This window comes from Bufo bufo, chromosome 4, assembly GCF_905171765.1.
Source record: "Bufo bufo chromosome 4, aBufBuf1.1, whole genome shotgun sequence".
Taxonomy (NCBI): Eukaryota; Metazoa; Chordata; class Amphibia; order Anura; family Bufonidae; genus Bufo; species Bufo bufo.
Window position 1 is genome coordinate 223807331 of NC_053392.1, and position 72089 is coordinate 223879419.

General features: G+C 43.4%; 1 protein-coding gene across 1 annotated transcript; it reads left to right on the forward strand.

Moving 5' to 3' along the window:
* The first annotated feature begins 24851 nt into the window (after positions 1-24851).
* Positions 24852-54229, forward strand: LOC120997956 (leucine-rich repeat-containing protein 15-like). Its single transcript, XM_040428334.1, has 2 exons — positions 24852-25096; positions 50048-54229. Exon 2 carries the CDS (start codon positions 50056-50058, stop codon positions 51826-51828), a length of 1773 nt encoding a protein of 590 aa, XP_040284268.1. The 5' UTR covers positions 24852-25096; positions 50048-50055; the 3' UTR covers positions 51829-54229.
* The last annotated feature ends 17860 nt before the right edge of the window (positions 54230-72089 follow it).

Consider the following 72089-nt stretch of genomic DNA (forward strand, 5'->3'; position numbering starts at 1 on the left):
GCCCTGTGCAGTGACTCTACTCTAATACACCGGGCCCCGCAACTGTTAAATACATTCAATCCGATTTATATCTAAATGTATACGCTCTGTTCGGTACTTACTGTAGTACCGTAAGTATAACATTAAGACGGCGCAGACTGGCAGCTCCCTCGGTCTGCGCCGTCTCAATGCTATACTTACGGTACTACAGTAAGTACCGAACAGAGCGTATACATTTAGATATAGATCCGATTAAATGTATTTAACAGTTGCGGGGCCCGGTGTATTAGAGTAGAGTCACTGCACCGGGCCCCGCCATGAATGTCCCCGCCTCCTCCCTCCACACTGATACTTCGCTGGCTGCGCTGTGCAGCATAGCGGCCAGCGAAGTATCCGCTTTATAAGACGCACGGCCATTCCCCCCCCCACTTTTTTTTTGGGGGGGGGGGGAAAGTGCGTCTTATAAAGCGAAAAATACGGTATATAGCGAAGGGTCTAAAGGACAGTGACCCGAGAACTAGCGCGCAGCATCGGCTCATTGCCCCCTAGCTAGTGAAAGTGGACCATGAGTTAAACAGTTCTATAGCAGAGAGAAAAATGCAAAGTAACCATGTGACACAGCTGAGATATATAGAGTAAAGTGGAGTCTTTACATGTGCCAAGGGTCAGCAAACAAGTTGGTATTTAGAGTACAAACAATGCATCACATCTTGCTCTGTATGAGGCTGCATAGCCACAGACAGATAAGAGTGCCAATACTGACCCCTGTCCACTCCTAGCACCTACAATTGGCATGAACATCAGAACTGGATCATGAAGTAGGGGAAGAAATCTGATGAATTACTTTTTCATTGGAATAATACAGGTAAAACTCGAAAAATTGGAATATCGTGCAAAGTTCATTTATTTCAGTAATGCAACTTAAAAGGTGAAACTAACATACAGTTGCAAGAAAAAGTATGTGAACCCTTTGGAATGATATGGATTTCTGTATAAATTGGTCATAAAATGTGATCTGATCTTCATCTAAGTCACAACAATAGACAATCACAGTCTGCTTAAACTAATAACACACAAAGAATTACAAACCGGATTCCAAAAAAGTTGGGACACTAAACAAATTGTAAATAAAAACTGAATGCAATGATGTGGAGATGGCAAATGTCAATATTTTATTTGTAATAGAACGTAGATGACAGATCAAACGTTTAATCCGAGTAAATGTATCATTTTAAAGGAAAATACGTTGATTCCAATTTTCACGGTGTCAACAAATCCCAAAAAAGTTGGGACAAGTAGCAATAAGAAAATACAAATGTGATAGCACTCTACATCCAGCATTCTGCCCTGCCTTCATGCTGGATGAGGCATTGGTGTACATTTTGGCCAAAGCGTAATAAGCCACTCACCACGTCAAGGTCGCCTCTAATGAGTGGTCCCTAACACTAGTTCCTACCTGTTCATGGGCCATGACAGCCACACAAAGTCCAGGGAATGCAGGTCAGCATACACGCCAAGCACACTCTGCTTTTAAACCCGTCCGGTGCCATTACAGCTTTCATCGGATCCAGGGATGCAAGTACCAACATGCACGCTGAGCCCACCATATACTTCTCCTGGAGCCAAATGGCTACTGGTAGGTTCTATATAAGCAGACTCAGTCTTATACCGACTTTAAAACCAGCCTCCAGGACAGATTGACTGGTCAGGTGTGCATGACTCCAAGGAGATCGCCACGCCTCCAATACATACTACAAAAAAAAAATGTGGGGGATTGAGTCAGCACAACCTGTATGTAGGTGCACATCACTATGGCGAAATACATATACAAACGGAAAATACAAATGTGATAGCACTCTACATTCAGCATTCTGCCCTGCCTTCATGCTGGATGAGGCATTGGTGTACATTTTGGCCAAAGCGTAATAAGCCACTCACCACGTCAAGGTCGCCTCTAATGAGTGGTCCCTAACACTAGTTCCTACCTGTTCATGGGCCATGACAGCCACACAAAGTCCAGGGAATGCAGGTCAGCATACACGCCAAGCACACTCTGCTTTTAACCCCGTCCGGTGCCATTACAGCTTTCATCGGATCCAGGGATGCAAGTACTAACATGCACGCTGAGCCCACCATATACTTCTCCTGGAGCCAAATGGCTACTGGTAGGTTCTATATAAGCAGACTCAGTCTTATACCGACTTTAAAACCAGCCTCCAGGACAGATTGACTGGTCAGGTGTGCATGACTCCAATGAGATCGCCACGCCTCCAATACATACTACAAAGAAAAAATGTGGGGGATTGAGTCAGCACAACCTGTATGTAGGTGCACATCACTATGGCGAAATACATATACAAACGGAAAATACAAATGTGATAGCACTCTACATCCAGCATTCTGCCCTGCCTTCATGCTGGATGAGGCATTGGTGTACATTTTGGCCAAAGCGTAATAAGCCACTCACCACGTCAAGGTCGCCTCTAATGAGTGGTCCCTAACACTAGTTTCTACCTGTTCATGGGCCATGACAGCCACACAAAGTCCAGGGACTTTGCTTGGCGTGTATGCTGACCTGCATTCCCTGGACTTTGTGTGGCTGTCATGGCCCATGAACAGGTAGGAACTAGTGTTAGGGACCACTCATTAGAGGCGACCTTGACGTGGTGAGTGGCTTATTACGCTTTGGCCAAAATGTACACCAATGCCTCATCCAGCATGAAGGCAGGGCAGAATGCTGGATGTAGAGTTGCATCACATTTGTATTTTCCGTTTGTATATGTATTTCGCCATAGTGATGTGCACCTACATACAGGTTGTGCTGACTCAATCCCCCACATTTTTTCTATGTAGTATGTATTGGAGGTGTGGCGATCTCCTTGGAGTCATGCACACCTGACCAGTCAATCTGTCCTGGAGGCTGGTTTTAAAGTCGGTATAAGACTGAGTCTGCTTATATAGAACCTACCAGTAGCCATTTTGCTCCAGGAGAAGTATATGGTGGGCTCAGCGTGCATGTTGGTACTTGCATAACTGGATCCGATGAAAGCTGTAATGGCACCGGACGGGGTTAAAAGCAGAGTGTGCTTGGCGTGTATGCTGACCTGCATTCCCTGGACTTTGTGTGGCTGTCATGGCCCATGAACAGGTAGGAACTAGTGTTAGGGACCACTCATTAGAGGCGACCTTGACGTGGTGAGTGGCTTATTACGCTTTGGCCAAAATGTACACCAATGCCTCATCCAGCATGAAGGCAGGGCAGAATGCTGGATGTAGAGTGCTATCACATTTGTATTTTCCGTTTGTATATGTATTTCGCCATAGTGATGTGCACCTACATACAGGTTGTGCTGACTCAATCCCCCACATTTTTTCTAAGTAGCAATAAGAGGCTGGAAAAAGTAAATTTGAGCATAACGAAGAGCTGGAAGACCAATTAACACTAATTAGGTCAATTGGCAACATGATTGGGTATAAAAAGAGCTTCTCAGAGTGGCAGTGTCTCTCAGAAGCCAAGATGGGTAGAAAGATAGTGGAGCAATATCAGAAAGGTGTTACCCAGCGAAAAATTGCAAAGACTTTGCATCTATCATCATCAACTGTGCATAACATCATCCGAAGATTTAGAGAATTTGGAATAATCTCTGTGCGTAAGGGTCAAGGCCGTAAAACCATACTGGATGCCCGTGATCTCCGGGCCCTTAAACGACACTGCCTTACAAACAGGAATGCTACTGTAAAGGAAATCGCAGAATGGGCTCAGGAATACTTCCAGAAACCATTGTCAGTGAACACAATCCACCGTGCCATCCGCCGTTGCCAGCTGAAACTCTACAGTGCAAAGATTAAGCCATTTCTAAGCAAGATCCACAAGCTCAGGCGTTTTCACTGGGCCAGGGATCATTTAAAATGGAGTGTGGCAAAATGGAAGACTGTTCTGTGGTCAGACGAGTCACGATTCGAAGTTCTTGGAAATCTGGGACGCCATGTCATCCGGACCAAAGAGGACAAGGACAACCCAAGTTGTTATCAACGCTCAGTTCAGAAGCCTGCATCTCTGATGGTATGGGGTTGCATGAGTGCGTGTGGCATGGGCAGCTTGCATGTCTGGAAAGGCACCATCAATGCAGAAAAATATATTCAGGTTCTAGAACAACATATGCTCCCATCCAGACGTCATCTCTTTCAGGGAAGACCCTGCATTTTTCAACAAGATAATGCCAGACCACATTCTGCATCAATCACAACATCATGGCTGCGTAGGAGAAGGATCCGGGTACTGAAATGGCCAGTCTGCAGTCCAGATCTTTCACCTATAGAGAACATTTGGCGCATCATAAAGAGGAAGGTGCAACAAAGAAGGCCCAAGACGATTGAACAGTTAGAGGCCTGTATTAGACAAGAATGGGAGAGCATTCCTATTTCTAAACTTGAGAAACTGGTCTGCTCGGTCCCCAGACGTCTGTTGAGTGTTGTAAGAAGAAGGGGAGATGCCACACAGTGGTGAAAATGGCCTTGTCCCAACTTTTTTGGGATTTGTTGACACCATGAAATTCTGATTCAACATATTTTTCCCTTAAAATGGTACATTTTCTCAGTTTAAACTTTTGTTCCGTGATTTATGTTCTATTCTGAATAAAATATTAGAAGTTGGCTCCTCCACATCATTGCATTCAGTTTTTATTCACGATTTGTATAGTGTCCCAACTTTTTTGGAATCCGGTTTGTAAATGTTACCATGTTTTTATTGAACACACCATGTACACATTCACAGTGCAGGTGGAAAATGTATGAATGCCTTGAATTCTTTGTCATGTTAATCAAACCATTCCTAAGCAATTGTTTGCAGGACATACAGGTGAAACTCGAAAAATGTGAATAAAAACATGGTAACATTTAATTCTTTGTGTGTTATTAGTTTAAGCAGACTGTGATTGTCTATTGTTGTGACTTAGATGAAGATCAGATCACATTTTATGACCAATTTGTGCAGAAATCCATATCATTCCAAGGGGTTCACATACATTTTCTTGAAACTGCATGAGATAGACTCATTACATGCAAAGCGAGATATTTCAAGCCTTTATTTGTTATAATTTGGATGATTATGGCTTACAGTTTATGAAACCCCAAAGTCTCAATTTAGAGGTACCCTTTGCTCAGGTAATATGGATTAATTAGCTGACTAGAGTGTGACACTTTGAGCCTAGAATATTGAACCTTTTCACAAAATTCTAATTTTAAGCGGCATTAATGCAATTCCTTTTAATTTGCATTACTGAAATAAATGGACTTTTGCACGATATTCACATTTTTCGAGTTTCACCTGTATGTCCTGCAAACAATTGTTTAGGAATGGTTTGATTAACATGACAAAGAATTCAATGCATTGTCTTGTCCACTAAATTCCCAAATTCTCCATATCTCAATCTGGACACAATCAAATTAGTACTGTACAATAGGGCTAAAGATGTAAGAAGAGCATGGTAATCAGTAAACAAATAAATAGAGTTACAAGAATCCTTTGAATGTCCAGAAGTTCAGTCGTTTTGGTGGATAACCTTGACTTTGAGTTGGTAAGTAAAGAAGTAGTCAGAGTCATACATATGTCACACAGGCAGGTTACATATACAGATAAAGAGGTTCATTCATATGGTACAACACCCTTGTCTGAGTTATATAGCTGACTCAAAGTGTGTGTGATTTCAGGAATCCAGGTGCATTAGTGTCAGACCTTTGGATTAGTCATCTCAGATGCTTCTACCTTTTTGAGATTTTAACATTTAGTAGCTTTGAATTGATGATTATTCTTGCCAACAATCTCTGCACAGGGAATACAAAGTTCAATTAGAGAATACAAAAGCATGTAAAAAATTACAGACAATGAAAACAGTTATTCAACAAATTATTAAATAATGAAACACAAGGAGATATGGCCCTGCACATTAAAAGGGTATTCCAGTCATAAAAATGTATCGCCTGCACAGGTGATCAGTGAAAAAGGTTAAAGAAGACCTGTGTATTTTTTTTTAACCATACAGCTCTCCTTAATTCAGCCTTCCTCCAAATTCCAGCAATGCAATTTAGAAATTTTTAGGCTCCATTTTGGTGATAAAAATGCTTAAGTGGTAGTCATTGTTAAGGTACACAGAGATGAAGACCACATCTGTCCTCCATAGGTGTTGCCTCCTACATCGCTCTGAGTCAGGGACGTAGCTAAAGGCTCATGGGCCCCGGTGCAAGATTTCAGCTTGCCCCCCCTTCACTCAGCTCTGGTGTTCCCCCATGCCAAATTCTCAACCTAACCCCTTCCCTCCAGTCCTACTGTTAAGGGGATTGTCCTCTTTTTACTACTGATGACCTATCCTCAGGATATGTCATCAATATCAGATCGGCGGGGGTGCTGAGGGAATGTATATAGTGATCAGCTGTTTGAAGAGAAGGCAGCGCTAATATAAAAGCTGCTTTCTCTGCTCTGTTCACCTGCTCGCTGCAGCATTTGCATTGATGAGCAGGTAAACAGAGCTGAGAAATCAGCTCTCATACGGAAAAAAAAAAAGCGGACAACCCCTTTAAAGACATACTTGGAAAACATTACATGCAGAGATACAGAACATACAGGGTAATACAGCCCCACATACCTCTTACGTCCAGTGACTTCTCTTCTCTGATGTAGATATTCTTTTTTTTCTTCTTCTTCTCCTGTCAGATCAGACCGCCATGGTGACTTCTTTCAGCCGTGCCTCATCTCTGCAGAGCTTAACAAACAGAAATCTTACTTTCCTACTTTTCCATCATCATCTTAACCTTCTCAACACCTCATCCTGCCACCCCCAATACTATGTCTGCTGTACCCCCCAAATACTATCCTGCAGAAACAGTCCCCCTGAAAATACTGGTACCACACAGATGCGCCAGTACAAAACAAATACCCCCTTCCTTTCAGATCAGACCCCCATATTAAAAACCCTAAATGAGACCCCCCCATCTCAGACCAGACCCCTTTAGATTTAGACAATATTCAATTAATGGCTGGCTTTACACCAAAAAGAACAACATATAAAAAACATATGTCAATTTATTCCTATTATTACCTTACAAATCGATATACTCTACATACATCACAAATGACCCTATATTTAGACCTAAAAAATGCTTTTAAAAATAAAATGATTTTGAAAATAAAATATAAATGACCAATATAATGTTTGCTCGTGTAGTCCTTAGGTTGAAATAGTATAAAGTCACGGTCCCTCTGTTAGTTCCCTGGAACAGTTTTATATTACACAGCGAAATTACAAATATCTGTAAGATATACTGTTGTTATTCTCTTGCTATATATGGTATATTGATTGCTAGGCAGTAGTCTGTTGCTACTTTATATATTATAATTGCCTTCTCAAAACACAGTTCCGTAGATAGTGTATTCATTCAATGTTAGTAAGGCTTTGTATACTTAGTAAGGCTTTTGATACTGTCCCACATAGAAGGCTTATCAATAAATTGCAGTCTTTGTGCTTGGTCTCCCATATTGTTGAATGGATTAGGCAGTGGCTGAGGGACAGACAACAGAGGGTTGTAGTAAATGGAGTATATTCAGACCATGGTCTTGTTACCAGTGGGGTACCTCAGGGATCTGTTCTGGGACCCATATTGTTTAATGTTTTTTTCAGCGAAATTGCAGAAGGCCTCGATGGTAAGGTGTGTCTTTTTGCTGATGACACAAAGATTTGTAACAGGGTTGATGTTCCTGGAGGGATACACCAAATGGAAAAGGATTTAGGAAAACTAGAGGAATGGTCAAAAATCTGGCAACTAAAATTTAATGTTGATAAGTGCAAAATAATGCACCTGGGGCGTAAAAACCCAAAAGCAGAATATAAAATTAGTGATACAGTCCTAACCTCAGTATCTGAGGAAAGGGATTTAGGGGTCATTATTTCAGAAGACTTAAAGGTAGGCAGACAATGTCACAGAGCAGCAGGAAATGCTAGCAGAATACTTGGGTGTATAGGAAGAGGCTTTACCAGTAGAAAGAGGGAGGTGCTCATGCCGCTCTACAGAGCACTAGTGAGACCTCATTTGGAGTATTGTGCGCAGTACTGGAGACCATATCTCCAGAAGGATATTGATACTTTGGAGAGAGTTCAGAGAAGAGCTACTAAACTAGTACATGGATTGCAGGATAAAACTTACCAGGAAAGATTAAAGGACCTTAACATGTATAGCTTGGAAGAAAGACGAGACAGAGGGGATATAATAGAAACCTTTAAATACATAAAGGGAATCAACAAGGTAAAAGAGGAGAGAATATTTAAAAGAAGAAAAACTGCTACAAGAGAACATAGTTTTAAATTAGAGGGGCATAGGTTTAAAAGTAATATCAGGAAGTATTACTTTACTGAGAGAGTAGTGGATGCATGGAATAGCCTTCCTGCAGAAGTGGTAGCTGCAAATACAGTGAAGGAGTTTAAGCATGCACGGGATAGGCATAAGGCCATCCTTCATATAAGATAGGGCCAGGGGCTATTCATAGTATTCAGTATATTGGGCAGACTAGATGGGCCAAATAGTTCTTATCTGCCGACACATTCTATGTTTCTATGTTTAAATCAGCATTTGAATCAGATACAGTATGATGGTTCTCTGCTTACTAGACTCCCGATACATTGTTTGGTGTAGCTGGTGCTAAAATACATACTTATGTATTTTAGCACCAGCTATACCAAACAAGTGGTATCACTTGGAACCGAACCCGAGTTTGTTAAATGTTTTTTTACAGTATAAATCAATTTCTGAAGTTATTATGCGAAGTCTCGCGAGACTTCGCGAAATAATAACTTTGGCTAATTAGAGCCAATACATTCTAAAACTGTAGGGAGCGCTTGCTCCGTACAGTATTGAAACAAAGTTTTATGCGAATTGACTTCGGATGTTTCATCCAAAGTCAATTTGCTCATCCCTAATGGTGGCCCCTAGAAAAATTACATTGTTGGAATTGAGAAGATTACAGAATTAAGGGGAGGTAAGTGGTTAAAAAAAAATAACATGATAGGTCCTCTTTAAATTAGTAGAGATTGGACTGATTAGACCTCCATGGGCAAACGTTGCAGCACTTTACAACGGTATAGAAAGTAAGGGGGTAGAGTTTTATACCCTCTTATACACTCCCTCTTATGGACGACTGTGGGCATACGCTATTATCGTGACTTGTTTTCTTGAATATACACTGTGTATACTATATTGTTTCTAGGTAGTGAATGAGAATGTGTCTGAGGCCGCATTGTGTGCAGGGATCCCTTGTGCTGAGCTGAGAGACAAGAACTAGGTTGGAGGCATGGAGCACTTCCCTAAAAATGTCATTGTCTTGTATATGTTCATCGGCCACGGCAGAGGATCATATGGAGGATGGGAGTGGTAGTGGCTGTGACACACGGGTCAATGACAAGTGATGTATGTGAAAGTGGTAGTAATGAAAGTGTGGAAGGCTCCTGGAGAATTTTTGGTTGACCTAGGAAACTTTTTGGCTTGCGGCTGTCCTCTGGGAATGTTTTGATGAACTATAGGACAGAGAGGGCTTTTTTATCTGGAAAGACATTGAAGGGATAGAAGCTGGAGTGGCTTGTCCATGATAGGAGACGCCATGGGCTGGAAGTCTGATGCTATTCAGAGGGTCTCCTTTTGAAAATCAGTGTCTTCAATAGGAAAGCTCTTTGACTGTTTTATTAAGGCCTGGATAACTGTCAGCCTAGGCTCAGGTAGATTTTGTTGGGTCTGTGAAAAAAAAAAGAGAACCAAAGAGAGGTAAACAGTGCAGCACTAATACATGGAACAGGCTTTAGCTGGGTCCTGTCGGAGGTTGTGGAAGATTTCAGCCCAGGGAGGGACAAGCAAGGGAGATCTGGTTGCATTGAAGCCTGAAGTGTTGCCTGGTTGCTCAGTCCTTATCCGTAGAAAACTGAGCTGGTTGTTTATTAAGAGAGGTGATTTAATGGAAGCAGTGCTACTATCCCAAACTTGAGATCAGAGCCAAAGGAGATGTTCTTAGAAACAGGGCCAGGAGTATCAATGACCCTCCAACTATGTACAGAAAATTTTGGTGCGTTTTATTGAGAGCTGTCATTTGGGTGTCTGCAGTACCCTAGAATAGGTTACTTGCACACTATTCTTGTCATGTAATGTTATGTGATGTTATTTAATGCTTTGCAATGTACTCAGTATACAATAGTTCTGTATGGATCTGCCAAGGGTTAATAATACTGACATCGCATCTTTTCATATACCTCTGGTTAATCAACTTCCTGCTTACTTTTCTAACCAATGTAATGTTTCTCAAGGCTTGATCCACCTGCCACACTGCTCTCTATAGCGGTCACAACCCTTACAGCTCCCCTGTCCAGGGGCGTAACTACCATAGCGGCAGACCATGCGACTGCTATGGGGCCCAGGGCAAGAGAGGGCCCAGTCTTAGTTGTCTAATGTGTATGGCCACCTTTATACCTCTGCTTTCTATTAAACCATCATAGATATTTGTATAGACTGTTTCACTGAATCATAAGGAAAATCAGTGTTCTGCTAAGTTATACTAAAACTATATAGACGCACATGGACAAGATAAGACGTCCAAGTTTGATGATCTTATTTGTCTAAAAAGATTCATATAAATCATAGAGAATGGGAAATGGAAAAACAGACTTTAGTTCTCGTGAGACCAAGAGCCCTGCCAAGATCCCTCTCATTTTGAAGAATGTTCACACATATCCCATAAAGAACATTGCAGAATACATTTGTGCATCTTTTTTTTTTACAGTGACAAAATATTTTTGCATATTTGTACCATGACAATGTAATTATATGTAAAATTTTGGGCACTTGTACTCAACTGAAACTTTACTGGCCACAAGTCAAAAGCAATAAATAATATTTCTGCAAAAAAAGAGTGCAGGGGTGTAGCTTGAGGTGGTGCAGAATCAGTAGTCACACCTCAGCTCCTGCACCATATAAGAAGACAATAGTATTATGAATGGCACCTTTAGATGGAGGGCTTTTTCACAGATTTTTACATTAGGACCCTGGAATTTATGCATCTGATTACTATTTTCTAACATACTCTCCATGTTTACTATGGAACAGACCATGCAACTGCTATGGGGCAAGGGGCAAAAAAGACCTCAGCACCTAACTCCTCATGCTTACCAACATCAATCTATGGTATTTTCCTGCTCTCTATAGCGGTCACAACCCTTACAGCTCCCTTGTCCAGGGGCGTAACTACCATAGCGGCAGACCATGCGACTGCTATGGGGCCCAGGGCAAGAGAGGGCCCAGTCTTAGTTGGGATTATCTCCTCTTCTACTGGAGGTCAAAACTTGGTCAGGACTCTGCCCTCTAAAGGAACAACTTTTAGCATATAAGACAGTGGGAAAATGGCCCAAGGGTCATTGAAAAGGGTTTAGGCAGAAACCCTTCTGTCCTGTGTGGGGGGCCTGGTTTGATCCTTGCTATGGGGCCCTTACTTCTCTATGTATGCCACTGCCCCTGTCTATAGTAGTAGGCAGAGCAAACCCTGTGCAACATTACAGAGCAAAGCATGCTGGGTTTGGTTAGAAACCAAGCAGGAAGCAGATGAAAACAGGAAGTTCTACATGTAAACATCCTGACATGATACTGTGATGCTGAGAAATGGGGATTCTTCTGTTTGGGGTACTCTGGGCTGACATAAAAATGTCATTATGAAACTGGGGAACCCTTTTAATATAACAAATATTGCACTATATATACCCATAAGGCCACAGATATTCCAGCAAGTTATATGATCCTGTTTAAATCATCATATTCAAATCCTCCATATGCAGTTCTAATATCCTTTTCAGTAATAATTTGTTGTCAAAAAAGTTGTACAGTCGTGGCCAAAAGTTTTGAGAATGACACAAATATTAGTTTTCACAAAGTTCGATGCTAAACTGCTTTTAGATCTTTGTTTCAGTTGTTTCTGTGATGTAGTGAAATATAATTACACACACTTCATACGTTTCAAAGGCTTTTATCGACAATTACATGACATTTATGCAAAGAGTCAGTATTTGTAGTGTTGACCCTTCTTTTTCAGGACCTCTGCAATTCGACTGAGCATGCTCTCAATCAACTTCTGGGCCAATTCCTGACTGATAGCAACCCATTCTTTCATAATGACTTCTTGGAGTTTGTCAGAATTAGTGGGTTTTTGTTTGTCCACCCGCCTCTTGAGGATTGACCACAAGTTCTCAATGGGATTAAGATCTGGGGAGTTTCCAGGCCATGGACCCAAAATGTCAACGTTTTGGTCCCCGAGCCACTTAGTTATCACTTTTGCCTTATGGCACGGTGCTCCATCGTGCTGGAAAATGCATTGTTCTTCACCAAACTGTTGTTGGATTGTTGGAAGAAGTTGCTGTTGGAGGGTGTTTTGGTACCATTCTTTATTCATGGCTGTGTTTTTGGGCAAAATTGTGAGTGAGCCCACTCCCTTGGATGAGAAGCAACCCCACACATGAATGGTCTCAGGATGCTTTACTGTTGGCATGACACAGGACTGATGGTAGCGCTCACCTTTTCTTCTCCGGACAAGCCTTTTTCCAGATGCCCCAAACAATCGGAAAGAGGCTTCATCGGAGAATATGACTTTGCCCCAGTCCTCAGCAGTCCATTCACCATATTTTCTGCAGAGGATCAATCTGTCCCTGATGTTTTTTTTGGAGAGAAGTGGCTTCTTTGCTGCCCTTCTTGACACCAGGCCATCTTCCAAAAGTCTTCGCCTCACTGTGCGTGCAGATGCGCTCACACCTGCCTGCTGCCATTTCTGAGCAAGCTCTGCACTGGTGGCACTCCGATCCCACAGCTGAATCCTCTTTAGGAGACGATCCTGGCGCTTGCTGGACTTTCTTGGACGCCCTGAAGCCTTCTTAACAAGAATTGAACCTCTTTCCTTGAAGTTCTTGATGATCCTATAAATTGTTGATTGAGGTGCAATCTTAGTAGCCACAATATCCTTGCCTGTGAAGCCATTTTTATGCAACGCAATGATGGCTGCACGCGTTTCTTTGCAGGTCACCATTGTTAACAATGGAAGAACAATGATTTCAAGCATCACCCTCCTTTTAACAGGTCAAGTCTGCCATTTTAATCCAATAAGCCTGACATAATGATCTTCAGCCTTGTGCTCGTCAACATTCTCACCTGAGTTAACAAGACGATTACTGAAATGATCTCAGCAGGTCCTTTAATGACAGCAATGAAATGCAGTGGAATGTTTTTTTGGGGATTAAGTTAATTTTCATGGCAAAGAAGGACTATGCAATTCATCTGATCACTCTTCATAACATTCTGGAGTATATGCAAATTGCTATTATAAAAACTTAAGCAGCAACTTTTCCAATTTTCAATATTTATGTAATTCTCAAAACTTTTGGCCACGACTGTAGAGTTAGGGGTACATCCAGACAGGACAACCCCACTGCTGAATTTCTATCACAGAAATTCTGAAGTGGGTTTCTCTGAAATCCTCCACTGCATAAGATGCCTAAAATGGGCTAGAATCACAGCAACATTCACCTGCCTTCAACCAATAGTTGAAAGCCATGGTTAAATCTCACAGCATAAATTGACATTCTGCAGAATGAAAGCCTACAGCACAAATCAGTTTATGATGCAGCTTTTTTCCAGTGGAAATCTCATCCATTTTGCTGTTGCTGAACATACCAGGTAGTCCTCACAAATATCACAGATTTACCAGGAATATCTGATTCTGCCTAATAGAAAATGTACTGTGCATAAGTAATTGTACTGCATAGTATATGGCAGGAATCAGGGGCGGAGTGGGAACTTAAAGAGGCCCTGGAAAAATACTAAAAGTGGCCCAGATTTTTAGTTGGGTCCAAACTGATGGAAGGCAGGGCCAGCAATACCATATTATGGCACATTATACCACCCCAACATAGCCAAATACCACAGTGTATCACAAAATACTGCCAACAGGACAAAATATAATCCCAAAAACTTCCACTGGCCGGCCATGAGGAGGGCTCAGGCGGCTCCATAGGCGTCGGCCCACCGGGAAATTTCCCTGTTAGGTCTATGGCCAATCGCCCCTGGCAGGAATGTCAACCTGTGGCTCTCCAGCTGTTATAAATCTACAACTCCCACCATGACCTGCTGTATGCTTATAGCTGTAAGCAGTCTGGACATGCTGGGAGTTATAGTTTTGCAAAAGCTGGAGAGCCACAGGTTGGCCATCCCTGGTATATGGTATGTAAGAAGTACTAAGCCCTGACTTCTTAACCCTGAAAGGTCTGGTGACTCAGACAGGAACTAGCTGAACAGCCTGTTCTGCAAAATGATAGAATCATGAGCATTGCTTCTTACACAATGTCTGCATGATGTGTAAGATATGGCTTAATCATAACACAACTTTTTTATTAACGGACAGATTCTTGAAAGGGGAATTACATGCTTCCCCCCACCCCCGGTCCTCAGGCACACACACACAAAGTAAGGCCTCATGCACACGACCGTATGTATTTTGTGGTCCGCAAAAAATACAGATGACGTCCCTGTGCATTCCGTATTTTGCGGAACGGAGCAGATGGCCCCTAATAGAACAGTACTATCCTTGTATGCAATGCGGACAATAATAGGACATGTTCTATTTTTTTGCGAAACGGAAATACGGACATACAGAAACAGAATTCACACAGAGTAACTTTTTTTTTTTGCAAACCCATTGAAATGAATGGTTCCGTATACGGTCCGCAAAAAAAATGGAACGGACACGGAAAGAATATACAGTTGCAAGAAAAAGTATGTAAACCCTTTGGAATGATATGGATTTCTGCACAAATTGGTCATAAAATGTGATCTGATCTTCATCTAAGTCACAACAATAGACAATCACAGTCTGCTTAAACTAATAACACACAAAGAATTAACTGTTACCATGTTTTTATTAAACACACCATGTAAACATTCACAGTGCAGGTGGAAAAAGTATGTGAACCCCTAGACTAATGACATCTCCAAGAGCTAATTGAAGTGAGGTGTCAGCCAACTGGAGTCCAATCAATGTGATGAGATTGGAGGTGTTGGTTACAGCTGCCCTGCCCTATAAAAAACACACACCAGTTCTGGGTTTGCTTTTCACAAGAAGCATTGCCTAATGTGAATGATGCCTCGCACAAAAGAGCTCTCAGAAGACCTACGATTAAGAATTGTTGACTTGCATAAAGCTGGAAAGGGTTATAAAAGTATCTCCAAAAGCCTTGCTGTTCATTAGTCCACGGTAAGACAAATTGTCTATAAAAAGAGAAAGTTCAGCACTGCTGCTACTCTCCCTAGGAGTGGCCGTCCTGTAAAGATGACTGCAAGAGCACAGCGCAGACTGCTCAATGAGGTGAAGAAGAATCCTAGAGTGTCAGCTAAAGACTTACAAAAGTCTCTGGCATATGGTAACATCCCTGTTAGCGAATCTACGATACGTAAAACACTAAACAAGAATGGATTTCATGGGAGGATACCACAGAGGAAGCCACTGCTGTCCAAAAAAAACATTGCTGCAGTTTACAGTTTACAGTTTGCACAAGAGCACCTGGATGTTCCTCAGCAGTACTGGCAAAATATTCTGTGGACATAGGAAACCAAAGTGGAGTTGTTTGGAAGAAACACACAACACTATGTGTGGAGAAAAAGAGGCACAGCACACATATATCAAAACCTCATCCGAACTGTGAAGTATGGTGGTGGGGGCATCATGGTTTGGGGCTGCCTTGCTACGTCAGGGCCTGGACGGATTGCCATCATCGAAGGAAAAATTAATTCCTAAGTTTATCAAGACATTTTGCAGGAGAACTTAAGGCCATCTGTCCACCAGCTGAAGCTCAACAGAAGATGGGTGTTGCAACAGGACAACGACCCAAAGCATAGAAGTAAATCAACAACAGAATGGCTTAAACAGAAGAAAATCCGCCTTCTGGAGTGGCCCAGTCAGAGTCCTGACCTCAGCCCGATTGAGATGCTGTGGCATGACCTCAAGAAAGCGATTCACCCCAGCCATCCCAAGAATATTGCTGAACTGAAACAGTTCTGTAAAGAGGAATGGTCAAGAATTACTCCTGACCGTTGGGCACGTCTGATCTGCAACTACAAGAAACGTTTGGTTGAAGTTATTGCTTCCAAAGGAGGTTCAACCAGTTATTAAATCCAAAGGTTCACATACTTTTTCCACCTGCACTGTGAATGTTTACATGGTGTGTTCAATAAAAACATGGTAACATTTAATTATTTGTGTGTTATTAGTTTAAGCAGACTGTGATTGTCTATTGTTGTGACTTAGATGAAGATCAGATCACATTTTATGACCAATTTGTGCAGAAATCAATATCATTCCAAAGGGTTCACATACTTTTTCTTGCAACTGTATGTTCGTGTGCATGAGGCCTAATAAAGAGGACTGTGATTATAGTGTCTCTTCTTCCTGATGCTCCCACAAACTTCCTCCAACTTCTGCTGTTGTTTGATTTTATAATAAGTGTGCAGGGGCACGTAGACCTATAGCTAAAGGGTAATATCTGGAAGTGTTGATTGTATTATTTTGTAAGTTTTAACGAAACACAGATTTAATTGTTTAAATGTCACATCTAACATCCTTGAAGGGGCCACAACTGGTCTAAGGATCACAGTGTAGCAGTGCAGCCACAGGAATACATTGAGTCCCAGTGCAACTTTGATCTCAGAATTGCCAAAAATCCAACTCTGCTGGGTGTTGGGCAGGGTAGTGGTGGAGGGGGGTGCAGAGATGGTGACCTGTGCTGGCAGAGCACTGGTAAAGAACGTCATGTCACAGGCGGCGCCCGGGAGTTGTATGGTGTGTGTGGGCGATCTTGACTAGCCACAGGAGTGAGGATTGCAGAGAAGTAGGAAATTTTAAATTCCAACATGCCTAAACCTTCTTTCACCTGACATCTGTGTCAGTAGAGTGTTCAGACACGAAATGCACAATAAACTGTAGGCCAGTCCAGCCGAATTCTGCAGGTTCAGCTAATATTTGTCTAATGTGTATGGCCACCTTTATACCTCTGCTTTCTTTTAAACCATCATAGATATTTGTATAGACTGTTTCACTGAATCATAAGGAAAATCAGTGTTCTGCTAAGTTATACTAAAACTATATAGACGCACATGGACAAGATAAGACGTCCAAGTTTGATGATCTTATTTGTCTAAAAGTATTCATATAAATCATAGAGAATGGGAAATGGAAAAACAGACTTTAGTTCTCGTGAGACCAAGAGCCCTGCCAAGATCCCTCTCATTTTGAAGAATGTTCACACATATCCCATAAAGAACATTGCAGAATACATTTGTGCATCTTTTTTTTTTTACAGTGACAAAACATTTTTGCATATTTGTACCATGACAATGTAATTATATGTAAAAGTTTGGGCACTTGTACTCAACTGAAACTTTACTGGCCACAAGTCAAAAGCAATAAATAATATTTCTGCAAAAAAAGAGTGCAGGGGTGTAGCTTGAGGTGGTTCAGAATCAGTAGTCACACCTCAGCTCCTGCACCATATAAGAAGACAATAGTATTATGAATGGCACCTTTAGATGGAGGGCTTTTTAACAGATTTTACATTAGGACCCTAGAATTTATGCATCTGATTACTATTTTCTAACATACTCTCCATGTTTACTATGGAACAGACCATGCAACTGCTATGGGTCAAGGGGCAAAAAATACCTCAGCACCTAACTTCTCATGCTTACCAACATCAATCTATGGTATTTTCCTGCAACTGCCACTAGGGGGAGCTCATTTCATAGATATTTTTAAAGCTGCCACTGAGTTCAAGGTAACTGTATAAATTACTATGCCCCAGAGCTCCCCTTAGTGGTGGCTGCAGGCACACAACTTCATGTACTGAAGAGATTTATCAATGTGCTTATGACGGTTTTTGGGTGTGAATACATTGAGAAAAATGGTGTTCAGAATGATTGCCATATTTATGAAGTGCCTCTTCTACTGTACTTTTTCTGACATAGAAGTCTGGTAAAGTGGATGAGTCAGAGAACATATTTTTCTAATTACCAAAATAATTCCCGCAACTTATTAAAAATTTCAAATTCTACAGAACACTTACTTGGGGGAACCTTTACCGTTTATCAAGGAGGAAACAGTTCTAGTCCCATTCACTGAAAAAAACTAACTGCGTGTAAGTAGGGTGAAATACAGTATATACTCTTCCCTTGTACAGCACATAGACTATAGTTGTATCCTTTACCAATTGCAGCCTATAGTTCTATTTATCAGGAAATAGAACAGACAGTGACTGAGGCCTCATGGTGAGGTGTGCGGTGGTTGCAGTAGCTACCTCGACCCCTGTGTGACACAGCTGAAGATAGGACAGGTTATGACATAGTAGGACAAAAACTGGAGCACAGTGGTGGTCTTGTGAGTGGCAGACCTAGAGGTTGCTTGCCTAGGTATTGATGCCATTGTCTTTTATGTATGTAGTGTGATGTAAATGCTGTGTGTAGGGTGCATGCTGTGTTTTTCTGTGTTGTTCTGCTTTGCCCCATACTGTTGAAGCACCTGTTGGAGTCAGTTGGTAGTGGGCATGAGTCTGCTCGAAGACACCTCCATATTTCTCATTTAGCAGTGTATGTTTGCAGCTCCACCTGGCACTAACGTGATGCAATTTAATGCCAATAGAGGGGGTGCATATGGAGTTCTGTTTGACCTAGGTGCCAAGTAAAATTGAGTCTTTTTCCACTAATTCGAAGCATAGCTTACCTGCAGTTTGAAAATGCCCACATTCCTGCAGATGTGGGGCATGAGTTGCCTGGTGCACTGAGGTGAACCACTGAAGGAAAGCAGTGACTACAAAGCAGTCATCGCAAAAGAAGACAGTGAGCTAACTTAGCAACCATTATTTAGACTGTGGGGATTAGGTAGGCTAATGGTGGAGGCAGGCAAGCTTGTTGTATAGATCAGTGTTTCTAAATATCTTCATGCCAAGTACCCCATTGTGAAAAGAAGTTCCAATCGGGTACCCCCAAGGAAGTGATTAGTAATTTGCTCCGAGCCTCTATCAGCAGTTCCTTTAGATTTAACAATAAGAGTGGCAAAGCGTGCAGCAATAATCTTTCCGTCAAAATGACAGACAACACATTTGGACCCATGATGAATGGCTATTACTTTTTAAATTATATTCAACACTACATACCCATTATATCCAGTGACATTTCCTCTGGTGTAGACATTCTCTTTCCTCTTCACCATTCTGTCCAGACCACCATAATGACTTCTTCCAGCCACATCTTGTCTCTGCAGTTTGCCACACAGACATCTTATGTTCATCCCTTTTTCATAATCCTCCTCACCTTCTGAATACAAACTCTTCATCCTAGTGCCCCCACACTGTTATCCTGCTGCCATCCCCAATATTGGGACCGCTATACTCCCCAATGCTGACAAATGCTACACTGCATAAGTCCCACAAATAGTAATTATTCTAGTAGAAGTGCCCCTAATAATTATTCCCCAGAGTGACTATAGTAGTGATAATCCCCCCCATAGTGCCCCAGGCATAATAAAACCAACCATAATCGCCCATAATGCCTCTAGAAGTGTTAGAGCCCACCATAACACGCTCAGTAGTAATAAACTCACTATGGTTCCCCCAATAGTAATAATGCCTCCCATAGTGCCACCAAATGTAATAATGCCCTCCTATAAAGACTCTGTAATACTGCTAATATCACCCTATATTGTCTCCAGCAGTAAAAAAAAAGTCACCATGGTGTCCCCCAATAATAATAAAGCTGACCATAGTACCCTCAAGTAGTAGTAATAAAGCCCACCATAGTTTGCCCAGTAGTAAAAAAAAACTCTGTAGTGCTCCTAGAAGTAATAAAACTCACCATAATGCCACTCAGTATTAAAAACGCCCCCATTGTGTTCCCCAGTAATAAAAATGCTATCTAGAATGCCCCCAGTATTCCAAGTAGTACCAATGGCCCTATAGTGCCCCTAGAAGTTATAAAGCTCACATGGTGCCCCAAGTAGTAATAAAGCCCACCCCCAATTGCTTCTAATGATAATGACCTCCTATAGTGACCCAATTGCATGCTGTCCCAAAGTGCCAAAAGAAGATAACAAAATGAAATACTCAGCTCGCTCCCGTTCCATGCTACTGTCTGCGATATGGTGTAGGACACAAGCCTTTTCTGCTTGACTATGCCATCCTCTGATAGGCTTCAGACCTAATGGCGCATGGTCTGTGAGAGTGAATATGGGGAAAAGCAGGGAGACCGCTGCCATGCCCCGCTGCAGTATTTAACTGCCTCACTGTCATGAAAATGGACCTATGAACCAGATATAAAGCATTGCTGAATGCTAGGGCAGTGTGGCGTACCAGTTGACTCTGTGTCATGTACTACTGGGGTATGAGTACCTCAGGTTGTGAAATAGTGGTGTAGACCAGCCTAGATGCAGTTAGTTCTGCACACCCTAATACAAGGAGAATATTTGGGGGAGAAAAGTAGGAGTTGAGGGAACAGTTGTAACTGTTATTTTGGTAGTGGAGGTGGCCCTCCTCCTTTCTGTGTAAATTACTTATGGTGAGTGATTGAAGTTGAGTATTGTTTGCCAAGTTGAGTGCACAGCAGAAACACTCAGCAGTACTATCTGTGAAGCTAACAGTGACCCATTTGGAGTGCAAATTATTTGCCTGGTATGAGCAAGAGTAAGTGTATGATGGATTCCACCAGGGACTGGGGTGCCTAGTGCCCACTGAACAGATACATGCAAATACTACCTGCTAACACAGTGGCAGCAAGACGCTGCAAGATGATTGATTATGGGGGTCCCTGCAGCAACTCCAAAAAGGTCAGTCCCTAGGAAACAAGTATGCTGGCTGGACTACCTCTGTGTCAACAAGTCAACTGATCATTCCTGATACATTTATAATAATAAACTGGGTACTTTGTTATATAATCTGCACTGTTATACACTGCCTATCTATATGTAGTGCAGTCACTCTGCTGTGCCATGTGCCACTTGTGCAGGGAGTGGGTGCCTAGGGGTTCACCTTGTTTAGGTGCCCATGCGGGGATTCACTAGTGTGCCTGTGGGCAGGGGCGTTGCTAGGGTCTCAAAAGATCCGGGACCCAAGCCCCAATGAATATGGCCCAGTTCTCTAAGTCAACACACAGCATTTTGCTATACTTGCCATACAGCAGCATATACCTCTCACATCCAGTGCCTCCCAGGTGATGTCTCCTCCGGTGAAGATCTTCTCTGTCATTATCTTCTCCATTTGGTCCGTACAACTACTTTCAGCTGCGCCTCGTCTCTGCAGAGTGTGACACACGCATTTCCTTACATTTCTATCATCATCTCCCAGCCTGGAGTCCCAACAGTGTTATCCTGCTGCTCGCTGGGCTCCCCAATACCCCCAAATACTATCCTGAAGAATAATTATTGCCCCATAGTAATAGTGCTCCTCATAGTCCCACCAATAGTAATTCCGTTCTAGAATGCCCTCATATGTAATACTGCCCCCTACAGTGATAATGCCCCCCAAAAGTGCCCCCATTAGTAGAAGAGCCCTCCAGTATCAATAATACCCTCACAAAGCCTCCAGTAGAAATAAGGCGCCCTATTGTTCCCCCAGGTGTAATAAAGCTCTCTACAGACCCCTCAGTAGTAATAAGGCCCCCATAGTGCTCTTAGTAGAAATAAGGTGGATCTATAAGTCACTCCTATAGAGCCCCCAGTAGTAATAAGAATGCCTATAATGTCCCCTGGATTTATAATACCCCTACAGTGCCCCCAGTATTTATACTGCCCCCTACTGCTATAATACTCACCCTCAAGTGCCCCCAGTATTTATAATGCCCCTGCAGTGCCCCCTGTAGCTATATTCCTCCCTCCACCATATAGTCTCATGTAATCAACATCACACCATCTCTCCTGCCCCTCCAAAATACAGTCCTATGTAAATAACATCACTCCCCTCCCTTCAGCCCCTCCGATTTACAGTCCCATGTAAATAGCACTATTTCCCTCACTCTGCCATAGAGTCCTATGTAAATAACATCACACAATCTCTCCAGCCCCTTCCAATATACAGTCCCATGTAAATAACTACCCTCTCTATCTACAACCCCGTCCAAAATACAGTCCCATGTAAATAACATTACCTCCTCCCCAGCCACCTTCAACATACAGTCCCAAGTAAATAATATCACCCCCTCCGCAGCCGCCTCCAACATGTAATCCCATGTAAACATCACCCCCTCAACATTCAGTCCCATGTAAATAACATAATTCCACACACCAGCCACCTTCAACATACAGTCCTATGTAAATAACATCGCCCCCTCAGCATTCAGTCCCATGTAAGTAACATCACTCCCTCCCACAACCGCCATCAATATACAGTCCCATGTAAATAACATAACTCCCTCCCCAGCCCCCTGCAACACACAGTTCCATGTAAATAACATCCCTCCCTTCAGCCCTAACATACAGTCCCAGTTAAATAACCACAACTCCAGGCATTGCTCTGCGTCTCCCTTCACTTACCTCTTCTTATGTAGCAGACATCACCATAGCTTCATCCCCCAGGACTTCTCTTCTTCACTGCTGTCCTCTCCTGCACTGGTCACATGATGGTGACATCATCGCAGGTCCTTCTAAACCACTGCTTATTTTACTGGTCACATAAAGGTGACATCATCGCAGGTCCTTCTCAACCACTGCCTGTTTTATTGGTCACATGACCTGTGATATTATCACAGGTCCTTCAGCTCTTCCAGTGCATTAGATTAAATTTTATTTTGATGGCAGCTGTAGGAGGGAGTGAAGTCAATACAGTTGTATCTAGCTGGCAGGCAGTACAGTCTGGCCCTGGGACAAAATATCAGGGGCCTAGGCCCTGAATGTTTTAACCTAGCAACGCCCCTGCCTGTGGGCCAGTCTGAGCCTGGGTTCCAGAATGTTCCTATCCTCTTGCTTTCCAGAGTGACCATCAGCTTACAAGCAACAATGGCACATGGAGAGAACAGTAACTGCCAAGCTTTTGTACCACTGCATCTGTAGCGGAGTTTAGTAAAAACACCCTTTGCACTGTTGTGGTCTGCAATTCCTTCTTAAAGGGGAAAGCCACTGTCCCACCGTGTGTGGCCAGTCCCTGTCAAAATGGCCATTACAACTAAATTTTGTCTGCTCCTCCAAGGAAATAGCACTAAGAAAGGCGTTAGGATTACTGAGGATTCCAGTGCCCAGACTCCCACTAGTCACTATGTATCACTTATATCTAGTTCTGGAGGGTCTGAGAATGAATAAAGGTATACTTTTTGGGTCTCTGGAATTTCTGTGAGTAACCTAAAGAACACTGCAGTCAGCTTCTCCCTGACCTGAAATGGCTTATAAAAGAATGTACTGCACCCCACAAATAAATATAAGATTCGGGCTTAAATTCTTTTGATTGAATATTATTGTGTTGATGTTATTTTGTAAAAGATGTTCCTTAAAGGAAACCTGTCACCAGGATTTTGTGCATAGAGCTGGGGACATGGGCTGCTAGATGGCCACTAGCACATCTGCAATACCCAGTCCCCACAGCTCTCTGCGCTTTTATTGTGGTAAAAAACCGTTTTGATCCATATGCAAATGAACCTGATATGAGTCCTGTGTCCGGAGATGAGTCCAATTTTCTGAGCGCAGCACCGCCCCGCGTCCTCCGAATCTCCTCCTTGCTGGCTGACGTCACAGAGCTGGAGCGCCGAAATCTCGCGATGGGCGAGCTAGCGCATGCGCAGTGTTGGCATCATGTTCATGTGATGCCAGCACAGGGAACGAACTATGCATGCGCTAGCTCGCGCATAGCGAGATTTCAGCGCTCCAGCTCTGTGACGTCAGCCAGCAAGGAGGAGATTCGGAGGACGCGGGGCGATGAGGGCTCCTTTCCGCTGGACTCATCTCCGGACACAGGACACATATCAGGTCATTTGCATATGGATCAAAACGTTTTTTAACACAATAAAAGCACACAGAGCTATGGGGAGTGGGTATTGCGGATGTGCTAGCGGCCATCTAGCAGCCCATGTCCCCAGCTCTATAGCCAAAATCCTGGTGACAGGTTCCCTTTAAAGCACTTTCTGATATACTTTATTGCTAAAGAAAAGTGCCTGATCTTCTGCTGTCAGTCCCAGTCCCATGTCCTGACAACTCTACTTTCTGCTTGCGCTCACCCTAGAAATCTCCTGCATCGGCACATGACCTATGCTGTATGTGAAGGGGTTGGCTGACTGACTTATTTAAATAGTTAAGCCAGCCCCCTTCTTGTCGTGACCGAGATCCCAAGGGGGGCTAGCTTAGCTATTAAAATGAACCACCCAGCCAGCCCTTCACATACACACACACACAGGAAACTCCTATGTCCAACACAAACTGGAAATAGAGCTTTCAGGACACTGGTCTGTGGTTGACAGAAGACTGGGGCACATTTTGACAATAAAGTGCATCAGTAAGGCCACTCATTTACATAACACATACATTGGAACAAATGTTTTCCCTGCTGGAAAACCCCTTTATGAAATCTTTTATGGTATTACCATCAGAATCTCAGTGTTGATCTCTATTTTGCATTAATTTTAGTGAAGAGGGAAAGCCTGCCCCTTCTATGGTCAGAAGTATGCATTTGTTTAGATTTTCTTCATTTCTAGGAGGAGTGAAGGAGTCACACTGAAACTTTTCTACTCAGTGTATGAAAATGAACTTTAGCTCAAGTACAGAACTAAACGCAAGACAAAAAAAGATTTTGTTCTACAGATTAATAGCTTAATCACTGGGAAATCCCATTCCAGAGTCAGGCAAGCAGTAAGGAGGAGGGCAGTACCCACCAACCACCAAAACTACTATGACTCCTGGAAAAACTGAAGAAATGCTTTAACCTATTGACACATCCCCCTCTGCTGATTCATTGATCTAAGAGCTTTATATAGGAGGGAACCAAACCCTTCCTCAGTCTATACAGCTGCAACTCAGAGAGCTACAGGATAGCCAACAACCAGGGTAGGTGACATCTGGATGCTCTTATGCTGTGTGATGTGTTCTTACTATTCTGAATAGACTTTCTTTTCTACTGAAACTTTCTATATTTTCACAAGACTGAATCATAATAAGATCTATATTATTATACAGTTTTCATTATTTTTAGGTCTACATACCTCCCTTAGACCATATAAAACTGTCTGTAAATATCAGTGCATTGAAGCAGAATAAGATATTTTCAAAATATAACAAAGCTCCAATATTTGCAATGAAATGGTCTAACAAATATTATACAATCTAGCAAATCAATATTTGAAAATTTCATATCAAATTTTGTAATATTTTTGAACAGATCTCCTTATTCTTGTACTGATATTTACAGTTAGTGTAATACATTATATAGGGTCTAAGAAACTTAAATTTAAGGAAAGAACAGCCTGTTTAGATTTCCTAAAATTGCATTGTGGGTGCAGCCTATATAAAAAGCATCATGTCTCAAGAGGCTGCTAATATATGCTGCATGTTCCTCTGACTTCACAGTTTTTAGTGAGTGTCTAGTTCAGTCTGGAGCAGGCACACTTGGATTGCTGAGTTTCTTACAACACATTCTGAAACCTGCAAGTCAGGACAGCGATTACCGATGAGCACCAAATAAGATGAATGTGCTTAGATTGACTCCAGCTCCTCAGAGTTTATAATGAAAAGTTTCCAATGCAATGTATATAACACGCCAAAGCACTCCGTAATCCACATTTATTGTTCGAGTGCACAGATTCCAGACCTAGAAGAGTTGACTTGGAAACGTTCCAGTTAAAATGACGTTATTTTTGGATACAGATACAGTGATTCAGTGCCTGTACAGTACAATACAATATTGGGACCACATGAATAAGTTTGTCAGGAAATCCTTCTACAAGGATAAGACATTGTTTTGGCTGAGTTCAAAGTGTTCAAGACAAAGCGCAGCCTTGTATACGTGCAATACGGTCCTTGTGAAGAGAAGAAAGCAATTTGTGCTACTCGCTACAAATGAGCTACATGATGTGATCCATGTCAGATGCAACTTCTTGTAAAAGTGCATGATTGAAATGAACCCAATGGGTTCATTACATTAAGATTTTCATTACATTAAGATTTTCACAAGTTGTCTGGTTTTATTCCCAAAAGTTACTTTTCCATGTTTCTTCTACTGGGATCCATTCATTGGAAAGAAGACTTGTATTATTCTTCTGTAGACATGTTGACATGAAACATTTTATTACCTTATAATAACAAAACTTTCTACCAGTCAAGGCATTTAGAGAGTGAAAAAAAATACCCAGAACCTGTGGGAAAGCATTGTTAGGAACTTAGGATCTTAGGGGGATCAATTGTTAGTATTAGGGGGATGTATCATTTGTCTTTTCTAGCAGTTAGGTTACATGATCCTATGTTATGTTAGCCGAGTGGCTCAAAATTTGTCTGATCGAGTGCAGAATTAGCCTAATCTTCTATTATATACAGTAAAGTCACACCCAAGTAGATATTGCATGTGATAATACTCAACTTTATTGATTCCCACTGATTAACGGTTGAAATGAGAAGGCACACAAAGACAGCAAAGGGCCCCTACCATATGTAAGAACACTATATGGGCCCCTTGGTATCTAACAGTGTATCATAGATCACCCCCATGTCTTTCTCCCTATCCAGCGGTAATTGAGAGATTGAAATTTGTCGGCTCAGACAGTAGGAAGCTGATTTTAAGGTGGCAGTTGGCCATCTTTTCTGTTGGGCCTCAGTGCGCTACACAAGTTGCACATATGGTGTGTCTGCCCGTGTCCCAGGAGATCTCTGCGTAGCTTCAAAACTTTTTGCTCTTTTCCTAACATTTTGTGATTTTTTTATCCGTTACTGACTTGGACAAAGATCCAATTGCTTGTGTGGTTTCTATGTGTGTTACAACAGTGGGGAAATGTATTATATTTTACCGGTATGCCAGAAAACGGTGTATACGTTTTCAGTATTGGTTTGTTCACATTGGCATTTTCTTTCTTCCATCGGGGTTCCTGTGTATTTGATGCCAAGAATAGTGTAGTTTACATAAATATTTTTGCCATCAAAATCAGCAGAACCTCAATGGAAATCTGATGGATCTCATTATAAGGATGGAAGTCACAACATTCCTGTGTGAGCCTAGCTTTAGTGCTCATGTGCACTGAGCCTGTGAGGAACCACATAGAGCCCCTGTAAGTCTGTATTATATTTCCGTGGGCACATGTATGGCACTGCATGTGAGGCGTCATATTGCCTCTAGAAGTGAGACGCCTAGGGCAGTAGCTCAGTATACAGCATGGAGCATGTCCCGATTTATTTCTTCTTTTTCCGCACAACCTAAGGCTTCTTATATAATTACTTAAAAGCGTATAGTAGTGGTAGACTAGACACATGTAATTCATCCCAGCTTTCTGGTGCAAGTAATATTAATTTTGTCTGGCCTTGCTCCTTCTCACTTTTTAGAAAAAGTTGGCTTGCAAAAAAAATAGACAACTTTTTGGACCACTTTCTGGCCAAGGAGCTTGATAAATTCCCCCCATGTGTTCTATGGCATTCAGCCCTTTAGCTGTTCTCATTCTGAAAGGATTAATCTGCACAGTGTTGATCTATGTGTTGTGGCCTTTCCGTGCACCTCTTATCTTTCTTTACCTCAGCAGAATTCTGGGACTGTGAGCGTTTCCATATCCCTCTGCAAATAAATTGTAGACTGCCAGTGTGTCATTTTCCATCTCCTTCATGCTGAACCGCACTAGAGAAATATTCAACTGAAAAAATGTTATTATTATGAAAGTTAATAATTTCATGGAACAAGGGTGTGCAGTCACACATGTAGCTGATTTTGCCGCTTGATAAATGCCGCATGTGATTTACCACAAATTGGCACAGTTTTGGCAATTCAGAGAGTATAGATGAAATACATTATTTTTATGTAAGTCACCTCTATTTGCTGTACAGCTGAAACATGCTTAACTGCAACAATTCGTTGTAATGTCTCATGCACACGTTTGCTGCCTGTGCCGTGCATTAGGGGACTGTAAATTGCGATCCCCAATGCACAACTGTCTGTGTGGTTGGTGCTGATGGATGCAGATGCATTCAACTTGAATGGGCCTGCGATCTCTCCGAGCCGCAAAAAAATACAGCATGTTCTATTTTTTGGGCGGTGCAGAGGCATATACCAAAATGCCACGGAAGCGCTCCATAGTATTTCTGTTGCGTTCTGCTCTGTATCTTCCAGATTGTGGACTCATTCAAGTAAATAGGTTCGCATCCATGATACGGTAGTGCCCGTCTATTGCCGCTGTTTGCATGGCCGGCGCATGTTTGTGTGCATAAACCCTAAGACTGTGTTTGGTTTTTGCTGGATGATTCTCATAGCTAATAGGAGACCTGTGGCCCAGCCTTACTAATGTGTCTGCGCTAAGAATCTGTCTAAAAAGTGGCGCAGATTAGCTCACTTTTGGTGTAAGTTTGTTCAACTAGGGTTTCTTCAATTTTCCAATTTGCTCCAAAGGGGCAGGGCTTAGACCAGGCATGCTCAACCTGCGGCCCTCCAGCTGTTGCAAAACTACAACTCCCATCATTCCCTGACAGCCTACAGCTATTATCCTACAGAAGGGCATCGTGGGAGTTGTAGTTTTACAACAGCTGGAGGGCCGCAGGTTGAGCATCCCTGGCTTAGACGGAAGGAGCAGGGCTTAGATGGAAGGGGCAGGGCTTAGATGGAAGGAGCAGGGCTTAGATGGAAGGGGCAGGGCTTAGATGGAAGGGACGGGGCTTAGACGGAAGGGGCATGGCTTAGATGGAAGGGGCAGGGACTTGCTTAAATGGGAGCAGGTCACAAGATGCATCATATTGTGCTAAAATTGAGCTGCAATTCTAGCGTAAAATTATGTCTTAGAGTAAGCCAGCCAATACTTGGTATAGACTCAGAAAAAAAGTTATCATCCAGCCTGAGCCAGTGTGATAAATCTGGTGCAAATCTAGACAGCCTAAGTTTACATCATCTGTAGGTTACCTATAATGAATTATTGCCAGCTGATTACTGGTAAAATCATACCACCAATGGTGATCAGGCACAAATGTTTTGGGGGGAGATTTATCATGAATGGCGTTATCATACAATCTAGGAAGAGATTTATCAAAACTAATGCAAAGAAAAGCTGGCTTAGTTGCCTATAGCAACCAACCAGATTCCACCTTTAATTTGTCAGAGTTCCTTGAGAAAATGAAAGTATCAATCTGATTGGTTGCTATATCAAACCAGTTTTCTTTTGCATTAGTTTTGATAAATCTGCCCCTTGTTCTCCTATGTGCTGAAGGAAGATGCCTCTCAATAAATTAGGAGTATCTCTGACCTTGTATGGTTCAGAATCTATGCCAGCTAGTTGTTGGCATAGAACAGCTAGAGTTAATGCCAGTTTCTAGCAAGTGATAGTAAATCTGGCAGGCCACGGGAAGCCCTGCCCCTTTATTCTCCACCTTAGAAAAGTGCCCAGAAGCTGAAAAAGTAGCAAATTACGATGCAAATATGGTTTCCGCCATATTATTCAACTTTTTTAACACCTCAAAAGCGGAATTAAAACATTGATAGATCTCCCCATAGTGAATTGTTTCATTCTGCAATAGTAACAATATTTAAAAGTAAATTCTGATTTTGGGAAATGATTCTCATCAGGTAAGATCAGAAAATATCATGTCAATGCCTCGGTATAGGTTGTGCTGGTAATACTGTATGATGTGTTACAATGTTTTGTCCACCATTCAAAACTAAAACTTTGCCTAAAGTTCTTCTGATGTCACGCTATCAGGAAGCAGTGCATTGTGGAAGCTCGGACGAAACTTATGTTGTAGTATCTCCTAGTTACGACCAGCTCCACAAATCATCAATCAGTGTGTTGTAAGGCAATTATAGCACCCCAATATGAAAATACAATACAACAGAGTATTTATACTTACAAATAACTTTATTGCATATTAAATTAATCATAAAACCACATAATTGGTGATGGCATACATATACAGAAAAAACGGAGAACACTAAAGCTGTGGCAACAATCCATAAAACCCACTACTGAGCCTGGTGCATGGCAATATAGCACCTCGCTTCGTATATACGTATATACCGCCAAAGTAAAGTGCATAGTGCAGATCAGGAATAAATGACAGTATAAAAACAGAGTAGTCTATAAGTATAGAAGTATAGATCAATATACTATAGATCAGGCATCCTCAAACTGCGGCCCTCCAGCTGTTGTAAAACTACAACTCCCACAATGCCCTGCTGTAGGCGGATACCTGTAGGCTGTTCAGGCATGCTGGGAGTTGTAGTTTTTCAACAGCTGGAGGGCCGCAGTTTGAGGATGCCTGCTATAGATAAACAAAGCAACGGTCCAGAAGGGGAACATAATATATGTAGCTACCGACCAGTGTAGCTCCAGCCTCGACGTACGTTTCGACTTAAAGGGACACTGACAGGCCCGATAAACATATTTAGTTATTCCTATGCAGTCATAGGTCTATTAAAGTGTATTACAATCACATAAGAGTACCCCCTATCCGCATTTTAAACCATGTAAAAACAACTTTATAATCATCTGTCAATCAGCTTCCTTTATGCCCAAGGGGCGGTTTTTCACATCTCTTTATTCCCAAGGGGCGTTTTTACTCCTACCTTCGTGGCCAGCCGCGCCTCAACTGTCGCTTCCTAGCGCCGCCCAGCTCATTATTATTCACTGGCTGGGCGGCTTTTACAGTCCCCGAGCCGACGCAGGCGCAGCAGGAGACGCTGGCATTGAATAAGGGACGCAGGCGCACTGCAAGTGAGGGTGCCGCGCAAGTTATCCGGCGCACGCTCAGAAGGTACAAGTGAGTTCAATGCCAGCGTCTCCTGCTGCGCCTGCGTCGGCTCGGGAGGATCGGGGACTGTAAAAGCCGCCCAGCCAGCAGTGGCGTCTCTAGCTTTCAAATTTTGGGGGGGCACACTGGGGGCCAGGACAAAAGTAGGGGGGGCAGCTATAACAATGATACATTTACACAAGTATGCTTAGAAATGCTACAATACTTTACCCAATACCTAAAACTGCAACAGGAAAGAAAAGTCCAGCTGTCTGTGGATGACACTTTTATAGAGAGGGGGATCTGTGGATGACACTGCTATGGGGGGGGATCTGTGGATGCCACATACCGTATATAGCATCTTATGCTATATGTGTCATCCACAGATCCACCCCATGACAGTGTCATCCCCATTTCCCCCTCCATAACAGTGTCATCCACAGATCTCCCTCCCTATAACAGTGTCATCCACAGATCTCCCTCCCCGCCTCTCACAGGAGTGTACATATATAAAATAAACATATTTCACATGAACACTTACAGTTACTTGGCTTGGCCCTGGGGGATCTCGGACGCCACTTCAACACTTGGTCGGGGGCTCGGCGGAGCTGATGTTGTGTTTTATCCTAATGAGAAAGATTTCATAATAAGGATTTGGAGAAAGGGCAGAGGGACAGCAGAGCAAGGAGAGGCTGGTGCTGCTACTAGGGGGTCATACCATGGGGAGTAATAAAACCCACCATAATGCCCCCCAGTAGAAATAATTATCTTTATAATGTGCAAAACATACCCCCTTATGCCCCCAGTTGAGCTAATGTCCCCCATAATGTGCCAGTATAAAATACCCCTATATAGTGCCCCAGTAAATGCCTCCATAGTGCTCCTCTCCCCCCTTCCTGCTAGTGCCCCCCATAATGTACCAGTATAAAATGCCCCATATATCGTGCCCCAGTAGATGCCCCTCAGTGTCCCCCATAATTTGCAAGTATAAAATACCCCTTCTTAGTGCCCCCCGTAGATGACTCCATAGTACTCCTGTCTCCCCTTCTCCATAGTACCCACCATAATGTGTTCCAGTATAAAATGCTACTGTACAGAGCCCCCCATATAAAACACCCCTTCTTTGTGGCCTCAGTAGATGCCCCTATAGTGCCCACCAATAATGTGCCAGTAATAAGTGCCCTCAATAACGTGCCACTGCCAGTAATAAGAGCCCCCCAATGTGCCAGTAATAAGCCCCCATCACGTGCCAGTAACAAGAGCCCCCATCACGTGCCAGTAATAAGCCCCCCATCACGTGCCAGTAATAAGCCCCCCATCACGTGCCAGTAAAAAGCCCCCATCACGTTCCAGTAATAAGCCCCCCATCACGTGCTAGTAATAAGCCCCCATTACGTGCCAGTAATAAGCCCCCCATTACGTGATAGTATTAAGCCCCCCCATCATGTGCCAGTATTAAGTTCCCCCCATCATGTGCCAATATTAAGTCCCCCCATCATCATGTGCCAGTATTAAGCCCCCCCATTGTAATAAGCCCCCCCATTGTAATAAGCCCCCCCCATTGTAATAAGCCCCCCATTGTAATAACCCCCCTCATTGTAATAAGCCCCCCCATTGTAATAAGCCCCCCATTGTAATAAGCCCCCCATTGTAAAAAGCCCCCCCATTGTAAAAAGCCCCCCCCCCATTGTAATAAGCCCCCCCATTGTAATAAGCCCCCCCATTGTAAAAAGCCCCCCCCATTGTAAAAAGCCCCCCCCCCCCATTATAATAAGCCCCCCATTGTAATAAGCCCCCCTCATTGTAATAAGCCCCCCCATTGTAAAAAGCCCCCCCCCCATTGTAATAAGCCCCCCCCATTGTAATAAGCCCCCCATTGTAATAAGCCCCCTCATTGTAATAAGCCAGTAACACGATTATAAAAAACAAACAAAAAAAAACCACTTATACTTACCTCAGTGTCAGCGATGCGATGCAGACTCATCCTGTGTCCCACGCTGTAAGGCTCAGGCGGTGCGATGACGTCATCGCCCCGCCTGCGCCGGCCTCTGATAGGCTGCAGGCACTAGGCCGGCAGCCTATCAGAGGAAGGGGAAGGGACACGCCACTCCCTCCCCTGCACCTCCGCTGGCACAGGCAGATTACTAAGGAGATGAGCGCAATGGAAGCGCTCATCTCCCTGTGCCCGGCGGCAGCGGCGGCGGCTCACTTAGGGGGGGGGGCATTTTAGTTGGGGGGGCACATGGGGGGGCACAGCATGATGTAGGGGGGGCCGTAGCCCCCTCTGGCCCCCCCCTGGCGACGCCACTGCCAGCCAGTGAATAATAATGAGCTGGGCGGCGCTAGGAAGCGACAGTTGAGGCGCGGATTGGCACAAAGTTAGGAGTAAAAACGCCCCTTGGGCATAAAGAGATGTGAAAAACCGCCCCTTGGGCATAAAGGAAGCTGATTGACAGATGATTATAAAGTTGTTTTTACATGGTTTAAAATGCCGACAGGGGGTACTCTTATGTGATTGTAATACACTTTAATAGACCTATGACTGCATAGGAATAACTTAATATGTTTATCGGGCCTGTCAGTGTCCCTTTAAGCTTCCCCAGGGGTTACAAGTGTACTAGTCTATCTCCAGACTGTTGAGAAATCACTAAAAGTAAGGACTTTCAATTGTCTATGTGAGAATATGTAGGAATACAGTTAAATCCACCCATCCATGAAGGCTGCAGACTGTATTGATTTTTATTGAGGAGAAGCTGTCCCTGGGTGACATCACTTGAACCTTACCTCCCAGCATTCCTTCCTTTGTATTAATGTAAAATTTTGCAGCTTTATAGGTTAGGTTGATGGCTGTAGCCTGTAAGACACATCCCTGGTGGAAATAGAACAGTTTGGTCACACCAGATCATGTTACAAACTCTGCAAAAAACGTCACTATCTGTATAGCGAAGAGGAAAGTGGAGGATGCCCTTGGTTATCACGGGAGACAGACATTAGTCCCATAAGTGCTAATGTGGCTGACAATTTTAACTGCCAGAAAACCACTTTCTGTCCCAGAAACTGAAGGCAGAATTCTTTAGATCAAACATCTGATCCTACAATATAAGGCCTTTGCCAAGTTAGTAGACAAAGGGTATGTTCACAGTTGGTATACTTCTAGAAATGTCAGTCAATGTTCTGTACATCTGAAAGGGGAATGTAAAATGGGTTTCCATTCTGGAAAAATAAAACCACATTCAGATAAATGGAACATATTTCAAGACATTTCTGCCAAGTGTGAATATATCCTAAAAGTTCTCAATTTAGTTTGGAGGTCTTCTTTAAAGCAAATAATATATAGACAGTAAACCTGGTAGTGAAGATCCAGCCAGCAGCCTGCAGTGTGTGTGGGCGCCATTACTTTCCTAGCAAAGACTTTCAAGTTTATAGAAGCATTACATTCAAGCTTCTAGGCATCCCTTGTTTATTCTAATCATCTCCTCCTGCCAGACACAGTCTACTTCTTCAATGTGCTCTCATTTGAGTATACAGTGCATTTGGAAAGTCTTCAGATCCGTTTTCTATTGTGTCAGAGAAAACGGATCCATCCCAGTTGACTTACATTGTGTGCCAGGACATGACCACATGATGGGAGCGCAACCAAACGGAACGGAATTCATTTTGGTGCATTCCGTTTCGTTCAGTTTTTCCCCCATTGACAACGAATGGGGAAAAAACGGAAGTGTTTTCTTCCGCTATTGAGATCCTTTGATGGATCTCAATAGTGGAATTGAAAACGCTAATGTGAAAGCAGCCTTACTTGAAGCATCTTTGGTAGTGGCTACAGCCTCCAGTCTTCTTGGGTATGATGCCACAAGGTTTACAGACCTGGATTTGGGGATTTTCTGCCATTCTTCTCTGCATAAGGCCTCATGCACACAAACGTTGTTCATTTCCGTGTCCGTTCAGTTTTTTTTGCGGATAGGATGTGGACCCATTCATTTCAATGGGTCCGCAAAAGATGCGGACAGCACACCGTGTGCTGTCCGCATCAGTATGTCCGTTCCGTAGCCCCGCAAAAAAAATAGAACATGTCCTGTTCTTGTCCGTTTTAGTCATTGTTACAATGGATCCGCAAAAAAAACAAAAAAACGGATGGCATACGGATGCCATCCATTTTTTTTTGTGGACCGCAAAGCACATACGATCGTTTGCATGTAGTCTAACAGAGTTGTCAATCACCAATAGGACAACCTATTTGTATCCGCATGCTGTTGCCTGCGGTCTGATTTGGTTGTTCAACCACAGGTGAGGGCCGCTAGTATGTTGCCTCACTTGTGGTTGCCGCTGGCAACATGTAGTTATTTTGCAGTTTAGCAGCCTGAGCTGGCGCTAGGCAGCTTGCTGTAATGTGCATGCGGTTGCACCTGGCAATCTATCTTTGTTAGGTGTGTCTTTTGTATGTCTGGTGTGCACAGGGTTTTAGTTATGTGTGCACTTTCTCCTTTAAGTGGCTGTCTTCCCTTCCCTGGTGTGAGAAGGGTTAACTCCCTTCTTTCTGTGTGAACACTGGGTGTGTCTGAGTGTGGGTGTGGCTATTTTGGGCTATAAAGCCTTTCTGGAGACCAGATGCTGAGGGGTACTTCAGCCATGGTTGCTGGAGGCATCCTCCTGGTTATCTACCGTGACACTATTGGACTCCTAAGCATAGATATAAATGAATAAGATACAAGTTAGGGTACTTTCACACTAGCGTTGTTTCAATCCGGCGGGCAATTCCGTCGCCGGAAAAAACGTGTGAAAACGGATTACATTTGAATCCGGATCAGGATTTTGATCACAATGAAAAAATGCATTGGAAAAAACGGATCCGCAATTTATGGACTCTAACTTTTTTGCACATTTTTCGGGGTTAACATGGCGCCGGATCCGGCATTAATGCAAGTCAATGGGAAAAATGCCAGATCTGGTGTTCAGTCAAAGTGTTCCGGATTTTTGGCCGGAGGTAAAAATACAACATGCTACGGCTTTCTGAAAAGCCTGATCAGTCAAAAAGACTGAACTCAAGACATCCCGATGCATCCTGAACGGATTACTCTCCATTCAGAATGCATTAGGATAAAACTGATCAGTTATTTTCCGGTATAGAGCCCCTGTGACGGAACTCTATGCCGGAAAAGAAAAACTCTAGTGTGAAAGTACCCTTACCAGAAAACTATTTATCAATCAGCTCAGCTCCTCCTGCTTCATACCATGCTGCCCTCAGATAGAACTGCATACATAATGAGACAGGTGACCTTTAAATCCACTTAGCCTGGAGCGAATACATAAAAAGGGTAGACTTGCCTGCCTGGCCCATGCCCTTCTCCACTTCCTGTTGCATGGATGATGTCCCACAGAGGGACGTGTCCTCTGCAGCTGATCACTGGCAGAGCGTATGCTGGAAGAGTTGTCTGACCTTTATGTGGGATTGCACTTACAAAGAGTTAACTTTTGATGAACAATGTAGGGCAATAAAATCCCAGTCATACATTCATCTCAGTATCTGTAAACCGCTATGGCTTAGTATATTTCATGCAGTTCAGTAGAATGTCTCAGCTAAACACATCTCCACTTACCACAGATCACTTAGAAAATAATCGGAATTCTTTGCCTAACCTTTGCCTGTGCTATTCTATCGTATAACCATCTGTGGGGAATAGTTTGGGCAGATAGCGGTATATAGTCATTTTTGGTCATTCAGTTCTGATGGGAGATTGAGGAGGCGGCTCGTGTTTGGAAGTCTTCCTAGAGCAGAAGACTTCAGACTGTAAGAGTTACTGGACCGTTAGGATGGGAGGGCAGACGGGGATAAGAGGCTGCTGCCTGCATTCTTGGATTCTGCGCTGCTCAGAGGAAAATATAAAATCTAGTCTTGTAGGAGCTAAATGTGATGTTAGGACAGGGGCATAGTCATACATAATGGCCTCTGGGCTACCAGTATTAGGTTTCCAGCCTGCAGAAGATATCATGCATAATGGCAAACAAGTAGTGTGCAAAATCTCCATGAGCCCCCATCACCTCTAGTGTGCAGCTGGATTCATAGGAGGAGATTTATCAAAACTGGTGTAAAGAGAAACTGGCTGAGTTGCCCATAGCAACCAATCAGAGTCCACCTTTCATTTTTCAGAGCTTTTTTGGAAAATGAAAGAATCAATCTAATTGGTTATTTTTTCCTTTGCACAAGTTTTGATAAATCTCCCCTATAGTCTTCTGCCATGAACATTGTAAATGTCACCTGTATCCTGCTGCTGCTGGAGCGTGCAGGGCAGTGGTGGGCGACTTGAATCTCTGCACCCTGAAACAAATCCATTAGATGTGCTGGTTCAGGTAGAGAGGGGGCTTTGCAAGACAAATGCATTGTGCCATTCCTCTGTTATTCCACCTGGGAATGTATGAATTGACAATTGGTCATTACCAGCAGGGGCAGACTGGGAATTGAAAGTGCCCTGGAAAAAATACAAAAAGTGGCCCCCATTTTGTAGTTGGGTCCAAATTGATGGAAGGCAGGGCCAGCAATACCATATTGTGGCTCATTATACCACCCCAACATAGCCAAATACCACAGTCCATTATAAAATACTGCCGCCAGCAGCACTACATAGAAACATAGAAACATAGAATGTGTCGGCAGATAAGAACCATTTGGCCCATCTAGTCTGCCCAATATACTGAATACTATGGATAGCCCCTGGCCCTATCTTATATGAAGGATGGCCTTATGCCTATCCCATGCATGCTTAAACTCCTTCACTGTATTTGCAGCTACCATTTCTGCAGGAAGGCAATTCCATGCATCCACTACTCTCTCAGTAAAGTAATACTTCCTGATATTACTTTTATACCTTTGCCCCTCTAATTTAAAACTAAATACATCCCCAAAATCTTCTTTTCCCTGGAAGGTCTATGGCCAATCCGCCCCTGATTACCATGCCCCTTGTCAATAAGGGGACACAGTGAGACAAAGATTGGCTAGTGTCGGGGTGCTTAGAGACACACCTGACAAGGAGAATGGCAACCCCCAGTTGTCAACTTTATTAATACATTTTCAGGAGGAATAACAGAGTTATTGCACAATCCTGATTTCTAAGAAAGGATGTTTTTATTTTATTTTACAGTGTTAAGTTAAATGAAAACATATGTGTCAGGAGAGCTGACCGATCTTAAGCCTAAATATATATATATATATACACACACACACACACACACACACACACACACACATGTACTGTAATACACCAGCATTTGGCAATAAAAAATATAGAGTAGAATGCATACATGAAATAATTTAATTTCCCTAGTAAAACACTGAGAACGTGCTGTTCCTAAGAATGTGGAGGTGAAATTTCCAGCGCCCTTAATGACTTTTAAGACTCTTAAAGACTTTATTCTGAACTGGGCAGACTTAACTCGCTGCTGAATACAGCCATCGAATTAAAGCCATAAGCATGTTGGCAGCGTGTAACGCTGGACTGGGTGATACAGATGCACTGTGTGAATGGAAATGTCCCACTGTAGTAAAAACTAGTATTAACCTCTTCTATGACACCCTGTAGTGAGATGGTGAAGAGGCTTGTCTTCAGATGAGCAATAACACAGGAGTCACAGAACTGGTGATAATTTCTAGAAATGTCATACTTTAGGAAGTGAGAAACTGATCAATTTGCCAGAATACCAAGTTAGTGCATTAAAGGGGTTTCCTGGGATTTTTATATTAATGCCCTATCAATTCAATGGGAGCAGCACTGCAGTAACCAGCTCAGTCCACTATATCAGACAGGGCTGTGCAGTTCGGAAGCTACTCCTGAACAGCTGATCGGCAGGGGTGCCAGGAGTCGGACCCCTGCCAATCTAATATTAATGACTTTGATCCGAATTTCAGGGAAAATTTGATTCGCTGCAAAGCAGAATTTCCTCATGCTTCGTGGTGATGAATTGATTTTCCCTGAATGGGAAAAAAAATCATACTTACCTCATCCGTTTGTGCGTAAAGAGCCGGCTGTTGGCATCTTGATTGCAGATCTGGCGCGAAATCGCATGCACCAAACTGACGTAATGATGTCGTCACAGGCCACGCAATATTTTGTGCTGGATCTTCAATCAAGATGGCGGTGGCTAGCTCTTCGCTATCAAACAGATGAGATAAGTATGATTTTATTTATTTATTTTCCTATTTTACACTGTAATATTAATGTCAGATGCCGCGATCAGCTACGAGCGTGGCATCTGAGGGGTACAATGACGGGTAGCGTCGCTCCCTGTCATTGCACCCATTACTTACAAAGAAATGCACTTTGTGATAAAGTAATTCGTCATGAAGCATATTTTTTAGTAAAATTCGTCCAAATAGCATTTTCCAATATTTTGCACATCTCTATTGATGACCTATCCTAAGGATGGCACTGTACAACCCCTTTAGGACTGTATATGACATATTTTTAAAATGCTACTCTGTTCACAGAAGAGGCTACACAGTGCTGGTGCGGTCCTTTCTAAGGCTACACAGTGCTGGTGCGGTCCTTTCTAAGGCTACACAGCGCTGCTGTTGTCCTGTCTAAGGCTACACAGCGCTGCTGTTGTCCTGTCTAAGGCTACACAGCGCTGCTGTTGTCCTGTCTAAGGCTACACAGCGCTGCTGTCGTCATTTCTAAGGCTACACAGCACTGCTGTCGTCCTTTCTAAGACTACAAGAGCTGCTGTCCTTTCTAAGGCTATGCAGCGCTGCTGCCATCCGTTCTAAGGCTACGCAGCACTACTGTCATCCTTTCTAAGGTTACACAGCGCTGGTGCGGTCCTTTCTAAGGCGACACAGCGCTAGTGCAGTCCTTTCTAAGGCTATGCAAGGCTGTCATTCTTTCTTAGGCTACACAGCGCTGCTGTCGTCCTGTGTAAGGCTACACAGCGCTGCTGTCATCCTGTCTAAGGCTACACAGTGCTGCTGTCATCCTGTCTAAGGCTACACAGCGCTGCTGTCATCCTGTCTAAGGCTACACAGCGCTGCTGTCATCCTGTCTAAGGCTACACAGCGCTACTGCGGTCCTTCCTAAGACCACACAGCGCTGCTGTGCTTTAACTACACCTAACTCTCCACAGCAGATCACTGACACATTGGCAGATGTTTGTATACATAGTAGCTCATAATTTATGATTTTGGCATTCCTGATGTCCACTGATGGGCAGATTCCCCACCACATGGCACCTTTAATCCATAAAATGACACCAGCAGCACCAAACACCAAGATGTAGTACACAATACCTCCCAGCAGCACTAAACACCACAGTGCAGCAACACTGACAACAGTATTGTTACCCTTATCCACCTCTCCCTCACTGACAGCAGTATTGTACGCTAAACCATCCTCCTCCCTCTAACAGCAGCATTGTTACTCTTAGTAATTCATAAGATAGTCTCAAAGACCACTAATTACAGCGGAAAACTGTTTCCCCCCCTCTATTCAGTTTCAGAACCCTCGGCCCACTACAGCTGTGAAGCATTCATAGCCATGCACATCATTGCAAGCTAAGTCTTTAGACCTCCCTACTTTCTTGGCTTGAGAAATGTTCCATTTTTTTTACTCTGATTAACTCCTTAAGGACACAGCCTTATTTCACCTTAAGGACCAGGCCATTTTTTGCAAATCTGACCAGTGTCACTTTAAGTGGTGATAACTTTAAAACGCTTTGACTTATCCAGGCCATTCTGAGATTGTTTTTTCGTCACATATTGTACTTCATGACACTGGTAAAACGAAGTAAAAAAAAAAAAAATGTATTTAAAAAAAAAATACCAAATTTACCAGAATTTTTTAAAAAATTGCTAATTTCCAAGTTTCAGATTCTCTACTTCTATAATACATAGTAATACCTACAAAAATAGTTATTACTTTAAATTCCCCATATGTCTACTTCATGTTTGGATCATTTTCGGAATGATATTTTATATTTTGGGGATGTTACAAGGCTTATAAGTTTGGAAGCAAATCTTGAAATTTTTAAGAAATTTTCAAAAACCCAATTTTTAGGGACCAGTTCAGGTCTGAAGTCACTTTGTGAGGCTTATATAATAGAAACCACCCAAAAATGACCCCATTCTAGAAACTACACCCCTCAAGCTATTTAAAACTTATTTTACAAACGTCGTTAACCCTTTAGGTGTTCCACAAGAGTTAATGGCAAATGGAGATAAAATTTCAGAATTTAGATTTTTTGCCAAATTTTCCATTTTAATCTATTTTTTCCAGTAACAAAGCAAGGGTTAACAGCCAAACAAAACTCAATATTTATTGCCCCGATTCTGTAGTTTGCAGAAACACCCCATATGTGGCCGTAAACTACTGTATGGGCACACAGTAGGGCGTAGAGGGAAAGGTGCGCCATATGGTTTTTGGAAGGCAGATTTTGCTGGACTGGTTTATTTACACCATGTCCCATTTGAAGCCCCCTGATGCACCCCTAGTGTAGAAACTCCATAAAAGTGACCCCATCTAAGAAACTACACCCCTCAAGGTGTTAAAAACTGATTTTACGAACTTTGTTAACCCTTCAGGTGTTGCACAAGAGTTATTGGCATATGGGGATGAAATGTGAGAATTTCATTTTTTTGCCAAATTTTCCATTTTAACCCATTTTTTCCACTAACAAAGCAAGGGTTAACAGCCAATCAAGACTGTATCTTTATTGCCCTGACTCTGCCGTTTACAGAAACACCCCATATGTGGCCGTAAACTACTGTACGGGCACACAGTAGGGCATAGAGGGAAAGGTGCGCCATATGGTTTTTGGAAGGCAGATTTTGCTGGACTGTTTTATTTACACCATGTCCCATTTGAAGCCCCCCTGATGCACCCCTAGAGTAGAAGCTCCATAAAAGTGACCCCATCTAAGAAACTACACCCCTCAAGGTATTCAAAACTGATTTTACAAACTTTGTTAACCCTTCAGGTGTTGAACAAGAGTTATTGGCAAATGGGGATGGAATTTGAGAATTTCATTTTTTTGCCAAATTTTCAATTTTAACCCATTTTTTCCACTAACAAAGCAAGGGTTAACAGCCAAACAAGACTGTATCTTTATTGCCCTGACTCTGCCGTTTACAGAAACACCCCATATGTGGTTGTACACTACTGTACGGCCACCCGGCGGGGCGTAGAGGGAAAGGAGTGCCGTTTGGTTTTTGGAGGGCTGATTTTTATGGACCGGTTTATTTACACTGTGTCCTGTTTCAACCCCCCTGATGCACCCCTGGAGTAGAAACTCCCTAAAAGTGACCCCATTTTGGAAACTACGGGATAAGGCTACTTTCACACTAGCGTTCGGGGCTCCGCTTGTGAGCTCCGTTTGAAGGGTCTCACAAGCGGCCCCGAACGCATGCGTACTGCCCCAATGCATTCTGAGTGGATGCGGTTCCGCTCAGAATGCATCAGTCTGGCAGCGTTCAGCCTCCGCTCCGCTCAGCAAGCGGACACCCGAACGCGGAGGCAAACTGATCCGTCCAGACTTACAATGTAAGTCAATGGGGACGGATCCGTTTGAAGTTGACACAATATGGCTCAATTTTCAAACGGATCCGTCCCCATTGACTTTCAATGTAAAGTCTGGACGGATCCGTCTGAACAACTTTCACACTTAGAATTTTTTTTTAACTATAATGCAGACGGATCCGTTCTGAACGGATCCAAACGTCTGCATTATAGGAGCGGATCCGTCTGTGCAGACACCAGACGGACCCGCTCTGAACGCAAGTGTGAAAGTAGCCTAAGGTGGCGGTTTTGTTCGGACTAGTTTAGGGTACATATGATTTTTGGTTGCTCTATATTACATTTTTGTGAGGTACGGTTACCAAAAATTTAAAATCTGAAATTTCATCTCCATTTGCCATTAACTGTTGAGGAACACCTAAAGGGTTAATAAAGTTAGCAAAATCCGTTTTGAATACCTTGAGGGGTGTAGTTTCTTAGATGGGGTCACTTTTAGGGAGTTTCTACTCTAGGGTGCATCAGGGGGGCTTCAAAAGGGACATGGTGTCAATAAAAAAGGCCATCAAAATCGGCCTTCCAGAAACCATGTCGGTCCTTTCCTTTTGCCACAAATGTCAAAAGTATCGGGTAATAAATATTAAGTTTTGTTTGGTTGTTAACCCTTGCTTTGTTACCGGAAAAAACGGATTAAAATGGAAAAGTGCCAAAAATAGCTGTTTTGGCACCGTTTTAATTTTTTTTTTTACCGTGTTAATCTGGGGGGTTAGGTCATGGTTTCTTTTTATTGAGGAGATTCTTACAGACGCAGCGGTACCTAATAAGTCAACTTTTTTACAATTATTTAGGTTTTAGACTATATTATCCTTTTTGATACAAAAAAAGTTTTTTTGTATCTCTAAAGTCTAAGAGTCCTTTTTTTTTTAGCCGATTATCTTATGAAGGGGCTCATTTTTTGCAGGATGAGAGGACGGTTTTATTGGCACTATTTTGGGGGCTATATGACTTTTTGATCTCTTGTTATTAAACTTTTTATGTAAGGTGATAAAAAAAGTTCTTTTTTTGCACCTTTTTTTTTTTTTTCTTTGGACCGTGTTAATCTGGGGGGTTAGGTCATGGGGTATTTTTATAGAGGAGATTCTTGCGGACGCGGCTATATCTAATAAGTCTACTTTTTTACAATTATTTAGGTTTTAGACTATATTATCCTTTTTGATACAAAAAAAAGTTTTTTTGTATCTCTAAAGTCTAAGAGTCTTTTTTTTTTTTTAGCTGATTATCTTATGTAGGGGCTCATTTTTTGCGGGATGAGAGGACTGTTTTATTGGTACCATTGTGGGGGCTATATGACTTTTTGATTGCTTGCTATTAAAACTTTTGTTGCGTAAGGTAACAAAAAAAGTTCTTTTTTTGCACCGTTTTTTTTTTTTTTGGACCATGTTAATCTGGGGGGTTAGGTCATGGGGTATTTTTATAGAGGACATTATTACCGACGCGGCGATACCTAATTTGTATACTTTTTTTTTATTATTTTAGTTTTTACAAATTTTTTTGGTGTCTCAAGTCTGAGAACCATTTTTTTTATCCGATAGTCAGTGGCTAAATTGGGATATAAATTTAGTACTCCATGGAAGTGTGGTATTCCCTCAAGCAACCGTCAATGCAGAGGCCCAGATGATCGGGGCACGTGTCGCACTGAGTAGTGGTGTCCTTCCGTATTCCTGTCACGGGTGAAGTTTGCAGATAGCTGGAACTTATGAATAAACGAGCGACTGGCTTGATCCCAAACTAAGGAGCTTATAGGTGAGCCCTATAAAACCCTAAGAGTTCTCCCTGACTGCTATGCACATGCAAGGGTCTGGATGGTAGACGATTGCATGCCCACGTACCTAAGTCTGTGTGACACCTGAAAAGCCTATAATAGTGAGGGGACACGACCACCGGCTCCCTGCACTTAATACGGACGGAGTCAGGGTCACCTAGAATCAAACCAGCAAGGAAACACAATAAAGTAAAGGACTTATCTGAGCAAACAGCAGAAGCAGCCTCCAGCAGTCAACACTTCATCCAGGAAGTAGTATAAACCGCAAAGTGAGGCAGTATGGGAGGGAATATAAAGGAAGACGATTAGTCTAAATAAGTGACACCTGGCAGAAGGAAAGGAGATGAGAAAGTGAAACCAAAACTAAGAACATCATACAAGAGGTAGAGAAGAACGTCTGCCAGACCTTCTAACAGAACTGGCGGTGACAATCCCCCTCCTGCGACACACTCTGCACTTTTTTTGGGTTCGTCCCTTCTTTCTAGTATGGGGGACCACACCTGGAAAGTGTTGGCCAGGGACGATCCGGGCGCCTCCAGTTCCCGAGGTACTCCGGCCTGCTCTTTCCCGGTCCGAAAAGATCAGGGCCTTGAGGACTGCCTCATAGAACTGAAGGAATGTCCCTGTGTTGCCAGCGCCCCGGGACAGCACAAAAGAGTTGTACAATGTACAAGGCAACCTGCACCAAGTAGACTGCAACTTTTTTGTACCATGCCCGGGTTTTGCGCATGGTGTTATATGGCTTGAGGACTTGATCAGAGAGATCAACTCCTCCCATATACCGATTGTAGCCGACGATACAATCGGGCTTGAGGACCGTTGCCGCGGTACCTCGCACAGGGACAGGGGTGATGCCGTTACCATGAATTGTGGACAGTACAAGGACATCCCTCTTGTCCTTATATCTGACTAGCAACAGGTTTTCACTGGTAAGGGCACGGGTCTCACCCCTGGGGATAGGTACCTGGAGGGGGTGGGCAGGGAGGCCGCGTTGATTTTTCCGCACGGTCCCACAAGCAGACGTGGATCTGGCGGCGAGGGACTGGAACAAGGGGATACTAGTATAAAAGTTATCTACGTACAGGTGATAACCTTTATCTAGCAGTGGGTGCATAAGGTCCCACACAAGTTTCCCGCTAACACCCAGAGTGGGGGGATATTCTGGGGGTTGAATACGGGAATCTCGCCCCTCATACTCACGAAACTTGTAAGTATACCCTGAGGTACTCTCACAAAGTTTGTACAGCTTCACGCCATACCTCGCCCACTTTGAGGGAACATATTGGCGGAAAATGAGTCTCCCCTTGAACGCAATGAGAGACTCATCAACCGCGACCTCCCTTCCAGGTACATAGGCCTGTACAAATCTGGCCCCAAAGTGATCGATGACCGGCCGTATCTTATACAGACGGTCATAGGCAGGTTCACCTTGGGGAGGACATGCTGCATTATCTGAATAATGCAGGCATTTCCGGATGGCCTCAAACTGGGTACGTGTCATGGCCGTACTGTAAAGTGGGGTCTGGTAGAGGACGTCCCCACTCCAGTAATGCCTGACACTAGGTTTCTTGACTAGGCCCATGTGCAGCATGAGGCCCCAAAATCTCTTCATCTCGGCTGCACTGACCGGGGTCCAGCCACCGGGCCTAGCCAAAAAAGAGCCCGGGTGTTGAGCAACGAACTGTTGGGCGTACAGGTTCGTCTGCTCCACCATTAGATTTACCAGTTGGTCACTGAAAAAAAGACTAAAAAGTCATATTCAGTGAAGCCCACTGTGGAAATCTGGATTCCTGATTGGCCTGCAAAATCAGGAATCACAGGCTCAAATCGCTCTGGGGTACACCAGACAAGTTCACCGGCAGGGGGCTCCGGTGGATTTAACTGGTGGGCCGGAAAACTAGTACGAGCCCCAGAGCTGCTCGTACTAGGGTGGGCCACAGGGTCCCTAGCATGGCGGTCCCCTTGCTCCGCTCCGCTAGATGATGAGGTGGACGCGGATGACAACAGGAAAATGAGTTCATCCTCGTCCTAACTAGGACTCTCGGACTCAGAGGCAAGCTGGGCGTATGCCTCCTCGGCCGAGAATATCCGGCGGGCCATAGGGAGTGTGTGTCTGCGTGTGTGTGTGTGTGCGTGCGTGTAAATCTTTATTCAGTGTGCGTGTGTGTGGGGGCACGGGTGTTCACGTACTTATCCCTAAAATTAACAGAAAAAAAAAGACTAAAAAAAAGGGGAAAAATGTGAAAAAAAATTAATTAAAAAATTCAAAACCGCTCATCAACCGTCCGAAATTGATCAGCGGTGGGGTGTGCGATGCGCTAACAGTGGCCGGACGCTAAGAGTGCCGGCCACAGTCAGCGTACGAAAAAAATAAAAATAAATAATGCCTGCGCCCCAAAAAAGTTGTGGGGGGGGAGGGCAAGTGGCAGCACCCCTGGGGGGTCTAGGGTCACACAGCTTTTTTACCACTAACTTTCCCTGCCTAGCCCAACCTTTCCCTAGACTTTCCCTAATTACCTGCAGATAAGATGGGGGGGTGCTGGGGCACAGATCGGGTCCTGGGGGCAAGGATGGGTGCTGGGGCACAGATGGGGTGATGCTCCACACGTGCAGGCAGCGCTACTCTCTCCTCGGGCTCCGGACACAAAAGGAGGAGGAGAGGAGCGCTGCTATGATTTGAATCTTCTGCCGGCCCGCCCTCCTACCAATCAGAGGCGATCCTGAGAGGTGATGTCACCATCACCACTCAGGATCTAAGGATGGTGATTGGTGGGGTAAAATCACACCACCGATCACCATCCTGTTCCGGGTTATCGGGTCCTCAGAGACCAGAATAACCCGGAAACGCAGCAAACCGGCGGTTTGCTGCGATCGCCTACACGGGTGCCTGCTCAATGATTTGAGCAGGCACCGGGTTCCGATCACCGCCCGTCGCGCGGCGGTGATCAAAAATACACAGGGCGTACAGGTACGCTCTGTGTCCTTAAGTGCCAGGACATAAGGGCATACCTGTACGCCCTGTGTCCGGAAGAGGTTAAAGGGTTTTTCCAGGATTCTAATGTTGACGGCCTATTCTTAGGATAGGTCATCAATATCAGACTGTGGTGGTCCAAAGCTTGGCAACCTCCTAATTAGCTATTTCCTGCTGCTGCCATAATTGGTGATTTGAATGGATCTGGAAGCATAGCTCAGTTCAAAGTTTAGTGGCCATGCCAGTTTACAGCAGCTCAACTCCCATTCACTTCAGTATGAGCTGAGCTGCAGTAACCCAGCACAACCACTAAATTTTGAGTGGAGCTGTGCATCGTGCTCCCTTCAAAGTGCTTGTTCCAGCATCAGAAGAGAGCAGCTGATTAGTGGGGGCTGCTGAGTGTTCGACCACCACCAATTGGATATTGATTACTTATCCTGAGGATAGGTCATCAGTATTAAGAATGTGGAAAACCCTTTTAATCAAACATCACTATAAATCAGCACTTTATTAGGAATGTATGTAATTGGTAACTGGGTGGCTGGAGTCCTTGCATGAACCTGTGATCGGTATTGGACAAGGATCTAAAGCAATACCAAGACAATGTGAGACAAGAGATTTCCATCAAGGATGTTTGCATGGAGAAGCACATTAAGGACAACTAATGCTTATCACGTGCTACAAGTTGGCTGATCCCTGCTCTATTTTTATCTTGAAAGAATATGGATGTCTGTATTAAATGCAGCTGGAATCTCAGCCTGAGATACATGTGGCCTGCATTAGACATGTTTTCTTTTGCTATCCCTTCTCCTGGCTTGTCTGACATGATAGAGACAGCAAAACTTTAGTTTCTTGGACACAGCAAATGCTGTAGACCTGCAGATAAGGCACACACTGGCTGTAATTTGAGAGCAGTGTTCTTATTATATATTATTCATGTATCACTCCCTGAAATTGTTAAAGAATATGTTTGCCACACTCCCGATGAATCTTTATTATAAGCTGGATTAAATCCCCCCTTCATATTCATATTAAACCACATAATTCATGTAGCTGGAAAACAAGTCTACATAAAAATGTAGCCTTTTATTCCTAGCAGCTAGTGATGAGCGAAATATGGAAAAATTCTGATTTGGCTGCTTCACTGAATTAAAAAAGAAAAATTAATTGTGCCGCTCCCCGTCATTGCACCCCTCAGATCCCGCATTCATAGCTGATCATGGCATCTGACAGCAATAATACAGTGTAAAATAAAATAAAAATCAAATCAAATCATACTTGGCTCATCCATTTGATCGCAAAGATCCGGCTGGCACCATCTTGATTGAAGATCAAGATGACAATCTTCAATCAAGATGGGGATGGCCCGCTCTTCACGCTCAAATGGATGAGCTAAGTATGTGTTGTTGTTTTTTTACCGCCATTTAGGGAAAATCATTTCGCTACCACGAAACACAAGGAAATTCGGCATTCCGGCAAATTGAATTTTCTCTTAAATTTGGATCGAATTCCACTTTGTGGAGTTCGATTCGCTCAACACTAATAGTAACGATTTACATCACGCCCATCTTTTAACCTAGTATGAAGAATATGAACTTGAATGTAGTTCGTTGTTATAAGGAGATGAATCACATTTGCCAGCGCTAGCACTGCACTATGTAGCGCATGTATGTGTTATCTAACTAATTGGTTGGGGTCCAACTGCTGGGACCCCTACAATCTCGGGTCTTGCTCCCTCGTTCTGATGGAGCAGCAGGCAGAGTACTTGTCCTGCCAATCCATTCTCTATTGGACTGCTGAAGACAGTTGAGTGCAGCGCTTGGCTATTTCTCGCAATCCCATAGAGAATGAATGGAGCGGCAGGGCGTAAGCTCAGCCTGCCTCTTCATCAGAATGGAATCCCTGTTTTCGCGATTGATGGGAGCTCCTGCAGTCAGATCCCCACCGAATTTTTGGATAGGTGATAACTTAAAATATAAATTGAAAACTTATGAATGAATTGCTAGCATTTTAACCATTTAAATTACACCTTTATGTTTACCGTAAATATCATTATTTTATGTTACTTCTAAATCTCTTAAATATTTATTGGCACCTTTATGAACTTTTTGAATAAGGAAATTTAGCAAAACCATGTGAGTATTTGGTTTTATTGTTTAATAGACAGTAGAGGTAATTTGCAAAATGTGAATGCCAATTGCCAGGTGTACAAAAGTCTCAAAGTTTTGCACAAGCGGAATTATGCACAAAAGTGTATGTTTTTGAATTTCTACACCTCTTTTGCCACTTTCTTCAAAAACAGCTAGCAGAAGGGACAGAGCCACCTTGGGCTGACACATTTCATATAATTCATGCCAGAAAACTGTCAAATTATAACTGAAGACCCTAGCCAGTGTAAATTTCAGTTTCTGGGGCAGAGACATTATGGATGCAACAAATATATTAAGAGGCTCCATCAGTGGTGGTCGTGCTTGTACATTGTAGGAAAAAACACTAGCCTTTGTGTCCTCCCACAGTCCCTGGCCCCAAATAGGCCAGAGCTTATTCCTATAGTGTGCAAGCATAACCACTGCTGATGGACTGCAGGATGGTTGTAACCATGGAAACGAGCAGTGTATAATGTGGAAGGAAGCAATATGTATAATAACTACATTAGTAAGTGGTTTGTATTAATTTCCTCTACATAATAAATGCTATTTGCTGAACTGAGACAACCCCTTTAAGAACTACGGTATATCACACAAATTGGAAAACTTGCTTATTCTTAAATATGAATATGAAAGATTAAATGCAACATTCTTCCCTTTCTTTTCTAGATATAACAATGTGGAAAGGTCACCTTTTTGGAATTGTACTTTACCTTATGAGTCATCTGGTCTACAGCCAGTGCCCTAAAGAATGCAAATGCCTTCGAGATGGTCAAGTGGACTGTTTCGGAGCAGATATTTTTGAGATCCCACGTTCTATCCCTCAGAACATCAAAAACCTTCAGATAAGAAGCACTGAAGTCACTGAAATTGAAGATGGTGTCTTGGAAAACATGACATCTCTGTTAATTTTGAGAATTGAAAAAAATGAACTGTTATCTGTTATAGCCCCTAATGCATTCAACAACCTAATATCTCTGAGATACTTAAGTTTGGCCAGCAATAAACTACAAGAATTGCCTGGAAGTTTATTTAAAAACCTCGCCAAACTGGAAACTCTCATTATATCAAACAACCTGATTAGTCAGATTCACCCATCACTTTTTGCTCCACTAGTTAACGTGAAGGAGCTCAACTTATTGGGAAACAATCTTCGAGTCATACCAAGAGGAGCCTTTGATCAGATGAGTGGACTTTTAAAGCTGAATTTAGCTAAAAATAATCTTACACGTCTACACCTCAAAACTCTGGAAAAAGTCACTAAGCTTCAAACTTTGAGAGTGTATGAAAATCAGCTCAAAGATATCCCTGAAGGTTTACTGAAAACACTTACAAGTCTACAAGAAGTTGCACTGCAAAGTAATCAGATAAGTCAAATATCTGCTGATATGTTCTCCAACAACCTTAATTTACAGAAAATATACTTATCAAATAACATGATCACATCACTGCCCCAAGGATTATTTATGAATTTGCCAGAACTCTCTAAACTAACTTTATTTGAAAATTCCATTAAACACATTTCCACTGGGGTGTTTGGGCCAATGCCAAAACTGAAGGAACTCTGGTTATATGATAACTTCCTTGAAGAACTTGTGGATAATGCCTTCTCCAATCTAGCACAAATACAATTGCTAATTATATCCAGAAATAAAATCCAGTCCATCTCTGCAAATGCCTTCAATGGCTTAGATGAGCTCCTGGAGCTTTCACTGCATACCAATGCACTATCCACTCTAAATGAAGATGTTCTCCAGGGCATGCCCAAGTTGCAGAATATTTCTCTTCACAGCAATAAGATTGAACATCTTCCTGCAGGGATGTTTAGAAACTTGGACACGTTAATGACCATACAGTTGCAAAACAATTCTCTAGAGAACCTGCCAGAAGAATTTTTTGACACTCTAACACATGTAAAAGAAATAAGACTTTTCAATAACCCATGGAAATGTGATGCTCACGTTTTTCCCCTGAAGAACTGGATTACTCATAATCTGATAAAACTTGGAAACCAAGGCCAGCTTGTGTGCATCAATCCTCCCTTCGTAGGCATGCCCATAGCTGAGCTAGATGAAGAAGAACTATTATCTTTGGGATCTACAGTTGCACCAGAAGAGGACCAAACAATATCTATTTATGAAGAAAGTACTACTGTCCCTGTCCAAAGTTCTGAAGAGCCCAAACATGTTACCAGTACAACAATAGCAGAAACAAGAACAACAGGACAATCTGGCAACTCTGATGATGATGATATTTTGGACACCACAGAATCAGACATAATCACTAAAAATAAAGAACGTGGTGGAAGCAGGCTGGTTGGAGTTGTTGCGGCAATAATTGTTTTGTGTTGCGTAGCAATTGTTTGTACAGTTATTGCATGTGTACTATACCAGAGAAAGAAGAAGAACCATGTTGAACTCATGAGAATGAAACAGCAGAATGAAGCATGAAGGAAATTGTTCGTAATGTTTAATCACTGAGAAACATTCTATAGAAGCACTGTTTTAAGATTGCTTCAGTATATTAGACTTTATGGAAGGTACCTGATCCTTGACCCTTGGATCTTAAATCAGCCAACATTACCTATTTTTCACATGGTTTAGAAAATTTACTTTGCACCGAAGTACAAATAAATTCCACTTTAGGTTTGTCAAATATTCATTTCATATCAGTTTGGGTGAAACATCCATATAATATTTTTTCTCAAGCCGTAGATAAGGAAAGAAGAAGGGCTAACCTCATTCTCATCACAGCTTTTTTTCAAATAGAACATTTTAAGTACTTTTATACAACACCTCTAGAATTTTTTTGGGTGGGCAGGTGTGATTTTTTTTTTTTTTACTTTGGAGTTGTGGTGATCTTATTACATATTAATGTATAGTAGAAGGCTGACTGTATGAATGTATAAGCATTTCTTCAGTTTAATAAAACTTCCTAGAGGCATACCCTGTCTCTTATCAAGAATTAGAATCAGGTAAGGTATAATGGCAGAACATAACATTTGATACAGTGTCTATAATCATTACATATGCTTCTTTATGATCAATATTACACTAAGTGACAAGGCTATGACTATGGCTCTACTGCTGGTCCACACAATGCAGTGTTGGAACAGTTTTGATACAATTAACCATGCATGCTCCCAGAAATTAATTGGCGTTAAGAAAACAGCTAAGTGAACAAATACCTTAAAGGGGTTCTCTCACTTCAGCAAATGGCATTTATTATGTAGAGAAAGTTAATACAAGGTACTTACTAATGTATTGTTATTATCCATAATGCCTTGTTTGCTGTCTGGATTCATATTTCCATCACATTATACACAGCTCTTTTCCATGGTTACACCATCCTGTAATCTAGCAGAGGTGGCCGTGCTTGCACACTATAGGAAAAAGCACCAGCCCACGTGCTCTCCAACAGTCTCAGCCGCAAGGGAGGCCGACTCTATTTCATATAGTGTGCAAGCACGACCAGCACTGATGTATTGCAGGGTGCTCGTAACCATGGAAACGAGCAGTGTGTAATGTGATGAATAAAATGAATCCGGCCAGCAAAGGAGGCAATATGGACAATCACAATACATTAGTAAGTACCTTGTATTAACTTTCTCTACATGATAAATGCCACTTACTGAAGTGAGACAACCCCTTTAAAAGTCTGTAAGTGTCTCCTAATTGGTTCTTTCATGAGTGCATTACGATGCTTGCCCGTTGGCAGCACATTTCCCCATGTAAACAGAAGATGTGCTGTCAACATAATGTAAACTGTTTCTATCTGCCGGTGTGAAGTCTCTTGAAAGGGAGTCTGTCACCAGGAAATTCACTGTTAGACCAAAACTGGTGTAAAGGAAAACTGGCTTAGTTGCCTATAGCGTCCAATCAGATTCCATGTTTCACTTTTCACAGTTCCTTTTGAAAATAAAGGATGGAATCTGATTACTTGCTATGGGCATCTAAGCCAGTTCTACTTTACACCAGTTTTGATAAATCTCTCCCAATGTCTTGTAGGGTTACCTCAGCTGAATGTAATGATACTGTTCACTTTTTTGTTCTTTTAATCCACATGCAAATGAGCAGTTAAGTGTGCTGAGGGCATGCCCAAGCCACTCTGTCCACCCTTGCCCCCTCTGCTTCCTCTGCCATACCCTTCTCTCCTTCTTGATTGATATTGGCAGGTTCGTATTGTGCATAGTCATCTCACCTGGTCCTTTGAGTCCAAAGGAAAAGGGAAGGGCTGACAGAGGAGCAAGGGTGCACCCAGTGTCTTAGACCTACCCTCATTGCACTTAACTTCTCATTTGCATGTGGCTTTAAAGTAGTTTTTCTCAAGAATGACGCAACAGATCACTAAGTGAAATGTATCATTACATTCAGCTGTACTGACCCTACAAGGTATTGTGTCTTGTTTAAAAGTGAATTTCCTGGTGACAGAGCTTTAGTTGTCAACTTTTTTTGATCACTATAGACACGCTTTATAGCCCTGCATTGGGAGCAATCTGATAAAAATGAAAGCATCCAGTACTAGTACTATATGGTTCTATATTAATAGATTTTACTTTGCTGTGGTAGCCATTTTTGCAAAAGTAAAGGAACAGAATGTAAAGCCATATTTGTTGGCATTTATTAATCATCTTCTCAATAGCTAATGACTAAGTCTGTCAGTATGTTCAACAAATAACAAGGTGACTGGTTTTCTGCTAGTTGCGTAGAATATTATACAAAATCACAGGCTCACAGCCAATATGGCTGCCTTCCTGTTGTCACTAGAGGCGAGAAACAAATTTTATAAAAAATTCCAGTATGAATTGATCCATATGCATTTTGGGGTAAGAGAGAGAGACTCACACACACACACACACACACACACACAAAAAAGAGAGACTAGAGAAAAGAAAAATAGATGGGGTCATTTATGAACAGATATACGCAACTTTTGTGGCATATATATGGCGCACGCCGGCAGGCCCGTCTCATTCATCACCCGTCTCATTTAGGCGTAGAAAATGGGCTAAATGTAAGACAGCAAGGAAGCTGTCTTATATTTCGAAATGCCGGTGGATACGCCAAAGTTATGTAGAGACCGACGCTTTTTTATAACTCTGGCAGATCCACCCCCAGCGCAGCGGCTTATTAAGACCGGGGGTCTAAAACCCTGGTCTTAATAAATGTGACCCAGAATTCCTAGAAGACTTTAGCATCTCATACACAAATTTGCAGGCCAATTCCAGCACTTTCGATTCGAGTATAATTGATTTGGCCCCGAATTGAACAGGTTGACCAATTTGGCTGAATTAAAGCCAAGTCAAATTTTCAGCAATTTGCTCATCTCTAGTTGTCACTTTTGCAAAAATAGTTGCCACAACCACAAAAAAAAATAAAAAAATGCGCTGACTTCTGATTTTCTTTATATATGGCCATTTTAGTGTTTTTGGATGCAATGTTATGTAAATGATATCACAAGATCAGTTTATTTGCAGTGTAAAGTATGTTAATTGTTTATAAGGCTGGTAGTGTGTTAGACTCTTGGTTGTTGCTTAAAATGAGAAAAAAAAAATCTATTGAATTCATAATTTTTCAGCTGTTTTCTGGTACTAAAGTTAGTATATAAAACACATTTAAATCTTTAGAAAGAAATATAGACATGTTAAGTTAATGTTTTGATGGCTAACCTCCGGCACTCCAGCTGTGGTGAAACTACGACTCCCAGTATGCTCCATTTATTTCTGTGGAGTTCTGAGAACTGCCAAGCAAGTGGGTATCTTGGGAGTTGTAGTTTTAACACAGCTGGAGTGCCGGAGATTAACCATCACAAATATAGAATATTCAATAAAGGGAACCTGTCAACAGAAGGCTTCTCAAGGAGATATATATGTTAAAGGCATCCCTTCTTCTGTCTCATTCAGTAGCTATATAACTATTGAGAGAGATCTATTTTTTTTAAATACATTTACACAAGAAAAAAACCTCCCAGGCTGTGAGCTGTGCGCTGCGATTGGCCAGCGCTGCAGCCTAGGAGAAGGAGACGCCCACAGGATAAGGGAAGACACTGCCTACTATAACTTACAGAGCGAAGGTACCGGAGGGCATAACGGGAGAACCAAGCGGCGCCCGGGGATAATAGTAAGTGCAGTGAGATCCCCGGGCGCCGCTCTACATGGCAGCATACTTAGTTCACATCGTTTTTACAAGTGAAAGGTCCTCTTTAAGGTAATACCGGCAATATGCTGCTGACAGGTTCCCTTTAATTTAATTAGTTTTTTAAATTTTTCTCACATCAGCATAAACCATTTTCATAATTTTGTACATTTGCAGTTGATTGCAGCAAAAATGAAAAGAAAGTATTTTGTCATCTCCTTTATGGTCCAACATATACCCCAACATATGAAGTCTATACTCACTGCAAGATTAAAGTAATTGAATTAGGCCATGCAATATACAAAGTCAGAAAAAGTGAAAAACTTTAACAATCCTCCCATTTTTCCTCCTATGTTTAGATGCAGCAGTGGGAAATTGTATGACATGATGGTTGAGCATTTGGTAACAACTGGGCTTTAAGCATGTTGTGCCAATGCTGCACACAGTTTCTCCCTATTATTTCGGGATCTTAGTGGTCAGGCCAATACATGATAAATGTTAATTGTGGAAATACATTTTAAAGGCACTCACCAAGACCCAGGGTATCAAAAAATCAATGTGTTCCCATTTGATGGGATAAATGAATGGTGCTGTTTATGCAGTTAATATTTTTTTTCTTTTTTAAAAAGACTCAGAATGGGGTAAAATGGTAGAATAATGCATACCTGCCTTACCATTCCCCTGTCGCTCCCATGCCGGTACTTAACAATCCTCTGTTGTTCTCTATTTCTTGTGAGTAACAGAACACCAGTGGTTGAGTCATCAGTTCTGTACTAGAATTTTTATGTGATACCCTCTTGGCACATCCATTTGTAAAATATTGCAAATAAATGTTTCTGTACAGAAAAACCTACACTCACCTAAAGAATTATTAGGAACACCATACTAATATGGTGTTGGACCGCCTTTTGCCTTCAGAACTGCCTTAATTCTACGTGGCATTGATTCAACAAGGTGCTGATAGCATTCTTTAGAAATGTTGGCCCATATTGATAGGATAGCATCTTGCAGTTGATGGAGATTTGAGGGATGCACATCCAGGGCAAGAAGCTCCCGTTCCACCACATCCCAAAGATGCTCTATTGGGTTGAGATCTGGTGACTGTGGGGGCCATTTTAGTACAGTGAACTCATTGTCATGATCAAGAAACCAATTTGAAATGATTCGAGCTTTGTGACATGGTGCATTATCCTGCTGGAAGTAGCCATCAGAGGATGGATACATGTTCTCATTCTGTTTACGCCAAATTCAGACTCTACCATTTGAATGTCTCAACAGAAATCGAGACTCATCAGACCAGGCAACATTTTTCCAGTCTTCAACAGTCCAATTTTGGTGAGCTCGTGCAAATTGTAGCCTCTTTTTCCTATTTGTAGTGGAGATGAGTGGTACCCGGTGGGGTCTTCTGCTGTTGTAGCCCATCCGCCTCAAGGTTGTGCGTTGTGGCTTCACAAATGCTTTGCTGCATACCTCGGTTGTAACGAGTGGTTATTTCAGTCAACGTTGCTCTTTTATCAGCTTGAATCAGTTGGCCCATTCTCCTCTGACCTCTAGCATCCACAAGGCATTTTTGCCCACAGGACTGCCGCATACTGGATGTTTTTCCCTTTTCACACCATTCTTTGTAAACCCTAGAAATGGTTGTGCGTGAAAATCCCAGTAACTTAGCAGATTGTGAAATACTCAGACCGGCCCGTCTGGCACCAACAACCATGCCACGCTCAAAATTGCTTAAATCACCTTTCTTTCCCATTTTGACATTCAGTTTGGAGTTCAGGAGATTGTCTTGACCAGGACAACACCCCTAAATGCATTGAAGCAACTGCCATGTGATTGGTTGACTAGATAATTGCATTAATGAGAAATAGAACAGGTGTTCCTAATAATTCTTTAGGTGAGTGTATTTCCAAAGTCTAAATATTGTATGGTGGCATTTATGATTTATGTGATTGTTATTAAACATTTATTTCAGTTTTGTAATAAAATTCCAATTTTGTATTACTGTGTTGCTCTTAATTACTCCATGGAAAGTATATAAATTATATTCATTCCTAATTTTGATTTAGACGTCTCTAAAACATGCTAAAACAGTAAGTGTAATGCTGATGCATCTTTTCTTAGAAATGTGTGCTAGTCCATTCTTCTTTTATCCCGCCTGGAAATGTATGACTGGACAACTGGGTGCTACCATTCAACTTATCATTGAAGTGGATCCCCACACAGTCTAACACTGTCCAGTTAATGCTGACAGGTCCAGAGTTTGTAGGGACACACTTTATTGACTAGAGCAGTGATGGAAAACCTTTTACAGACCAAGTGCCCAAACTTTAACCACTAAACAAAGCCACTTTATCGCCAAGTGCCAACCCAGCAAATTAACCTGAATACCAATATAGTATACAGTATCTTCCATGTACTTTATAATTTAGCTACAATAGCCTGCCGACATTCAACACGCTGCCTGTGCTCTTCATAGTGTGCCCTCCAACGATAAATGGCAGGAAAAGTCTAAAGCATATTGGTACACCTCAGACTTTTTCCAGGGTGCGGATGCCCACATAGAGGGCTCTGAGTGCCTCCTCTGGCACCCGTGCCATAAGTTTGACACCACTGGACTAGGAAAAGTAACAATTAGTTGTCAATGTAATCATATATTTACAGGAGGAATAATAGAGAAATGGTACAATAGTTCTGCGAACAGATGATCCAGCATTGTGGAGAATACAAGTTGTTTTTTCTACCAAAACAGCTGATAAGCTCCCTTTTTTCCTAAGGCTAGTTCAAAAGTCTGACCAGATATAGAGTTAAAATGGGCAAGAAGTTTAACAGACTTTACTTTTTATAATGCTTTTGTGCAAGAAAGAACAAATATATAAATCTTTCATTTAGAAAATTGGCATTCTATGCCATCAGTGTGTGATCAATAGGGATTCAAGAGTTGGGATGGCATATCCTAGGTATAATCCATCAATTCTAAATATGAGAAATCCCTGAAAATAAGTTGTCCTATCATGACAACTCAAGTCCATATGTACTATGTAAGGACAAGTCCTGCTCCGGCAGACCTGAACCTTCCATGTATTACATGGCTGGACACTCAAAAGAATGACCAGCAAGTTACGCCAAATTATTCTATGCTGCAAGGAAAACAAATGGCCAGATGAAGCTTCCCTGGGCAATATCTGATTGCCGGAGGTTAGAAAACTTGATCAACTTGTTGGAAAATGACATATTTATTAATTATAAATAAAGTATAAAGTCATTACTTGGATCAATACATACACCAAATATACACTTACTTATGATGTTTGTCAAACAGTGTAAGAAAAAAAAAAACTGGAATCATGAAACAATTCAAGGCCTCTTTCACATGAGCGAGTTTTCCGCGCAGGTGCAATGCGTGACATGAACGCATAGCACCGGCACTGAATCCTGACCCATTAAAGGGGTTCTGCACTTTGTTTTAACTGATGATCTATCCTCTGGATAGATCATCAGCTTCTGATCGGCGGGGGTCCGACACCCGGGACCCCCGCCGATCAGCTGTTTGAGAAGGTAGCGGCGCTCCAGCACCGCCGCGGCCTTCTCACTGTTTACCGCCGGCCCACTGACGTCACGACTAGTATCAACTAGCGTGGGCGGGGCTAAGCTCCATTCAAGTGAAAAGAGCTTAGCCCCGCCCACGCTAGTTGATACTAGTCGTGACGTCAGTGGGCCGGCGGTAAACAGTGAGAAGGCCGCGGCGCTGCTGCAGCGCCGCTGCCTTCTCAAACAGCTGATCAGCGGGAGTCCCAGGTGTCGGACGCCCGCCGATCAGAAGCTGATGATCTATCCAGAGGATAGATCATCAGTTAAATGAAAGGGCAGAACCCCTTTAATTTCAGTAGGTCTGTGTACTTGAGTGTTTTTTTCCATGCATCAGTTCTGCGTTGCATGAAAAACGCAGCATGTTCTATATTCTGCGTTTTTCAAGCAGCCCTGGCCCCATAGAAGTGAATGGGGCTCAGTGAAAAACGCATTGCATCCGTGAGCAAGTCCGGATGAAATGCGTTTTTCACTGATGATTGCTAAGAGATGTTGTTTGTAAACCTTCAGTTTTTTATCACGCGATCAAAACGCATTGCACCTGCGCTGAAAAAACTGAACCACTGAATGCAATCACAGACAAAACTGACTAAATTAGCTTGCAAAATGGTGCGAGTTTCACTGAACGCATCCAGACCTAATCCGTCACGCTCGTGTGAAAGAGGCCTTACAGTATACCTCGTTTTTTTTTAGCAATTCTTACAAATCTTCTCCCATAACATATTTATGCCCCTTTTTATTACTACTCTATGGAGCAAGTAAGTTAGACTACTTTCATAACTCCTATAGACTTGAATGGAGAATGTCTTGATTCGTTGACTGCTTCAAGAGAAAGGTTGGAGTTGAAGGAACCTCCAGACTCCTTTATGAAAGGTGGTCTTTCATCTGAACTTGCCCTGTCCTATGACTTACTAGGATGGAAGATCCCTTCAGTCATACACCATACCTACCTACTTACCACTCCCGCACCCAAAATTAACACACAGAGATAAATTCTTGGAGAAAAGCCTTCACGGCCCGATTTATTAAAAACAGTACATTATTCACCAACTTTTTCATGATAATAATAATGAACACATAACATATCAAAATGTAATAACATTCCGAACCTAGTAATAAGATCCTAGAAGGCAACCAGGCAAGCTATGTTCTTCACTCTTCACCTCCACTCGTCATGCCACCTTACCCTTGGCCGCGGTCACTGACCCAAGGGCAACAAATCCTCCAAATTATAGTTCCATCTACCCCTGTGGGCCCCTTTTGCCCAAACAGGAGCCCCATCCACCAGCTTACCGAACCTCATGAGATGCACGCTCCAACTTGTCATGCACCTATTAAAACCTTGCATTGCCACGACCCTCCATTAACATGCCACAAACGACCAGAGGTGACACCTCACCTATGGGCGTCCTGACACACCCTAAGGGCCGTCTCCAAGCCCTCTTGAAGCCCCAACGCCCATAAGTCCGTTCCCACACCGTTAAGATGTACCCCGTCATCCCTCAGGAACTGTGTCGAGGCAGCCTCCAATTCCCTATGGCGTACCACAATTCCGCCGTAATGCCGCACAAAAAGCCCAACTTTGCCTGCGCCTTATTAATCCGTTCCACAGATCTCAAAAAACGCCAAGCTCTCCGAGCAACCACCTCAGACCACACAACCAGCAACCCTGGAAAATCACACCATAACCCTAACAGGTCCAGTTTAATGTCCCTAATTACCTCTCTAGAACTGCGAACCCCTAAATCGTTCCCACCATTTCACCCTTCTCCATAAAAGCCCACGCAAACCAATCCACCGCACTTGTAACTCGTCGGGTTGGAAACCCACTTGCCTTCCGTTCCTCCTCACGTCCACACGCAAAGCTCCCCAATGTACGTAGGAATGTCCAAGAATCCACGCCAAGCACGGTGATGACCCTACAAACAAACACAATTATACTTGCCGACTGAGTAACACCAAAACGAGAACCTCATAACATCGCTCCTAAACACAGCATTTACAACATATGAGGACGAATATACGAGCAATAGCACACTGATTCCCAACGACCAATCCGCTTGATAGCATCCTCACTCAAACCCCATCTAGCTGCCTCAGTCACAGCGCCAATCCTAAAAGAATGAGACGCAAACTCTTGTGCCGGGAAACCCGCTGCAGCTAGGCATTTCCTAAAAACCGCCACAAATTGAAATTGAGACAAAGCCGACCCGTCCTGATGTACCAACAATGAACCCGGAACATCAGGTCGAACCCTCAAAAATTCTTGCACACACCTAATGGGGACACAAGACCGACCCATGCAATGCGCGTAACACAATACACGCCCCCTTGCCCTCCCTGTCGGTCTTAGACCTAGGCAACCCACACCGCAAACCCACTTCACCAAAATAAATATCCTCACATAACAAACCGCCCCCACCAACCCGACTACGAGCCACCAACTCAGAAACCTGAAAGGCACCAAAAAAGGCCAGAGAAAAAGCGGCTCTAAATAGACTCACCTCATACCCTGACGAACACACCACGCTAGTGTGCTTCCACAATTTCTGCAACACTGCAAAGGAGACCGGGAGGTGAGAGCCTCATCTTATAACACTACGACGATAACCTTTTAAGGCCTGGCACACCAAAAAACTCTTAGACACATCTTGCCAACCCCGCAGCCACAACTAAAAAGCCACAGCCGCTACCCTTTTGGAGGCTACAGAGAAAGACAAGCCCGAACTGAACGACAACCCTACAAAATACACTAGCAATGAATGAAAATCCTCTATTACCCCGCAGCCCCCTACTTGATCAATTAACCGCTCCCACTGGGTCCACACAGAAGAATAGGCTAACCACGTACCCCTACTCACAGACCGCTGGATTAGATCTGAGGAGACCCCAAGGCCACGCTCCAGAGACACTGAGGACAAGGCAGACCTCTCACGTCCGCATTCGGCACCAGCCTGCGAAAGCGATCCCACTGGGAACGAGAAAGTGAATCAGCAATAGAGTTGCAGACACCTGGAACATGCACAGCCACAAAACAAGCATTCAACCTCAAACCTCTAAGAACCAAATGACGCAGCGGGCGCAACACCGGAGGGAAATTAGCAGACTGACTATTTACTGCTTGCATCCACACATTCTTTAACAAGTCCCCCCACTGCTTGCACCCGTTTATTCTTTAACAAGTCCCCCCACAATTCAGTTGCCAAAACAATCGGGAACATTTCCAACAAAGCCAAATTGCCCGAAAACCCAGCTTCCCTCCACTACTCAGACCAGGGCCCCAAACTGCATTTCCCTTGACAAAATGCGCCATAACCGCACGACCCTGATGAATCGGTAAACAGTTCTAAGTCTACACTGGAAACGGGCGCCTCCATCCACACTGAACGACCATTAAATTCAGCCAAAAATTGCTCCCAAACTTCTAAGTCAGCCCGTACTTCGGATGACAACCGCAAAAAATGAAAAGGCACCTTTACCCCCGCTGTAGCCATGGCCAAGGACCTACAAAAAACCTGACCCATCGGTAAGATCCTACAAGCGAAATTCAATTTTCCCAAGACGGACTGAACTCACCGAAGCTGCACTTTTTTGGCCTTCCGCAGGAAAACCACCTCGCTATTCAAATCTGCCACCTTATCTTCGGGTAATCTACATTCCATTGCCACACTATCAATTACAATACCTAAAAACTTGACCGACGTAGCCGGCCCTTTAGTTTTCTCAGCCGCTAACGGCACGCCGAACCTGGCCACCACCCTTTCCATCATGCGCATCAAAACCGAGCAAACCCGCGATCCAGCCAGACCAAGAAGCAAAAAATCATCAAGATAATGAAGAACTAAATTCCAGCCAGCCTCCTGCTTCACCACCCATTCCAAAAATGAACTAAATGTTTCAAACAATGAACACGAAATAGCACAACCCATCGGTAAACAACAATCAACGTAATATTGACCATCCCACTTAAATTTGAGTAAATAAAAGCTATCCGGATGAATGGGCAGTAAACGGAACGCCACCTCAATACGACAAACCCAACATACCGCCTCATCAAACGACGTGTATGACACTGAACATCACTCGTCGCTGATACCATCGTTGACCGAACACCCCGCAGGAAAAGACAGGTAATGGATAAGTCGAAACTTGCCTGGCTCCTTTTTTGGGACTAACCCCAGCCGCGAAACCCACAAACCCTGCAAAGGACATTCAGCAAATGGGCCAGCTATCATCCTCGCTGCTACCTCTTTTGCAATCTTCTCTGCCACCACATCCAGCCGTTGCAACACAGAAGCCAAATTGCGAGCCGCGACCTCAACATGAACAGACCCGCACTGAATCTTAAAACTGTCCCTTAAATCCGTCAACAACAACTTTGCAGCCTCCCTATTTGGGTAAGTCCTTAGCCACGGCCCCATCTCTTCCACCCTCACGGGAGTCACCCCTTTGTGCACAGCCTCATATCCCCTGCCTTTACCCCGCTTAAAACACTGCGACAAACTGTGGGCCCCCCACAACCTGAGCATTCATTTATTCATTCGTTATACTGCCAACAGCACCCCTTTTTATTCCCGCTATTGAACTCTAATGCTGAGGAACCCTCGGCCCCGACCCGAAAGGACTGATTAAGCCCCTTTGGAGCCGCCATCAGACGCATCCAGAGGCTGATGTCCTTGTGATCCCACCGAATACCCGACCGCACCGCTTTCCTCTGTCGAAACTGCTCATCATACCTGAGCCATGCAACCCTCCCGTATATCCGATACGCCTCCCCAATCGCATCCATATAGCAAAACAGAGCGGAGCAATTCTCCAGCACCTTTTCGCCCACCACACTCGCTAAAATAGCGAATGCCTGAAGCCAGTTAAAAAATATCAACCGATACCGTCGCTTCTCTTCCTCCTCCCTCTTGCTCTCGTCTGGCTTCCCCCTATCTAGATGGAACTTCTCTAGCGGGAGCAACGAGAATATCTCAACATACTCGTCCCTCCCAATTTTTTCCCTGCGCCCCCAGAGGCCCCTCAAAGCAGACATAAACCTCCCCTTTAGCAGCGTCTACCACCCTGACTTCTTCCCCAACTGTGCCTTTAGCACCCCCACACACAGCCGTCTCCCCAACTGAAGCACCCGTGGCAGCCGGCATGTTTTCAACGTTGACCACACCAGCCCGGTCCCCACGCCCGCCGCCAGCGCAGAAGCCCACACCGCCTCTGGGGACTCCCCCATACCCGAACCTAAGCGCAACAAAAGTGACAACATACTGGACAACAACTCCTGGGCTAACCCTTCAAACCCCAAACGACCCACCAAGTCACACCCCACCTCCGGCCTACCACACAACTTCCGCTGACACGAAGTTCACTCACCTGGCTGTCCCTGGGGTATCACTTCTGCGCACCCTTGAAGGCCACCTCCGCCCTCCGATCCAGCCGCCTGCTCCACCGCTCTCCCAGATCGAACGCTGCCCTTCCTCCTCGCTCCGCTCCAGATCGAATCCCCCCTCGCCGCGCTGAAGACGAAAGATGGGAGCTGACCCGTCCTTCTCCTGCTGATGCCCGACGCTGTGCAGGATTCCTCCCGCTGCGCCGGCTGGCAGTACCCCGCTCATCCCCAGCCGACGTCAGCGGAGGGTCCCTGATGGGGCTCCTTAAACGCCACCGCACCCGGGAAGGGGGGGGTCGCCTCTGGACTCAACCGTTCGGGCGGCAAGGATCTCCTTACCCTGGCTCTCACTGCAGTCGCGGCTGGCGGCCCGGCTGGACTCTCCAAAGCCGCCTGCAAACTCCTCTGCAGCCAGTCAGAACCATGCTGTGCTGCTGCTACCCTAACAGCCGATAGAAGCTCATCTAAGGAGGCCATAATCACTAACCTGACCGCTCACAAACTTCGCTAACTACTACTGGACACTTCCCCCAGATTATATACAGCCCGCGAATCACACGCACCACCCTTATCCCAGGAGCCATAGCTGGCTCGAGACCAAATGAACCCTTTCCTGCCTTCAACTTCCCCCTAAGTCAGGCTACACTACGCTATAGAGTAGAACACTAAAAAAGAAAACAAGGCTAGCACATGTAATGATGAATGTAAACTTTATTATAGTCTCAACACGAGACAAGATGTTTTAAAATACACATAAAAAACAACAGTACAATGGTGAGTGGAGAGCACTGAAAATAATGGTGCACCACTGGATAACAGAACGTATCAAGGCTAGAAAGATAATAAAAATGTCCTAAAATATATATATGGCCCAAGCCAGATATCAAATATATAGAGCTAGCCAAAGCTATCAAAACTAGATCAGAATAAAATACAATACATATTAAGATATAAAGTGCGTGGTGCAAAAATGACCAGGTGCATAACTATATTACATTGAAAAAGCCATTAAGAGAGCCATGAGGTGAATACCTGAGTAGTAAACCAACAGAGCCCCAACGCACGTTTAGCGTAAGCTTCTTCAGGGGGAGAGTGTGTGTTTAAAGAAGGCTAACAGGGTGACTTTTATAGCTAGATAATTAAAATGCATCATAAACAGCTGAGAGAGAACATGTGTGGCTACACATGGAAGGGAAGCGAATGCGTTCCGGCCTGGAACGCATTGCGTCACTTCCGGTTACAGAGAGGGGGTGGCCCTAATCATGGGACGCGTCACTTCCGGTATGTAAGAGAACAATAATGTAAAAAACAATAATAATAAATATACAAGGAGGCAATAGACACTACATGAAGGACTTAGCATAGGGCCCCTGATGGATATACGCCCAGGAGTGGAACAGCGCTTCAGTATGGCAGGCCGATACGATAATCCGGCATAACCGGAAGTGCGATCCACCGGCATATTGGGCAAGGCCCGATGTTATAGTAAAGTGGTACGCAGAAGAATGTAATTAATACAGAAAACAGCCAGACATGTACCAGCATGGAGTATAAGGCAAATACACTGGACCAGATGAAAATAAATAGACCGATATATCGGAAGTGCGTTCCACCGGCATGGAAGGTGATTATGCCTCTTTTATTTTGCAGATTCTGGATTTTGCCCTCAGTCATAATTTTTTTATGTTTAACCACCTCCGGACCGCCTAACGCACGGATGCGTCCGGAAGGTGGTTGATTCATTCCTCCTGGACGCATCCGTGCGTCATCTCGCGAGACGCGAGATTTCCTGTGAACGCGCGCACACAGGCGCGCGCGCTCACAGGAACGGAAGGTAAGCGAGTGGATCTCCAGCCTGCCAGCGGCGATCGTTCGCTGGCAGGCTGGAGATGTGATTTTTTTAACCCCTAACAGGTATATTAGACGCTGTTTTGATAACAGCGCCTAATATACCTGCTACCTGGTCCTCTGGTGGTCCCTTTTGTTTGGATCGACCACCAGAGGACACAGGTAGCTCAGTAAAGTAGCACCAAACACCACTACACTACACCCCCCCTGTCACTTATTAACCCCTTATGAACCCCTGATCACCCCTGATCACCCCATATAGACTCCCTGATCACCCCCCTGTCATTGATCACCCCCCTGTCATTGATCACCCCCCTGTAAGGCTCCATTCAGATGTCTGTATGATTTTTACGGATCCACTGATACATGGATCGGATCTGCAAAACGCATACGGACGTCTGAATGGAGCCTTACAGGGGGGTGATCACCCCATATAGACTCCCTAAACACCTCCCTGTCATTGATCACCCCCCTGTAAGGCTGCATTCAGATGTCCGTATGATTTTTACGGATCCACTGATACATGGATCGGATCCGCAAAACACATACGGACATCTGAATGGAGCCTTACAGGGGGGTGATCACCCCATATAGACTCCCTGATCACCCCCCTGTCATTGATCACCCCTCTGTCATTGATCACCCCCCTGTAAGGCTGCATTCAGATGTCCGTATGATTTTTACGGATCCACTGATACATGGATCGGATCCGCAAAACACATACGGATATCTGAATGGAGCCTTACAGGGGAGTGATCACCCCATATAGACTCCCTGATCACCCCCCTGTCATTGATCACCCCCCTGTAAGGCTGCATTCAGATGTCCGTATGATTTTTACGGATCCACTGATACATGGATCGGATCCGCAAAACACATACAGACATCTGAATGGAGCCTTACAGGGGGGTGATCACCCCATATAGACTCCCTGATCACCCCCCTGTCATTGATCACCCCCCTGTCATTGATCACCCCCCTGTCATTGATCACCCCCCTGTAAGGCTGCATTCAGATGTCCGTATGATTTTTACGGATCCACTGATACATGGATCGGATCCGCAAAACACATACGGACATCTGAATGGAGCCTTATAGGGGGGTGATCAATGACAGAGGGGTGATCACCCCATATAGACTCCCTGGTCACCCCCCTGTCATTGATCACCCCCCTGTCATTGATAACCCCCCTGTAAGGCTGCATTCAGATGTCCATATGATTTTTACGGATCCACTGATACATGGATCGGACCTGCAAAACACATACGGACATCTGAATGGAGCCTTATAGGGGGGTGATCAATGACAGGGGGGGTGATCACCCCATATAGACTCCCTGATCACCCCCCTCTCATTGATCACCCCCCTGTCATTGATTCAGATGTCCGTATGATTTTTACGGATCCACTGATACATGGATCGGATCCGCAAAACACATACGGACATCTGAATGGAGCCAGGGGGTGATCACCCCATATAGACTCCCTGATCACCCCCTGTCATTGATCACCCCCCTGTAATTGATCACCCCCCTGTAAGGCTGCATTCAGATGTCCGTATGATTTTTACGGATCCACTGATACATGGATCGGATCCGCAAAACACATACGGACATCTGAATGGAGCCTTACAGGGGGGTGATCACCCCATATAGACTCCCTGATCACCCTCCTGTCATTGATCACCCCCCTGTCATTGATCACCCCCCTGTCATTGATCACCCCCCTGTAAGGCTGCATTCAGATGTCCGTATGATTTTTACGGATCCACATGGATCGGATCCGCAAAACACATACGGACATCTGAATGGAGCCTTATAGGGGGGTGATCAATGACAGGGGGGTGATCACCCCATATAGACTCCCTGATCACCCCCCTGTCATTGATCACCCCCCTGTCATTGATCACCCCCCTGTCATTGATCACCCCCCTGTAAGGCTCCATTCAGACATTTTTTTGGCCCAAGTTAGCGGAAATTATTATTTTTTTCTTACAAAGTCTCATATTCCACTAACTTGTGTCAAAAAATAAAATCTCACATGAACTCACCATACCCCTCACGGAATCCAAATGCGTAAAAATTTTCAGACATTTATATTCCAGACTTCTTCTCACGCTTTAGGGCCCCTAGAATGCCAGGGCAGTATAAATACCCCACATGTGACCCCATTTCGGAAAGAAGACACCACAAGGTATTCCGTGAGGGGCATATTGAGTCCATAAAAGATTGAAATTTTTGTCCCAAGTTAGCGGAAAGGGAGACTTTGTGAGAAAAGAAAAAAAATATCAATTTCCGCTAACTTGTGCCAAAAAAAAAAAAATTCTATGAACTCGCCATGCCCCTCATTGAATACCTTGGGGTGTCTTCTTTCCAAAATGGGGTCACATGTGGGGTATTTATAGTGCCCTGGCATTCTAGGGGCCCTAAAGCGTGAGAAGAAGTCTGGGATCCAAATGTCTAAAAATGCCCTCCTAAAAGGAATGTGGGCCCCTTTGCGCATCTAGGCTGCAAAAAAGTGTCACACATCTGGTATCGCCGTACTCAGGAGAAGTTGGGCAATGTGTTTTGGGGTGTCATTTTACATATACCCATGCTGGGTGAGATAAATATCTTGGTCAAATGCCAACTTTGTATAAAAAATGGGAAAAGTTGTCTTTTGCCGAGATATTTCTCTCACCCAGCATGAGTATATGTAAAATGACACCCCAAAACACATTGCCCAACTTCTCCTGAATACGGCGATACCACATGTGTGACACTTTTTTGCAGCCTAGGTGGGCAAAGGGGCCCACATTCCAAAGAGCACCTTTCGGATTTCACAGGTCATTTACTTTGCCCACAAAGTCTCATATTCCACTAACTTGTGACAAAAAATAAAAACTTCCATGAACTCACTATGCCCATCACGAAATACCTTGGGGTGTCTTCTTTCCAAAATGGGGTCATTTGTGGGGTAGTTATACTGCCCTGGCATTTTAGGGGCCGAATGCGTGAGAAGTGGTTTGAAATCAAAATCTGTAAAAAAAAGGCCGGTGAAATCCGAAAGGTGCTCTTTGGAATGTGGGCCCCTTTGCCCACCTAGGCTGCAAAAAAGTGTCACACATCTGGTATCCCCGTACTCAGGAGAAGTTGGGCAATGTGTTTTGGGGTGTCTTTTTACATATACCCATGCTGGGTGAGAGAAATATCTTGGCAAAAGCCAACTTTTCCCATTTTTTTTATACAAAGTTGGCATTTGACCGAGATATTTATCTCACCCAGCATGGGTATATGTAAAATGACACCCCAAAACACATTGCCCAACTCCTCCTGAGTACGGGGATACCAGATGTGTGACACTTTTTTGCAGCCTAGGTGGGCAAAGGGGCCCACATTCCAAAGAGCACCTTTCGGATTTCACCGGCCATTTTTACAGATTTTGATTTCAAACTACTTACCACACATTAGGGCCCCTAGAATCCCAGAGCAGTATAACTACCCCACAAGTGACCCCATTTTGGAAAGAATGCCAAAAAATAATTGTGGAATCGCACTCACCAGATCTTGAGGTCATCCGGAATGCAACAGCCTACCTGGAGTCCAAGATTCATCAGGGCTCCTGCGTAACAAGTCCCAGAAAAGAAGATGGAGGCAGCATGTCCGGTAAAAAACCCTTTAATGGGAATCGCCAAGTGAACTAACGTGCAGCAGGTTGTGACGTTTCGGCCGATCCGCAGCCTTTATCAAACACGAAGTGAAATCTAAAAGTATCCGTTTAAATATATTAAGACACACCCACTCACACAGGAGTGGCCAATAACACAATGAGTGAGGTGCTAATGTCATTAAAAATGTATATTGCAGTGCTCCCACTCAGTGTATCAATGTACACCAATCATACATATATAAGATCCAATACCTCCACATACCTTCAGGGCACACATGTTCCTTGGCGTTCCTAGGCCACCAGTGCGCATGTCAGGGAAGGCGGAACTGCGTCACTACCCAGCTGACCCGAGATCACCTGATCTCAGGTGATCTCGGGTCAGCTGGGTAGTGACGCAGTTCCGCCTTCCCTGACATGCGCACTGGTGGCCTAGGAACGCCAAGGAACATGTGTGCCCTGAAGGTATGTGGAGGTATTGGATCTTATATATGTATGATTGGTGTACATTGATACACTGAGTGGGAGCACTGCAATATACATTTTTAATGACATTAGCACCTCACTCATTGTGTTATTGGCCACTCCTGTGTAAGTGGGTGTGTCTTAATATATTTAAACGGATACTTTTAGATTTCACTTCGTGTTTGATAAAGGCTGCGGATCGGCCGAAACGTCACAACCTGCTGCACGTTAGTTCACTTGGCGATTCCCATTAAAGGGTTTTTTACCGGACATGCTGCCTCCATCTTCTTTTCTGGGACCCATTTTGGAAAGAAGACACCCCAAGGTATTCGCTGATGGGCATAGTGAGTTCATGGAAGTTTTTATTTTTTGTCACAAGTTAGTGGAATATGAGACTTTGTAAGGAAAAAAAAATTAAAAATAAAAATCATCATTTTCCGCTAACTTGTGACAAAAAATAAAAAGTTCTATGAACTCACTATGCCCATCAGCGAATACCTTAGGGTGTCTACTTTCCCGAAATGGGGTAATTTGTGGGGTGTTTGTACTGTCTGGCCATTGTAGAACCTCGTCAGCTGGGTAGTGACGCAGTTCCGCCTTCCCTGACATGCGCACTGGTGGCCTAGGAACGCCAAGGAACATGTGTGCCCTGAAGGTATGTGGAGGTATTGGATCTTATATATGTATGATTGGTGTACATTGATACACTGAGTGGGAGCACTGCAATATACATTTTTAATGACATTAGCACCTCACTCATTGTGTTATTGGCCACTCCTGTGTGAGTGGGTGTGTCTTAATATATTTAAACGGATACTTTTAGATTTCACATTGTGTTTGATAAAGGCTGCGGATCGGCCGAAACGTCACAACCTGCTGCACGTTAGTTCACTTGGCGATTCCCATTAAAGGGTTTTTTACCGGACATGCTGCCTCCATCTTCTTTTCTGGGACCCATTTTGGAAAGAAGACACCCCAAGGTATTCGCTGATGGGCATAGTGAGTTCATGGAAGTTTTTATTTTTTGTCACAAGTTAGTGGAATATGAGACTTTGTAAGAAAAAAAAAATTAAAAATAAAAATCATCATTTTCCGCTAACTTGTGACAAAAAATAAAAAGTTCTATGAACTCACTATGCCCATCAGCGAATACCTTAGGGTGTCTACTTTTCGAAATGGGGTAATTTGTGGGGTGTTTGTACTGTCTGGCCATTGTAGAACCTCAGGAAACATGACAGGTGCTCAGAAAGTCAGAGCTGCTTCAAAAAGCGGAAATTCCCATTTTTGTACCATAGTTTGTAAACGCTATAACTTTTACCCAAACCATTTTTTTTTTTACCCAAACATTTTTTTTTATCAAAGACATGTAGCACAATAAATTTAGAGAAAAATGTATATATGGATGTCGTTTTTTTTGCAAAATTTTACAACTGAAAGTGAAAAATGTCTTTTTTTTTGCAAAAAAATCGTTAAATTTCGATTAATAACAAAAAAAGTAAAAATGTCAGCAGCAATGAAATACCACCAAATGAAAGCTCTATTAGTGAGAAGAAAAGGAGGTAAAATTCATTTGGGTGGTAAGTTGCATGACCGAGCAATAAACGGTTAAAATAGTGTAGGTCAGAAGTGTAAAAAGTGGCCTGGTCATT

Coding starts and splice junctions, on each gene's coding strand:
- LOC120997956 (XM_040428334.1), top strand. CDS start 50,056: ATGTGGAAAGGTCACCTTTTTGGAATTGTACTTTACCTTATGAGTCAT.